This window comes from Euleptes europaea, chromosome 3, assembly GCF_029931775.1.
Source record: "Euleptes europaea isolate rEulEur1 chromosome 3, rEulEur1.hap1, whole genome shotgun sequence".
Lineage (NCBI taxonomy): Eukaryota > Metazoa > Chordata > Lepidosauria > Squamata > Sphaerodactylidae > Euleptes > Euleptes europaea.
In genome coordinates this window covers 60596899-60668987 of record NC_079314.1, presented here as the reverse complement: position 1 = coordinate 60668987, position 72089 = coordinate 60596899, and the positions used below count along the sequence as shown (strand labels likewise).

General features: G+C 43.3%; 2 protein-coding genes across 3 annotated transcripts; both read left to right on the top strand.

The window, feature by feature from the left end:
• Positions 1–7931: 7931 nt before the first annotated feature.
• On the top strand, positions 7932–18897 carry CAV2 (caveolin 2). The gene is made up of 3 exons (XM_056847163.1): positions 7932–8102; positions 9047–9234; positions 18695–18897. The coding sequence occupies exons 1-3, from the start codon at positions 7953–7955 to the stop codon at positions 18843–18845; spliced, it is 489 nt and encodes a 162-aa protein (XP_056703141.1). The 5' UTR covers positions 7932–7952; the 3' UTR covers positions 18846–18897.
• Positions 18898–27512: 8615 nt separating this feature from the next.
• Positions 27513–52720, top strand: CAV1 (caveolin 1). 2 transcript variants are annotated; one of them, XM_056846703.1, is made up of 3 exons: positions 27513–27583; positions 29660–29824; positions 52163–52720. In XM_056846703.1, exons 1-3 carry the CDS (start codon positions 27554–27556, stop codon positions 52502–52504), a joined length of 537 nt encoding a protein of 178 aa, XP_056702681.1. In that variant the 5' UTR covers positions 27513–27553; the 3' UTR covers positions 52505–52720. The 2 variants fall into 2 exon arrangements, with proteins under 2 accessions (XP_056702681.1, XP_056702682.1); XM_056846704.1 differs by lacking the exon at positions 27513–27583 and adding an exon at positions 27923–27970.
• Positions 52721–72089: the final 19369 nt, after the last annotated feature.

The window sequence follows — 72089 nt, the reverse complement described above, 5'->3', positions numbered from 1 at the left end:
GTCAGTTTCAAGGCAAGTAGGGATCTGAACCTCGATCTCCCCCGTGCGGTGTAGTGGTTAAGTGTGGTGGGCTCTAATCTGGAGAACCAGGTTTGATTCCCCCACACCTCCATATGAAGCCTGCTGAGTGACCTTGAGCCAGTCAAAGTTATCTCAGAACTCTCTCAGCCCACACAGAGGCAGGCAGTGGCAAACCACCTCTGAACGTCTCATGCCTTGAAAACCCTATTAGGGCACCATAAGTCAGCTGTAACTTGATGGCAAAATCGCACACACACACACACACACACGTTGAAACCTAACACTCTAAGTGCTACTGCCACATTGGCTAGTTCATAGCTGAAAATCAGAAAGATGCGTCTAAATGTGCTTATTACCAGTTTCTGAATTAGGATTGCCAACCTCCCAGTAGGGCCTAGAGATCTTCCATTATTACAACTGATCTCCAGACGACAGAGATCAGATCCCTGGAAAAAATGGCACCTTTGGAGGGCTGACCATATGGTATTATAACCTGCTGAGATTCCTTCCCTTTTTAAACTCCACCCTCCCCAGGCTCTACCCCCAAATCTCAAGGAATTTCCCAGTCCCAGGTTAACAACTCTATTCTAAATCGATTTATGGCCATTGTTTACAGTTACATCCCAGACTCCCTGCGCTTCACGATGCCCACATGATTCCGGTCATGAGTGCAATCTTAGGCATGTGTACGCAGAAATAAGTCCCACTGTGTTTAATGGTGCTTACTTCCTGAGAGGTTTGTACATAGTTGTATACTAATATAGTGAGGCTTTCCAAAAACATGACAATCAACCAGCGATGCCAGACTTTCATAAGCAAACATGTTTCTCATATTGAACCCAGTATTCCTAGCAATTAGCTGCAAGACTCTGCCATTGAGCTTTGCACATGCCTGGCAGGGAAAGCTGGTAGCAAGCATGCCTTCCTGCCTCTTTAGTCCTCTAGGCCTGTAAACATGCAGTGAACTTGCCTCCTATGGTAAAGCATGAGCCAGCACCGGAAGCAAAAAAAGTCAAAATGACACTTTCCCATTTGCTTCTGTTGGCACACAGCCATTAGAGGCAGGCCAATGGGGTCACCTCTGGAATCTGTGCTACTGTTTCATGTAACTCCATGATGAGGAAAACCAGCCCTGCAACCAAAACAGCAACTCTGCAGTTTTGGCTCAGAGCCATCTTAGCTCCCTGTTGTGTGTATAATTCACATACCAAGCCTCACCACCCTAAATCCTGGGAATTTTTAGGAACAAATCAAGTTTTGAAATCAACAATGTCAGAAGTATGACTCTCAATTTTGTTTTGGGATGCCTGTCTTATCTTGCTCTACCACACCTACTGAATGCCCTGTGGAGGTAGTTCTTACTTTGTTACCTCCATTCACTTGTTCAGAAGAAGAGCTGGTTTTTATACCCCGCTTTTCTCTACCTGTAAAGAGTCTCAAAGCGGCATTCCCTTCCCCTCCCCATAACAGGCACTTTGTGAGGTGGGTGGGGCTGAAAGAGTTCTGAGAGAACTGTGACTAGCCAAAGGTCACCCAGCAGGCTTCATGTCGAAGAGTGGGGAATCAAACCCGGTTCTCCAAATTAGAGTCCACTGCTCTTAACCACTATGCCACTCTGGCTCTCTTATTATACATTATATCTATACACGCCTTTCCCCCATCATAGTTGAAAACAGAGATATGAAAATTGATAGGCAGTATTACAAGATTTATTTAGATGACAGATTGCCCTTATCTAATTAATCTCTCCTAAAATATGCTTAGACGCCCAAAACCTATATTGTATTGCACTTGTTTCAGTGCAGCCTCAGATACTGACAGGGTGAGCTACAAACATTTCAGTACTCAGGGATCTAAACTGTCAGCAGTAACATAGTTCAGCTTCTACAGGAAGGAAATGTGCAGGGAACCCAGAAGCTAAGGTAACTGAAGGAAAAGTAAAAAGTAAAGACTAAAGTAAGGTACAGCAACCCAAGGAATGGGCAGTTGTAAGGGCCAAACTAGACGTGATCTTTTGCCCTGTGTCGACGGTCATATCACTGTCACAGTCAGATGGCAGCTGCTGGGATCTAAGTTTCCAGACAATGCAGGGGCCCGATTCCCCTGTCTGGCATTTTCCCAACCAAAAACTGCGCTGGGGAGCATTATTTGCCCCACGGGGCAGGGGGAGCAGCATGTGCATTGAATATTGAATAAGAGACAGAGGCACGAAAGATAAGGCTTGAGGACCGTGAATCAAGGAGGCTAAGGTGCCACAGTTCTGCCTGATCCAGCTCTTCAGAGTGGTCTGTGTTTTAAAGGGTTGAACAGAGTGGAGGATTCTACTAGCAGCAGCTTATTTGGGGCTTTGTGGCCTGGCAGTTGTAAGGAGTCTATGGGCGCCAAGAGGGAACTAGAACATCGATGTGGACAAACCTGCCAATTTTCTGAAGGCTTCTCATGGTTTGAGCATGTCAGGTGTTAAAGTGATGAAAAGTACACTTATTTAAACAATAGGGACTACCATTACTTCAGCAAGGAGCAGCATTTTAAAAGGTTGGAAAAATCTAATCTTACCGCAACAGATGGCTAGTTTATAACCAGTGTTCTGTTGGAGAGCTCCTTCCTATAAAAAACAAAATGTAATCCTAAACTTTTCCACCAGCTGAGTTCTATGAAGAATCCTTTTTATGTTCAGGGAAGATAGCTATTTTGTGTATATAAAATACAACAACAATCTGTGGCTTGCAGATTAAACAGGAACATCCTTTACTTATGGATCAAAGGATAAATGAACATTTTCCTTTTCAGTGTGGTTGTACGTTATTGTTTGGCCTGGCTCAGATTTGGGGCCATTTTTCACCAGCAAGGAATCTGAGAATACAACCCACAGGTCACGAAACACTGTTAATGCCTTAGGGTTTTTTCAAGCCCTTGCACCATTGGGAAACTTACAAATGTGGTAAAGTGTCAGGGTCTCTGAGCTACTGGTTTCAATGAGACCTAACCAAAGTGAGTGGAATGGAATAAACACTCCCCACTGACCATTTCCAAAATACATTTTATTGGAGTGCAAGACCAACATATCCCCAAAAGGGAAGGAAGAGCTTCATGCCCCCATCACCACTGCAGCCAATTTCACGGATGAAAATGGTGTATGTCTTTTTCTATACAAATCTGCACACATATGAAGGATCACTTAGAGAACCAGGACACTTTTTGACTTGGGCTTTGTAGTGAAAGAGAAGCATTCTGTACATACTCAGAAGGAAATTATTTATCTCAAGTATTTAATTCATTGATCCCACTTTTTAAACACTAAAGGTGGCTTATACAAAGCATTAAATAAGAACATCAAATGAATAATTTAAAAAATATCATTTTCCAGTGATGTGACCTACAATTGCTAATAACTGCTGGCTATTCCCATCATCCTAACAACGTGCTGGGAACTTTGCAGATCAAAGACCAGGAAAAATGTACTCCATCTTAGTAACTGTACTTCTGTCCAGACTATATACACTGGGAGAGGAGTTCAACTGAGGACACAAGGGGTAGAGAAAAGAGAGAAATAATTGAATTAGCCAGTTTGTAAGAACATCTGGGTTGGTTTGAAGTGGTAATTGGTAAATTCCATTGCTAGGTCCAAAAGCTGACCAATTCACTCCACAGAAAGCCTTCAGTATAGATACTTTGGTTGTCCTATTGCCCCCACCCCCCAAGTAAGATCAGCTATGAAAGAAGGGCTCATGATCTCAAAACATCCTCAAGGAAGCTGCTTAGATACCTGTGGTGCTAGTCTTTGACAAATTCCAATGAGGTAGCATGCTAGAATGTTACCAAAAAAACCTACCAAAAATGAATTTTGCGGCACCTTAAAGATTAACAAATTAGTGATGGTGTAAGCTTCCATTGCATTAAATCTATGAAGTGTATCCTCAGCAGACATGCTGATATCTGGTTTAGGTGATCGAAGCCTTCCTTCTGGGAGCAAGAATTTTTCTTCTGCACTCATCAAGGCTGGGGCATGGTTAAGTACGATAAATGTCCAATTCCATACCAAGCCAGTGTCTGCGGCATCTCACCAGTTGTACATGATGGAGGGATAGTTTTGATTCTCTTCCCTAACTAGTTCTTGTTTTGCTAGAGATGGGAAAATAAGCTGGTTGCTTCTGGGTGGATGCTGTCTGCTGAAACTTGTACATTTGTAAATTTGCTTGCCTAGAAGCAGGGCTGCCACAGGGGGGAGAAACCAGGGTTTCCAAATTCCCATAGCCCTGGTCACCCTGGGAGCCTTTGGATCTGGACAAGGCATGTGATTTGTATTATTATAATGTAGGGGTTGTGTATCAGATGGGGAGGGTATCATTGGAGGTTCATGGCTCTTGGCAGCCCTGATTCAAATAGGATGTGCTTGTCAAGTCTTCTTTTTTTATTATTATGGTCCTAATATTCCAGCCCTGTAGCATTTTACCCCAACAAGGCTCCAGGCCTTGCTATTCATTTACAAGGCTATAAGGACCAATTTGAAGGAACAGGGACTGCTGATAGTTACAAGTGCTTCCATTGGTCCTTCTTGAGATACATAAAAAGTCCAATGGCAGCAGTGATTTTCAGTGCAATCCTAAACAGTTACACTCTTCTAAGTGCATTGACTTCAATGGATTTAGAAGGGTGTAAAGATTGCCTTTTAACTGATCTGGGGAGGAGATCCACAGCTGGGAAGACATGTAAGGAACTTTCTTACATTTCCCCATTGCAATAAAAGGAGTACATACTTTTAAAAAGAGTGCATACTGCTTTCCCAGAAATGTTTGTTCATGAGAGGTTCTCTCTTCTCCTTCCCAAGATACCTCAGTCCACCACACAGAATACGGCTGCTGGGCAGTGAAACAGAAATAAGAACAAATTCAGAACAACCCCACTGAACATGATCTTACAGAAGGAGGCATAGGATACAGTTGTGGACTTCTGTTGATAAAATGGATATAGACAGTGCCAAAATAAAATGTACATTTCTGAGTAACCCTTGCACTTGTATTAATACTGTAAGTTTATTACCTAGGAACCTAACCATAGAAAGAGATGAAGTGCCATCTCTTCATTGCCTTATACCTCGTGCTCCACTCCCTTATTGTTTACCTTGACCTAGATAGTTTGCTATTCCTATCGATCTCTAATTGTGTAATTCCTAGTTCTGTTGCATTGTTCATTGGTTGTCTTATGCTGTCTGATTGCACTGCTTTACATCCTGCAATCTACTCTGAGGTCTTTTATGCATGGCTGTTTCACTCGCCGTCACCCCTGCCCCCACAAAATGATTTCGGGTCTTTGTTGTGATTATGCATCCCTTTTCCAACTGTCAGAGGTCACCTCGCTTCCCCCCTGTCTTTCCCCACGTTTTCAGAGACCTGTTTTAACTTGAATTTTAAAATGCGGACAAAACGTGGGGAAAGTGAGGTGACCTCTGACAGTCCGAAATGGCATGCATAATCAACACAAAGACCCGAAGTCGTCAGAGGGGTGACAGAGAGTGAAATAGCCATGCATAAAAGACCTGAGTCTCAGCAAGAAAGGAGGGCTACAAATGAAGTAAACAAAATAAAACAAAAGTCCAGCATCCCCTGAAAGCCTTTTGTTAATTCGGCCACAACAGACCAGCACAGCTACCCTTCTGCAATCTTCCATAGACTTGCAGGCTGCAATTAAAGATGGTGGAGAAGGTAGGATTGGATCTCAAAACCAACCATGGGTCATGAGGAAGGGCTGGGTCGAATGTTAATAGAAGGGAAGTTAGAGAAAGATGTTGCTAAAGAAGCAAAGACTTGAAAGAGATGCCTGAGCAATAAAAACCAGCCCTGGTTCAAACAAAGTCCCAGGCGGGCTGTTTTACCACCCCTGCAGACACATCCCATCCTGTATTTTAGCTGTTTTTAACACTCCCTTCTTTGTTTTCATTGGCTGGTTTTAGAATATTTAACATTTTAATACAATATCTGCTGCAATTTGCTTTCTCATCCCTCTGCTTTTTGCCAACACTTTGACATGATTTTCTTTAAAATATTTGGCTTTCTAAAATTCTCCTGGTTGACATTTTTCTACAACATTTAGCTGATATATTAGCAATTAATTTGCTTTTGTATTATTTTACTAAAATATTTATTTATTTATCTATTTATTTATTGTGTTTTTATCCCACCCTCCCACCAAGGAGCTCAGGGTAGCACATGTGATTGCTTCTGCTTCTGTTTTATCCTCACAACAACCCTGTGAGGTAGGTTAAGCTACGAGAGAGTAACTGACCCAAGGTCACCCAGCAAGTGTCAGGACAAGCCAGGATTTGAATGCAAGTCACCCACAGCAACACTGAAACTACTGCCCCAGTGTTGCCCCTTTGTTTTACACCAGCATAGGGGAGTGGTTAGAGTATTGCACTGGGATCTGAGAGACCCAGGTTTGAATCCCCACTCTGCCAGGGAAGCGTGCTCACTTGCAAGGCTGCTTCTTTAGCAGCATCGTTCTCTGACCTCCCCTCTGTTGACACTGGACTGATCTTTTGGGCCAGTCACACATACACACACACACTCAGCCTAACCCAGGGGTCAGCAAACTGTGGCTCCTGAGCCGCATGCGGCTCTTTGGCCCGTTGAGTGCGGCTCTCCGAACTTGGTTCGGAGCCCCTGCTCTCGTGCCCGCTCGTGCCGGCAGCCGGGCTGCAGAGCCGGCGCACCTGAGAGAGCGAGCGAGCGTGAGTGCAGGCGAGTGGGCGTACTGTCTCTCCCCCCTCCCACTGTGGAGAATGGCCAGGTCCCCCTTGCCCTTGCCCTCAATGGTTGGGAGGCTAAAGCCTCCCCTTCCCTCTAGCCGCGTGATTGCTGGGCGGGCAGCTCGGCGGTTCCTCCCCCCCCCCCGCCCGCCTATCAGCTGTTGGGCAGGGTGGGCTTCCTTTGGTAGACCTGGACTCCGAGGAGGGGAAGAAGTCCCCCTTCAGAGGCCAGGTCTACCCATTGGCTTCTATGGGCCTCCGGAGGCCAGGTCTACCAACAGGCTTTTATGGCGGTAGACCAGGCCTCCAGACAAGGACTCCTGACGGGGAGGGGGAAATGGCAGGGACTTACAATTTAATTTTTTATCAATAAATATGATCACTATTAAGTATGATATCAAGTTTTATTCAGTGTACCTGTAGTTTAATCAAGACTTAAAACTTTAATTAAAGTTTATTAAGTTAATAAACAGTGTACCTACCTATATAGTTTAAGAAATTTGGCTCTCAAAAGAAATCTCAATCGTTGTACTGTTGATATTTGACTAATGAGTTTGCCGACCCCTGGCCTAACCTATCTCACCGAGCTGTTGAGAGGCTAAGACTGAAGAAAGGGGAACGATTGCAAATCCGCTTTGGGTCCCCCTCGGGGAGACAGGCGGGGCGTAAATGAAGTAAACCAATAAATGACTCGCGTTGAGCTGAGAGTGCCCAGGAATAAATCTTTTAAGTGCATTTCCCACCTACATCAGCGGGCCTCTGAGAGCGCGCAGAGCGTTTTCTCCCGCCCCTTGCCCCTTCACACCCCGGCCCGAAAAGGCAGCGGGCCCTTGCAGGCGGCGCGCGAAGCTCTCCGGGCCACCGAGAGCGGCTGTTTCGCCGAGCGCGGAGGCTTGGGGCTCAGCGGGGAGCCCCGGCTCGCTCCCCCGGGGCATGCGCCGCAGCCCGAGCCGGCACGCCGGGCTTCCCAGCCGCCGCTCCCGGGCCCGGGCGGGCGGGCTTGCAGCTGCCGCGTCGCTGGGTGCGGGCTCCGCCGGGGCGTGGTCTGCCTGCCGGGGCCCTCTGCGCTCCAGCCGAGCGCTCCCTGGCGCGCCGTGATCCAGCGCCCCCCCCCCCCGAGCCCCAGCCCCAGCCCAAGGCAGCGGGAGATCCCCAGCGAGAGCGCGGGCAGAGCCCGGGCGAGGCCATGGGGCTGGAGAAGGAGAAAGCGGACACCAAGATCTTCATGGACGAAGAGGGCTTCAACCGCAGCAGCAGCCCCGCTCTGTCCGACATGGAGAAGAGCTCGGAGAAAGCCCCAGACAGGGACCCGCGCGGGATCAACAGCCATCTGAAGGTGAGGGGTCGGGGACAGCTTTTCCCGGGCATCCACACGTTACGTGCTCCCGCTGCTGCTTTCGCGGTCTAGGGACTTCTAGGAATCGCTTACATGTTTATTCCATTTAAGGCTATTTCAGCTTGCGTTTGCTCCCCCCCCCCCCCCCCGCCGCCCCGTTTCCGTGCTGGGAATTAAAACTCATGTGCCATTTATGCCTGGGAGGTTTTGCCTTGGATTTGTTGCGCTCCAGATGCACTTCCCCCCCCCCCATCCATATTCTCAAAACTCAACAATAAACCCCCATGCAGAGCTTTGAGAATTCGGATGGGGGAAATGTGCATTTATAGAGTGACAAATCCAATGCAAAACCTTCCGTGAATAAATGGCCATGGGGATATTTTGCATCCCTCCTTTCTTCCCCGATTCTCATTTCTTATGACGAAGTAGGGGAGATATTGTCGAAGGCTTTCACGGTCAGAGTTCATTGGTTCTTGTGGGTTATCCAGGCTGTGTGACTGTGGTCTTAGTATTTTCTTTCCTGGCGTTTCGCCAGCACAGATGCCTGCCACAGCTGCTGGCGAAACGTCAGGAAAGAAAATACCAAGACCACGGTCACACAGCCCGGATAACCCACAAGAACCAATGAAGTAGGGGAGAGTGACTCGTTTTGATCATGCTGAAGGTGTTGGCCAGGCGGGCAGGTGGAATGAACACGGAGCAGCGTTCGCTGGTTGCTATGTGCCTGTGAATGCTCACTAACAATAATAAAACAACCCTGCCGTTGATCTCTTCCACACAGTACAGTACAAGGCCGTTGCCTGTTTGATTCAGCAAGATTCTTTCAGATCACTAACAAAAGCACAATAGTTTTGCTCTCCCTCCTCCCCATTGGTGGGCCCCCTCCAACTTTGAATTTGCAAAGGGAGGCTGGTGTTGCCAATGCCTATTGTGTCTCATTTCAGCTGGCATTTGAGGATGTGATAGCAGAGCCTGCCTCCACTCACTCCTTTGACAGAGTTTGGATCTGCAGCCATGCGCTTTTTGAGCTCAGCAAATACCTGATCTACAAGCTCCTGACTCTTTTCCTGGCAATCCCCCTAGCCCTGGTTGCAGGGGTTCTCTTTGCAGTGCTCAGCTGCCTGCATATCTGGTAAGGCTTTTTTTTTTAACTTCTTGCCTCTCCTGGGGTGTTAATATTACAAGAGAACTTCAGTGCATTGCTCGGTGGGAAATGTTCTGAGTAATACTGCACTCCCTGCCACCATTGTTACTGCTGGTGGTTATTTTAGTTTATTCAGCTAATATCATTCATTTTGGTAGCATTTGTGAAGCCTGCGGCTATTCATGTTTACCTGGAAGTGAGGCCTATGTGCCCTGACTTGGATGACCCAGCCTAGACTGATCTTGTCAGAAGCGAAGCAGGGTCAGCCCTGGTTAGTATTTGGATGGGAGACCACCAAGGAAGTCCAGGGTCACTATGCAGAGGCAGGCAATCGCAAACCGCCTGACAGCACCTTACACACAAGGCCTATGGCCTTAGATGACATTGCATATCAGGAAAGTATGCAAGTGATTGAAACCTTAATGTGCAAAGTGCTTTCTAGTTGCAATTTAATCTGTACATGTAGCAGAAATAGGTGGTGAAGTGTACTGTACCACTTCAAATGCAGGTGAAGGATTACATTTTGCCACGGTTCCTACCTTAATAGTACCCTGTAAGTGGGACACTTGTGCAGCACATGAAAGATTAAGCTAGACTTTTTTGACCTGATTTGCTATTTTTGTTTAATTTTCAGGGGATATTAAAAATGTGACACACACACTTGCCCTATCTGAAATGGTAAAGCCCATTCTGTCACTTCAGAATTCCACTGCCTCATTCTGGTAGATGTATAGAGCAGGCCATATTTGCAGCATGAGTGCAGTTGTGTTTACTAAAGTCAGCATAGGTTTGGACATCATACATCACTTGATTTCTCAACGTAATGACTGGCAGCTGAATGGGCAAATGGGCTCCACTGAAAAGAATGACATTTGGGGTAATGGGGATGCAACAGACAGAGATGTCTGTTGCAGTCATCAAATGAACATGTGTGAAGCAGGCCTTGTGTCCCACTGTGTTCAATGGACCTCTGTTTCCTATTTAAATGTGCTTTAAGGTTATGGCCACCCTAACCTGGATGGCCCAGACTAGCCTGATCTCGTCAGATCTCAAAATCTAAGCAGGGTCGGCCCTCCAGGAGAGTTGCTACCTCTGGCAGGGATGCTGCTGTGTAGTTGTGGGGCAGGCGGTCAATAGAGTCACTGCCACAGCCACCAGGCCCGCTGTGGTTTCCTGCCTCAGCTTGCCCTCTTTAAGGTTTCCCATTGGCTTATAACTGGCAAGACTGTGGGGAGTGGCGCTGGAGCCGTGGAGAGGGGTGAGGAGCACCCATTCACCCATCTCCAGTGCTGCTTCTCCCTCCAGTCTCTCCCGTTACAAGCCAATGGGAAAGTTTAAAGAGGGCAGCTGAGGCAGGGATGAGAAGGAACCTCCTTGCCCACCCACACATCACCATAGCTGCCACCTCAGGTGCTCTGCCTGCACTTTCCCACTGGCTTCTAACTGGCAAGATTGTGCGGAGAAGCAGTGCTGGAGATGGCCATGTGGGTGCAAAGAGTGCTCCTCGCCCCTCCCATAGTTTCAGCACTGCTTCTCCCTCTTTAGTCTCTCCTCTCTGTCCCCCAATGTCACTGCTGTGCTCCCCCACCTCCACTCCCATTCTGGTATGGCTCCCCCCCCCCCATGGCTGCTGTTGCTTCCCAACCGTTCCCTGTGGGTTCCTGCTTGTTTTTCCTTATAGTAACTATCTCCTAGTCCCTCAGAACTGCTAGTCTTTCAGTCACAGCACTGCAGATTTAGGGGTACATGTGGACACCAATTCCTTATGCAGATGCTTGAAGGAGTCATTTGTAAGAATATGCATGGTATCAATTTGAGTAACTGTCCCACAGCTACTTTTAAGTGGCGCTGTATCTGTAAGTGTATTAGTGAAAATTACTGCAAGTTACCCTTCAATGTGCGTCTTCATGTATGGTAACCGCCCACTCAGTTAAAACCAGATTTTTTTTTCATGGTGGGCATTTGTGTGGGTCCTTCTTAAGGGGGTTTGAGATGTGAACTTTCAAAGCAACTGCAGTGCCCCTCCCATACCAGAATGTGAAACAGTAAGTTCCCAGTAGGAAGTGGTATCTGTCATTCTGGGCAACTGGATCTACCATATCTAGGGCTTGCATAGAGGTTCCTGAGCTGCTTACACTGATCCATTTGAGCCAGCAGCACGGAGTGCAGGTGTGTGGCAACCTGGTTTAATTCAGTTGTGACTTGTAAAAGCATTGCAACCACTGAAGACACTGAACCTCGTGGCCTCAAGGCCGGCCCAAGGTTTTTTGGCACCTTAGGTGAACTATGAGTTTGGCAAACCACCTCCAAGAATAAGATCAAAAGTGAGGTCTATAATGAATATTTTACTTACTGGGGATTCAAAATTAACCGGGTAAAAATAAAAAAATAGATAAACTCTTTAAAAGTCCTCTGTGTTCCAGCATGGTAGCTCAGAAGTCCAAAGTCAACAAATATGGAGATTCTAGAAGCCAGTTAATGCTAAGCTTCCTTTCCAAACAATAGAGGAGGCCCCTCTTGCCTTTATGGCAACCCACAAAATCTGGCATCCTAGGCGGCAATCACCTGAGTGGTCAGGCTAGCCCTAGGTGGCATCTTGTGTGTCCATGGCTAAGTGATGATTAGTTCCTAATGTAGCTCTGTGGAGCACATGGCTTCTGATCTTTTTCAGAATGTACCCTTATGGACTCTGTGGGCACATTGGACCTGAGTTCTCTAATTGTAGGCTCTCTAGGATCAGGAAGTCTTCTTTGCTGTGTTCCCTTACAGGGCTATGTCTTGTCAACATCAGAACAAGAATTAAAAAGCAACATTAAATCTATTGTGTTAAAAGCATTTTGTATTTGATGGAGAGAATTCTGAGGCACAAATTGTGTGAAAGTGATGGTTCAAGAGAGCCAACGTGGTGTAGTGGTTAAGAACGGTGGTTTGGAGCGGTGGAGTCTGATCTGGAGAACTGGGTTTGATTCCCCACTCCTCCACATCAGCGGCAGAGGCTAATCTGGTGAACTGGATTTGTTTCCCCACTCCTACACATGAAGCTAGCTAGGTGACCTTGGACAAGTCATTCTCTCTCAGCCCTACCTACCTCACAGGGTGTCTGTTGTGGGGAGGAGAAGGGAAGGTGATTGTAAACTGGTTTGATTCTCCCTTAAGTGGCAGAGAAAGTCAGCATATAAAAACCAACTCTTCTTCTTCTTCTAATTCAAGGCAGAATTACAACTACCAAAAACAAAACCAGGGGCCATATAGTTTGAATGACCTTGAATGTTGGTGCCAACCAATAATAGTTAAAACATGTATCCTTACTGGATGTGTTTTAGTGTCAATGCCATATACCATACTGTACCTGTTTGTACATTTAGGGGCTGGATCCTAAGCTGTCATTCTGCCCACATAACAGCAGTTATGCCGGGTTAGTGGTCTTTCTGTTGATGGAAGATGGGTGAAATTTTCACAAATTCCTCCCTCCCACTGAAAACTCCCCCTTTGACACCAGATCTGTAGATAAGGGTCCCTTGACATCCCCACAGCTCCCTGCAGTAGAAAGGGGGGTCCCACTTTGCTACCTTCACTAATGATGCTTATGGGTGCCAACTCCAGATTGTGAAATTCCTGGAGACTTGGAGGAGGAGCCTGGGGAGGGTGGGGTTTGTAGATGGGAGGGACTTCAACAGGGTACATTGCTATAGAGTCCACCCTACAAAGGAAAGTAGACACTGAGGGAAAGCTCAAAGTGAAGGCCCAGAAACACTCCTGCTCCTGGGCTTTTTCAGTTTCCAGCGGGAAAAATTGAAAATTTGGGAAAACACTGGAAACATTCCGATGAAATAGGAATATATCAAAATCTACAGCATTACTACTTGTTAATTACTGTTTTCACAACAAGCATCATAAACAGCCGGCCATCACATGCTAAAAGAGAAGCCTAAGATTTACTACCTGAGTTACAACATGATTTTAGAACCGCTGCCAAAAATTTAGCCACACACAAAGTTACTTGTTTGTATTCATCTCTTAGTAACTAAGAAGACTTAACTTCTAAAGAGACAAGAGTCCTGCTTAAACAAAGCAAAAATCAATTCAGCTCTAAAATCTAAAAATTCAGGCCATCCTAAAGAATACAATCTATAGAGTCAATTCAGTTAGTACCACAGAATTTATTAGAGTATGAAATATGATTAAACCATCCTAAGCACTACCAATGGCAAGGCGTTCAAAAGCGCAAGCATAAATGCCCATCTATAGTTTTGGAAGAGACCATTCAAAATGGTAGTTTGCCATTCTTATCAGGGGAAGAGTACCAACTGAAAAGGATGAACATACTCTGAGAGCTCTAGCCAGCATACTCTTACAATCAAGAGCCCTCATTTAATTGATGGATTAAATTCACAACTACGGTACTCAGTATCGTTGTCATATCGTTGGTGATGCCCAGACATAATAATTTAAATTCTGAATATCTGTCCCAAGGACTCATATGTTGATCCAGGATAACTAATCCAAGAAGACCTGATTCAAAATTCAATTTCAACATCCTAATTTTCAGATTAAACGCTGTCCATCAATTCTTTGCTTCAAAAGATATATCGCCAATCTTGGCTCTCAAAACTATTCCTGCCACACATCCCAGAGTTCCCAGGATATTGAGTAAAAACCTTAGTAACAGTCCATCAGTATTATCTGTTACCACACACGCTGTTTTCTCTTCAGGTCATATAAATCGTATAAAACCAGTGTGGTGTAGTGGTTAAGAGCGGCGGACTCTAATCTAGAGAACCAGATTAGATTCCCCCCTCCTCCACGTGAAGCCTGCTGGGTGACCTTCGGCTAGTCACAGTTCTCTCAGAACTCTCTCAGCCTCACCTACCTCACAAGATGCCTGTTGTGAGGTGGGAAGGCAAGGTGATTGTAAGCCGCTTTGAGACTGTCGTCTCAGGATTGCCCCAAAGTATATGTTCTCATTCAGCTGTGCTTTGTCCAAGAGTGTGGAGGTGGAATTAGGTGGATGGAAATGCAAGCCCATTGTTCTGTTTTCCTGTGGAATCCCTTCAGTTTGGAAACATGTAACTTTTGCTTGCTTTTGAGGGCAGGGTGGTGAATTCCATTCAAACACTCCCAATGTCCCTTGGAGAACCGCCAAAGCAACTCTACTGAAGGGATTGTGAATTCCCTGGCTTCAGCCAGTTCCATAAGAGGGTGTAATCGCAGTCTTGGTATTTTGTTTCTTCAGCTTACAAATGGAGACCCTGTTATTAACCTGCCTCCCAACGGTGAGGCTAAAATTCCATTCTGCCCAGGAAAGCCTTTTGGAAACCCTTGGTTAGGAAGCATTTTGCAGAAGTGCCAACAGAGAGGAGTTGCTACTGTGTTAGCATGCCAAAAATTCACACAAGAGCTTGACCTCACATTCCTTCTGCACCCAGAGCTCTCAGTGACTACAGAAGCTGTTGCATAGCCACATCAGAGGGGCAAAGAACTTTACCTCTCAGTACTCTGAATTCTGCATGCACGTATTGTCCGTTGAAGTGAAGTGAGAAGATAGGAACACAAACAAATCCCTGTAATGAAAAGAAAGCCCTGATGCAATAGCATGCTGGGTTTTTTTAATTTATTTTTTAAGCTACTGTTATTATTTTAAAAGTAGTTTACCTTGAACCCTTCCTCTGGCAAGACCAGTTAGGCTGGTGACCATAGTTACATTATCTGGTAGGTATGAGAGAACAATTTGAAGCTGTACCCAGAGTAACCACCCACTGAGAGAGCTGCTTGCTGGCTGTTTAAGGGGAAAAAGCCTCTCTGTTGTTCTGTTGCTTAAATGGACCTTCTTACTGTCTTGCTACAAGCTTTAAGCTGAGAAAGACACATCAAGGTAAACATTAGGTCTTGCATATATATTTATGCAAGCTTTTAAAATCAGTCCATTTTGTAAACGCATGGCTGTACGTGATTTACTGTTTCATAATCAAGATTTCAAATGATGTGTGCTAAATTCTGCCTATCGTTAGGGGGTTCCGCTTTTATATTTAGGTATATTTAGGACTGCTTTTCTCACTACTCAGGACTCAATGCAGTTTTATTAAAAAGCGAGAAAAATACAATGTAGACAAATAAAACAAAGAAAAAAACATACAGCACAGCTCCTGAGTTGGTTCAGGATGCACTTTGCTGACTTACAGACCAAGAGCTACCCCTAGGCTAAACACTTGCAGCATACAAAGAACACAAGAACATGAAGATCTCATACACCTGGCACCAAGGTTCTGCCAGACACCAAGGCTAAATACCTGCAACAGAGGAGGAACACAAGATCCCATTTGGCCGAAGATCAGCCCAGATTCCATGTGGCCCACCCAAATTCTGATCTGAGCTTTAAATTGTAGCTTCTCACTGCATACAACTCAGCACAGATTTTTGTTGCTGTTTCTGGGAAGTTTTAAAAATTAGCACCATAAGAAATGCAAGGGATTTACTGTTCTTTTTGAGAAAGTCTTACAACTGGAACTCTTACTTCCATAACATTGTTTCTATAACCAGGAAACAGTGACTCAGACTTGTAAATTAGCCACTTGCCTGGTTAACTGTGATAACAATTATTTCCAAACAAGCTGCAAAAGTTATAATAGTTTTTTTTTCTCCTTATAGCCATATATGAATAATTCAGATATATGCAAGCAGGTGGGTTACTAAAAAGTCTTGTTTGCTGGTAACCTTTAAGGGCTTTCTTGTAAAGCAGCAGTAACTTCACTCACTATGCAAATCTGTTCATTCTAGGTGACACTTTTAAATATGACTTGGGCCTTTGGATTACTCGGACTAGGTCTTGAAATAGCACAAGTCACTGGATCATGCAAGACTGGTCCAAGATCAACCAACAAACTTCAAGGACAAGTGGGGATCTGAACCCAGGTTTTCCTGATCCTAATCTGATACTCTAACCATTACATTAGCTTGTGGAAGAGAGAAACTACAATTATATTGCCAGCATGCAGCATTCTCCAATTTGGGATGATTACTTGGGTAACATTTCCATTCACATCAATGGGAGGAATTGTGTAAAATCCTCCATAGGAGGCTTATGGTCATCTGAGGAATGCTCTGATTAGTGTTACTAACGTTTTTGTTCAGGCATAGGAATTGAAATCCTAAATTGTACATAAGAGTAGGTGCTGTTGAGTGATTTTGTCTTATCTAGAGCAGATAAGGGACTGGTATGTATAGAATTAACTCACTGCAGGTCACATATGCTGTGAGTTTACAACAGGGAAAAAAGCTCCATTTCACATTGGCACCACTAAGGTGAAGTGAACACTGCGTTGAATTTAGACCAGAGAGACCCAGGTTCCAGTCCCCAATCAATCATGAAACTCTCTAGTGACCTGAAGCCAGTAACTAGTTCTCAGTTCCCTCTGTGGTTATGATGAAAAATGGGAAGGGGGGGACCATGTACATTGCCCATGGGCACCATATTGGGGGTCACAGTTCTATATTTTACAAAGCACTTACAGTAGAAAAAGTCTATCAATTCCAGTGGAGCTACTAAAAAGTTATTGAAATCTTGGTTTCCATCCTGCTGATAGGTCTTTTATAAAGAACAGCTTGTGTCATTCTGAAGAATTTCTCTGGTTCATTGTCTTAAAAAGTAAAAGGATAAAGAAGATACCTCTTGCTAATCAACAGAGAACAGTCAGCAAATGGAACCATTCCACAAAGGAACCCTTAGAGTAGCCAAGCATGCCATACACACACTAATCTATACAAGGAAAGTTTGGGTGAGATTGAAGGTATCTAGGGTTGCCAACTCTGGGTTGGGATATTTCTGTAGATTTGGGGGTGGAGCATAAAGACAGCAAAGTTTGGAGAAAGGAGGGATGTTATGCTCCAGAGTCTGCCCTTCGAAGTTGCCATTTTCTCCAGAGGAATTGATCTCCGTAATCTGAAGATAGGTTATAATTCCAGGAGAACTCCAGTCTTTCTCTAAGAGTATCTTATGCTGAAGGCACTTCCATCCCACATTCTATATTGGGGATGTGCACGTCTGGCCATTTCAGCAGAAGAAAAGAAAGTGCATCAGAAGCATATTGACATCGTGTTGCCAGTGCCAAATTTCAAACTTCATGAAATAGCCCGTATTTGGAAAATAACCAGCAGTCACAATTTGGAGTCCAACAGGATTTCCTTTCTGTTGTATGTTTTGTATTATTTTTTGCCCACCCGAAATTCTCACTGTTGTATACACAATAAAATGCTAGAATTGTGTTTAAGGTACACATAGAGAGTTGAAGCACAGCCCCTTCCTAGCTTCTCCCCAAATTGCAGAGAGACTTGTATTTATAATTCTCAAACTCCACTGAGCTTCAGCACCATTTCCAGTGGGTGTGGTCAGCCCAATCTCCCACCTTGGATTAATTTGCTGCACTGCTGTGTTTCAGAATGGGGGCACACAATGTGCTTGAAGCTAGATTAATTTTAGACAGTTTCTTCCACAGGTTTCAATATGTACACACAGAACAGATGTTAATTTTGATTGTTACTAATTATTGTTTACTTACCCTGTAATGCCTTTATTTTAAAAGGCATTTTTAAAAAATAAAATCCCAACTGCAGAAATGGCATGGTCCTTCCATATACAATTCAGATGCTCTTAACAGCAATCTTATACCAGAAGAATAGACTGAGATTTTAGGTATTTACGTGATTCTTGTAATGGAGATACACACACCAACATTATTGTTTCAGGGGCTATAAACTCCTGAGATTATAACCAGAGTTTGTTGCTTCAGTGCTTGTTGCAGCACCCTTGGAAATTGAAATACACCAGAATCTTAGTGTCACTTCAGACCAGCCATTCTTGGCTTGAGTGCTGAGATCAGTAACTTAAAACCTGGATACACCACAGCACAATAATCCTCTTTTCCTTCGATATTCCTTGGAGGCAAGCCATGGGCCATCAGCCCTTTGGCTTTTGCCTTTTGGTTCATGTCTCTAGACACGCCCAGGTTTAATACCTATAATAGGAAGCAAAACAAAGCTCAGTCTAGATACCTGGAAACACAAAGGTAATACCTCCTGGTTTCTTTTGAAGAACCTCTTACTCCAAGGCAGTGGTGGAGGAAGGTGAGAATTGACACTGTGCTTTGGAGAAGAAGCAAGTGGGTACCAGAAAGTGCATTAATAGGTGCCATGGTGATCAGCCTGCATCTTCTGCTACTGTCAGAGATGTTCCCAAGATCCACCAGTCTTACTTTGGTGGATTTCTTTCTCATCCAGCATTAACTCCTCCTTACAACATCCAGAATTTGACAAGCATAGACCCAATCAAATATTGGTGGATGCCTTTGGTTCTTGGTACTAATTAAACCATAACTGACGGGAATAGCTGAATTTAAGGATTGGTAAATTCAAAATGTCATTTAAATGTTCTAATTTCTTTCCCCCCATCTTTTAGGATTGTGGTGCCTTTCACAAAGTCCTGCTTCATAGTCTTGCCCTCGGTGCAGGCTGTATGGAAGAGTGTGACGGAAATTCTTGTTGCTCCACTGTTTCACAGCATAGGAAAGTGCTGTGCAGCAATCAACATACGACTTGACCAAGAGTGAACATCTGGGATTCGATAACACACTAGTCTTCAGTGTTGTTATACCTCTTTGCAGACAGACAGCATGGATGTGCTTAACCATTCATTCCAAAACTACTAATGCTTAAATGGCTGACTTTTTTTTCTAGTGGGCCGCACATTTCCTGGAAATAAATCATGCTGGGGAGGGGAGGAAGATATGGATAATTTGTCCATTTTTTTGCTAACTGAAGAACACCAGGATACGTTGGCAATACTTTATTTTAACGGTACTTTCATTGTCTGGTCCCCATCAATGTTTTAGGGGGGCTTACATGTCTACCATATGACCATCCTTCACCTTGGGGTATTTTGCTGCTCTGAATCCTAGTTGCAGGCCATCACCCGGCATTGTAGTAACTAAATCCCTCAATATTGTTTCACCAGGATTGGACATAACCTATTTTTTTTCAGTGTTACACTCTACAACTGAATCTTAGATTTACAAATGCCTTCGCAGTGTGTATCGTTACACCTTGAATACTTTCTGAATCCTGACATTCAACCCACCCAGCTCCCTAACCAGCTATCTCCTGAACAACCTAACAGCTGCTTGCATAACCCATCAGCATCCCTGTGCTCCAACAGCTCTGCTTTCCCAAATCCAGTGCAAAAACTTCCAAGAGCACACCAGGGCCCAGATGAGACCACAGGCATCTGCACCTTAGAAACAGGCTTGGAATGGGTGTCCTCAAAGCCAGGACCCTGCTACCATTTTGGGTTTTCGGCTGGAACCTGGAGAGCAACAAGCATAAGCTAATTCCTTATCAACCAGACAGGGGCAGTGTGCCAGGCTCCTAATGTTTACACCAAGTCTGACCCCTCCAAAAACCCACTGGAGCCAGTGTTGTGCATCCCTCTTCCTTTCAATGCTTCAAAGGGGCTGTGGGACCTGTACACATTCCCTGAGCTGGGTTCCAATAGATTCCCAGTTCAAGCACTAGAATACCTGATGCCAGCATGAAACTTCTCCTTTTATTCCAGTAAATAAGGGAGCCTTACTGAGTATTTCTGCGTGTGGTTCAGACTGGTACGCAGGGTTCTGGATTTGGCTGGTGCTTTGCTGAATAAGGGCCCCCTCCTTGTCTCATGTGTTTGGGTGTATTTATGAGAGGCAATTTCTTGATTATTGTATAGCTCTAAGGGTTCTATAAGGTTTCACTGTAGGGAATGTAGATGCTGTTTGAGCTCCAAAGAAACATGCATACAAGTTTATACCAAATTATGGAGGCTAGGAATCAAGTGCTTCTGACCCCTGCCTACTATGCAAATTCTCATTGCTCAAAAAGCAAAACAGGTATCTCCAAATTCGCTTAAAAAAAAAAGATGCTAATGAATGTGTTGGTTTGGGGCAGATAGTAAATCTTTTTCTTGTTGCTTTATTTAATGAAATTTTGGTTTTGCTGTATATATTGTGTTTATGTAAATGATACTGTAATGGGTTTCACTGATGCTTTATTTTTACGTGCTCTGTATTCTTGCCAAGCTTAAGATATTTGCTGCAGACAGTCTCTGCTCTGATGAACTTCTGCCATGCACAGAAGGGCTGTCCCATGTATGTTTTAGGTTTCTACACACACACACAAAACAGGGCAGAGCTACTTAATTGTATTCTGCACCCAGGACCTGATACAGAGTCCCATTCTGTTGAGAGCAACAGAGAATCCCTGTTAGATACAGAGGGACGGTGCCTCCAGGTATGTATGATCTGGCACATGTGGAAGTGGCCATGGCTCAAATGGGCTATCCCTCTTGGATCTCAGCAGTGTGTCTCTATTCCTCTCCACAACTGGATGTGGATCCCAGTTATCTATCTGTGGCCAGTGTGCTTTTCCTTGTGCATCTTCTATGCACAAAGGTATTGGCAGGCAGCACAGTGGAATGCATGAACATCTCTGCAGTGGTGTCAATCAGTTTTTAGATGAGATAATAAAAAATGTGTTGAAGTATTGCCATGCAATTCAAAATGTACCGAATATTTTGTAAACTCCACCTTTACCATTCAAGTACCATATATCAAACTATGCAAAAGATTCTGAAATATATTTTCAACAAAATGTTTTTTATTAAAACTGGTTTGTAGTATATTCAAGATTTTGTGCCTTTGTACCTTATGAATAGGGTTGTGCAAAAAAAATTTGGTAAATTTTGGGTTCAGGTTTATTGGGCCCAGGTTTTTTTTTGTGGGGGGGATTGGTAAACCCGAAATAAGCTGAATACCCATACCGGTGAAGGGGTATTCAGATCTATTTCCGGGTTTACTGGAAAAAAATCAGGCCCATTTTAGTCTATGGGGATTTTTTCGAAGCTCCTGTGGGGGCATTTTTGGAGGTAGAGTACCCAAATTTTCTGAGTAGCTTCAAAGGTCTCTCCTTGCATGAACCCTGAAGTTTGGTGAAGATTGGGTCCAGGGGTCCAATTTTATGGCAACCCATAAAGTTTACAATACTTCTCTACGGAGGAGGGGGGCAAACCCTTTGGACCCCATAAGATTGGACCCCCTGACCCAATCTTCACCAAACTTTGGGGTTCATGCAAGGAGAGTCCGTTGAAGCTACCCAGAAAATTTGGGAACTCTACCTCCAAAAATGCCTCCCCCAGAGCACATTAAAAAAATTCTCCTTGGGGAAAGCCAAAGCAGAAAAAAGCAGAATACCTATGGCTATCTTGCTTCGGCTTTATTCCCAGTTTTAATATTCTGGTTAAATTAAACCCAAAAGAAGCCGAAAAGGCCTTTTTTGGGTTTATTTTTGGTTCGGGTTTATCGATATGCACAGCTCTATTTATGAACAACACTTTAATAATTTATGTAATAAATATTTTATTGACACTTTAACATGGTAGAATGTTTGCTTATTGAAATAAATTGGGGTATTTAGAAATTCTGTTTAGAAATCTCTTGTGTTCTCAAATTGAGTGTTGTTCTAAAGCCTAATGAACCCTGATTTTATATGCATTTAATACAGTTTTAATTTACGCTTGCATCTCATGAAATGTGAAAAATTACACCAATTTTGAAATAGACTATTGTGCTGCTATTTGAAGAGAATCAAGAATACAAGTGTAAAACATTTATACTGTAGGGCAATACACTTTTTCAAAAGTGGGACTATATCAACAATATCTTTAAATACTTATTTTTTCCTATTTATGTATGAAAAGCAGCATGATTCACTGAGCTGTTTCCAGTTCTGCATATAAAATTTGCCAAGAATCTTGTGCATCAAAACTCACAAAAATCTTGGAGATATGAGTAATGCAGCACAACACAAAACAGTGGGCTAAAAATCTTGATGGTATAAGAGAAAGTGAGGTGCTACGAGCAGGAGCATTTTGTTCATATAATTAAATGATGGAGCATTACCCCTTAAGCCAAACTAACCCTGCAATTCTTTCCTTAGTTGCAGGACCCATATAATTCAATTATATTAGCAAATTAAAGCAATCTTTGTAAAGCATCTTTATAAACATCCATATTTTCAAAGCAAGTATTTCATCAATAGGCCAGCATGTGATAAAGCATCCCTTATTTCTATAATATAAGAAACAGAAGTACCAACTACCAAGACATTACACTAAGTTGTTCAAGTTACAACTTTCTGAATGTGTTCTGACTTTAATGCCCTTGAGGGTAGTAGTACAATAGTAAGTACTGAAGGAACAGAATGATACAAAAATAACCTTCTTAAATTATATGACTGATGGAAATTCTTTGGAAGAAAAGTTCCACGCTGAAAAATTTAGACCCCACTCCTTGCAACAATGGACCACACACTCACATTTGTAGGACTCCAAGGAATAAATGTCTTGGGTGGGTGTGCTCTTTCCCCCACCTGCAGAGACAAAACTTCTGTTTGCTAAAAAACATAACGTGGAAAAAACAACTGAAAAAACAGTATGAGGTCAAATACAGATTTGATGCTTTATGCCAATAATCATACTTTGTTTAAAAAAGCTTTTGAAAACTAACGTGGGTGTATTTGACCTGTAACTTCAGGGTCATTGTCTCTCACTTCTATCTCACCCTTTCTCAGGGCAGCATGTACGGCTCTGCTCTCAGCAGCCCGGTGAGGCAGTTTAACGACTGGCCTAAGTTGACTTCATGACTGAGTGGGATTTTGAACTTGAGTCTTCCTAGTACTAAAGCTAGTACTCCACACTAGCCTCTACACCCTATTTCTTCTGTATGTGAAATAAGCTGTGCTGTTAATTCTTGCCTGTAGCCATCATGGTCATAAGGTTCCAAACAGGAATACTTTGTCCAGTTCTGCAGTCTTCATGAGCTTCAGGGTTCAATGGGTCTAAAGAAATAAGTGACATCCTCATGGTTATAGTAAATAAGACAGGGCAATTCATGCTCTTAGGAGTGCCTGAGTGTATTATTATCATCCCCTTTTAATAGCACTTAACATAGCTAATGCTTGTCTTTCAGTAAATAAACCATTGAGGAGATGAACTGGAATAAGGGGACTACTGGTTGGCGCACTGGTGCTCATATGGATATTATACTGATATGAGCAGTGTATCATTGGAAAATTGAACAGACATGATGTTCCTTCCCCTTCCATGAACATGGAAACTACAAGTTGTGGTTTCTCTGTTAAGAGAAGATATCCTGTGGTCTCAGGTAGATTTGCTCTTCCAGTATTAAATCACAAAAATTTCTCTGTTGGCTAGCTTGTCAGTTACTTATATGAATACAATTACAATGGCACTATTGAAAAATATGCTGATGACTACATCTTGGGGATATGTTTTGTATATGCAAGCTGTTTCAAGTGTAGGTATCTTCATTATATGACTCATTCCAGCTTTGCTCTTTGAGTCTAAGCAGCTCACCAGACACTACAGTCCTTCATACCCTGCTCTGGAGTTCATCTCACTGAATATATAAACTCTGCCAGCCCTGAACATTCCTTTTACTGCCTTTTGCAATTCTGTTTTTAATAACTTTGCACAGAACGTATTACCTGTTCTGGATCACACCTTAATTCTAAGTAAACGGGCAGCCTCACTTTTACCTCATGATAAGGCCCACCTCTGATATCCATTTAAAATTTCAAATCAAATGTACATTCTAGCCCCCACTCCCAATTATTTATTTCACTTTAGAAGCTCTCTGTGATTGTGAGAAGCCATAGAAACTACTGCCTTTGGGTGAATTCACACAACGTACATTACTGCACTGAAGTATGGTAAAATTCTCCTTTCCACTTGGCAAGAGGGAACAACCATTAAATTGCCATGGGTTGAAGAGTAGTAGTGTTGCCATCTTACAGACTAACACACACACACACACCCTGATGCACTATCACTTAGTGAATGGCCACCACTGCATTGACACAAAGTAATCAATAATAAATCTGAAGCATCACAGGTAAAGGTAGGTAAAGGTAGTCCCTGTGCAAGCACCAGGTCATTACTGACCCATGGGGTGACGTCACATCCTGACATTTACTAGGCAGACTATGTTTACAGGGTGGTTTGTCATTGCCTTCCCTAGTCATCTACACTTTACCCCCAGCAAGCTGGGTACGCATTTTACCGACCTTAGAAGGATGGAAGGCTAAGTCAACCTTGAGCCGGCTACCTGAAGCCGACTTCTGTCGGGATTGAACTCAGGTTGTGAGCAAACCTTTTGAAAGCAGTACTGCAGCTTACCACTCTGAGCCACAGGGATACAAAAAAAAGAGGTATTTCTAAAGAATGGAACTCAACTTCTTGGAATTCACTGGGCATAAGAAAATAAAAAAAAACTTATATGTTTGATCAAACCAATGGCCTATCTAATCAAACATCCTATTTCCAAAAGTGGTCAATCTGATACTTCCCTTGAAGGCCCATAATAAGCAGGAGAGCATATAAAGCTCCCGTGGTTCTTGTCCCCAGCAACTGTTATTCAGAGCTGCCTTTGAACAGGGTGGTTCCATTTGGCAATGGTAGTTCCATTGGTAGATCTGTCCTCCATGCATTTGTCTCATCCCCTTCTAAAGCTGACAGCAGGCAATCCTTGCCTCATCCTCAGTCACTCACCCTCAATGATATGAGTAGCAGCAGAAAAAATTGTGGGGAGGTGGAGTTGATGGCAATGCTTTAAGCATTTTCCCCAATATCTGTGGTAAAGACTATAGAGATTGGAGGGTCACCCCAAAGTGGCGGGTCACCCGGAAGTATAGAGACCAGTGCTTTAGGAGGAAATCTCCTGCTCTCCCTGTTCTTTGCCCACCAGCCCAGTGAGGGCCAGTTGGAAGAATTTTTATGGCGTTGTATTGGCAGTACAAAATCACTTCCAGAGAATACCTGAACATGACACCACATCACTAGTGTGACATCGATGTAATGCTTTAGGATTTGGGCAACAATGTGACATGACATCAGTGATGTGACATCACTTCCAGTATTTGCTGGAAATGACATTGCGCCACCCCCATGGCACCATTTCCCTAGCCCTGCACCCCTTCCTGCAGGCAACCCAGCTTGTGACATCATATCTTCCAAACCTCCAGCTGGAAGAGATGCCCATCCCTTGAAACTCCACCCTCCTCAGACACCACCACCCAAAATCTCCCAGCATTTGAAGGGACAAGGCTGGCAACCCTAGCTGGTGGACACAAAGAGGCCATCTTGGCTTTCCTCCACCTCAGTGAAGCATGAGATGGTTCTCAGAAGCCAGCACGTTTGTGTCTTTAGGAGCACCCGTTCAGAAACAACTACCTCCATCATAGCAGGATGCTTGGTTTGCAACCTCCTCCTGAAGTGCTCCCCATTATTGTAGAGTCCAATGAGATCAATGAGGGCAAAGAGGTTGGTTTGAGCTTACGGCTTGCTTTATTGGCCAAGGAGACATAACCGGGTGAGCCAGGATTCAGACAAACAGCTCCGCAATCCTGCCACCCTGAAGCAGGGCAAATGCAAGAGGTTTTATAGACATTTGACATTCCAATACGATACATTTTCTTAACATGCGAGGTTAGCTTGTCAATGCAACGTCATTAGTTTCTACAGCGCGTGCGTGAGCCTTGCTACATTAATGAATGGAGCCTATCTTATTGAGCAGTTCAGAGCGTTCCCTTATGTGAGAGGAAAGTTTCCAGCCTTTGAAATGTGTGTGTGCCTACATGCTTGGTGCTAAAGGAAAGGGGGGCCACTGGGGAGTGGCTTCTGTGGTTCTGTTTGTAAGCAGCTTATGCGTGTATCTTGCGTGTATATCATACCTGTGATGCAGGTATGATTACTCAGGCATAACGCTCCTAACATATTTTAATTAGCCCCACCACCCGACGATAGCCATTTTGTGACTGGCTCCATGACCGGCTCCATGACCCATGGGAGCCATTTTGTAGACACCCTCATTCCTCATTCTCAACCTTTCCAGAAGTGCCTGCAGGCTCAACAATTTAGGAACATCTGCCCTCAAAATCTATCTGTTTCATCCTTTCATTGTCTGGGACAATCGCACCAACCACACCCTGAATTCCAGGCTTCCAACTTGATCAGTCAGAGTTTGCGGCTGCTTCAAGCTTGCTTTTATCTCCACCAACAGCTCTTAGAATGTACTTGTGAGGCCAAGAATTGTATCTAATTTTACTGTGGCTGGCGACACAGTCCAGCCACTGAGGTACCGAACGCTAGAAACGCTCTTTTGTTTGTCTCAAAAGGTCTTTTTAAAGAACAATGTTCAGGGCAAACATGCTCTCAAACGTTGGCACATGTCAACAACGTGGAGCAAACGAAATAAAGACAAGGTCCCAGCTGTAAAAGATAGTGGCATCGTTTGGAAACGAAGCTGCTCGAGAGCAGTCTCGTTCTTGTCGCCCAGAGACGGCTCCAAGTTTCCACATTCATTTGTGGGGCAGAAGCCACTGTGCGAGGCGGGAGAAACCCTTGTTGCTCGCCTTGGGTCCGGGGTATGTCAAACGCAGCTCTGCGTTTTGCACTCCCTGCGTTGCTTGTCTCTAAGCAGAACCACGGGAGCGCCTCGTGATCAGAGACGAGCGGATATGTGTGTGTGTGTGTGTGTGTATATATATATATATATATATTCTGACTGTCAAAAGGTGCTGCAACGTCAATAAAGCAGCTCCCCCCTCCCAGGGGCCATTTATGGCCGGGAGGTTTTGCCTTGGATTTGCCGCTCTCGAGATGCACATTTCCCCCATCCCAATTCTCAAAACTCTGCCTGGGGGCTTATTGTTGAGTTTTGAGAATTTAGATGGGGGAAATGTGCATCTAAAGAGCGGCAAATCCAAGGCAAAACCTCCCGGGCATAAATGGCCCCAGAGGCAACCGCGTCGCCTGGATCTTTGCAAGCGCGCCTGTGTGTACTTTTATGGTTGCTGCGACTAGGCAAGGCATAGCCTCAAGTTTCCAAAAAAAAAACCGTGGGGGAGGCGGCTGGGATAGCCCCAGCGCGTCCTGCATTCACCCTTTCCCACCCCACTGCTGCTCACAGCATCTTAGGGATGTGCCTAGGACCTCCCTGCTCTCTCCACCAAGCCCACAGCCGGCAGAACAAACCCCTGGCGGGCAGCCAGCCAAAGAACTCGCAGCTACCTCCCACTCGGCAGCTCGATATTTGTTTTTTTAAAAAAAACAATACAGGATCTTCCTCCTTCGGATCCTTTAAATTATAATTCAGAGAACCCCTTCAGAGAACCCCTCTGCAGAGCCTCCAGCGAACCCAGGACAAGCATGTCTGGGAGCAAATACGTAGACTCAGAGGTAGGAGGACTTTGCTTTGCACATTTTTTTTTAAGCTGCTTTGCGTTCCTGGCATCGCGTACCTGCTCCAGCCGTCTCAGAGAGCACTCTTGGCTCTTCCCTTATCTTGTTCTTCCCCGCGAAGAGTCTCTCTCTCTCTTTTTTTTTTCTTTTTTTTCTTTTTTTGCAAAGTTAGAGACAGACTGTTTTTGCAGGGCAATCGGGGGTGATTGGTCTGTTTGTGCTAGTAATCCGATCTTCTGGCTTGGGCACTTGTTTGCTCCCCCACCCAAGACTCGGCTTTTGCCTAGCCTCTCCCCCCCCCCCCCACTCCACTTCAGGCCGTTCCGAGGCTGCAGTGGAGGCTACGCGGGCTTCAACCCGACCTTCAAGTGAGACTACGCTAGAGTAAGTGGTGGGGCGGGGTGGGGGGGTGTCGCTTTGCAGATATACTCTCCTGCTGCCTGTGCAAAAAAGCCTGCAATCGAGCTCCCCGACCCTCCCCAAAGGGGAGATAATCTAATTATTGCCAAGCAAAAGGAAGTATCCCCAAAGTAAAAGTGCGTCTGTCTAAGGGACGCTCTGGAAGCGCCGGGAAGTTGGTTTTTTTTTTTTTTTTTCAAATGAAATGTTCTGTCAACTCCCAGCCGAATTAGATCAGAGTATTTTAGAGCGTGCGAAGGGGTTTATGTTTACACGACCCCCGGGTAAAAGCCAGCTAATTCTGTTTCAATGGGGAGTGGTTCCGGGCTACGGGGAAAATATTTCGCCTCGCTTTTAGGGAGGTCCTCTGAAGGAAAAAGAAGGCACTGCTGGCAACTTTGGCCATTTATACATGGTTTTTTTTTTTTTTTTTTTTTGTCTTGGATCTGCTGCTCTCTAGACGCACATTTTGCCCATCCAAGTTCTTAAAACTCAACAATAAGCCCTCGTGTAGAGTTTTGAGAATTTGGATGGGCAAAATGTGCGTCTAGAGAGCAGCAGATCCAAGGCAAAACCTCCCATGCATAAGTGGCCTTTGTGGATTGGAGGCGTTGCAGAGAGGCGTTGGTGGACCTTTCGGCGGATGCCTCTTTCATCGCCCCTTACAATTTAACAGAGGGCTTGAAGAGTGAAGCTTCTCGCATCCGCTCAATGCGTGTTTATGGGTGGTCGGGATCCCTAACTGAGGATCCTGAGATTGGTACAGATTCCGGACAATTAACTAATTAATCCCCGAGGCTACGTTTTAGGATGAGACGCACACGCACCCTTCCCAAGGAGCGCGTCTCGTTTGCAAAACTTGGGCAAAGTTTCTTGGATTCTGTGAAAGTCATTCCCTCCTTTGCCTTTTTGGGGAGGATAGCCGTAGCGGTTCCCCGCCGCCAGCGCCAACACGAGTTGCCTGGAGAAATCAGGTGACCAGGTCTGCCGCTGAATAAGAGACAGAGAGGCGAGGCCCAAGGGTGCCGGGTGAACTGTCTCCCAGATAGGGATTCAGGGTCGCGATCCTCAAACGGCGTTAAGATGTGCAGGGCTTGGCTGGGACCTGAACGCCGGCGCGCGTGGGAAGAAGACATTTACGCATGGGAGGATTTTCCTTGGTGCTCTCTAGGTGCACCTTTTCCCCATCCAAATGCTCAGAACTCAACAATAAGCCCCCATGCAGAGTTGTGAGCATTTGGATGGGGGAAAGGTGCATCTAGAGAGCGGCAAACCCAAGGGCAATCCTCCCATGCGTAAATGGCCAGAGGGGTCATTTAGGATCCAGCGGGTTTCTCCTTGGGAAAGGGCCCTCGAGGAATCGCGCGGTGCCGTTTTCCCCAGCGGAGTCCCTTTGGCTTCGCCCGAGTGCTGCGTGCGCCCGGAGAGGCCCCCTGGCGGCTGGTGCGGGAGTCGCGGCTCCGGCTGGTACCGAGGGGTGTGGTGTAGGTACTTTGCGTCCATTTAAAAAGCAAGCCGTGGGGCATTCCCCGGACGGAGCTCCTCTGGCCTCCGCGTGTGCTCCAGCAGCTCTGCTGACATCCGAGGAGGCGGTGAAACGTCGGGGCGCTCCGCTTCCCCCGCGCCGTTTATAGTGCGGCGGGCTGATCGTCCCCCCACCCTCCCCTTTTCTAGGGCTTTTTGTACACCGCGCCCATCAGGGAGCAAGGCAACATCTACAAGCCCAACAACAAGGCCATGGCCGATGAGATGAACGAGAAGGAGATCCACGACGTGCACACGAAGGAAATCGACCTGGTCAATCGAGACCCCAAGCATCTCAACGACGATGTGGTCAAGGTAAGAAGCCACATACTCCCCCCCCTCCCAAGCAAAGAAGCCGTGATAGCCTCCAAACATGAGGCTGCCAGGGAAAGGAAGAGGGTAAAAGGATGCCTGGGTGTAGTAGGTGGCTTGCGGGGTGGTGGGGAGAGGTATGGTTTGCTTTGGAAAATCAAGGGAGAAAGGGCAGGGACTCCCCCAGGAAACTGGGATCACAGTGGTGGCGGGTTCTTTAACCATTTGTCATCACGCTGTGCTGGAATGTTAGTTGTCTGTCCCCTGCACTTTTGAAAGGGATGGGTGGATTGTGATGCTGAGTTATCATATGATAAGCTGCATGTGATTTTGTACATTTATCTTTGTTTGGGAATCCTGGCAAGCTTCCAACAAATAAGCAACATGTTCAAGAAAGTTCCTGCAAAGGAAGTATATCCTGTTACAGAATGAAATTTCTTCCTATTTATTTTCTGATTGGAGCTGTTGACCTGAAGTTATTTATTGGCATTTGCCCACTGGATCATTATTTCTCTGGAAGAATATATCTCACACCTCTTTTCTGGAGTTAAGCCCCCAGGCCAGTTAGTATTTCTTGACCTCAGTTGCTCATGTGTGAAAGGAGAATGAGAATGACCCAGCCTCACAAGGTTGTTGTGAATAGGAACATGTTTTTAAAATTACCGAGCACATCCACAAAGGAAAAACAGTAGCTGTTCTAGCACTAAGGCAGTTTGTTTTGGCCTCCATTAGGGAAAGCTGTTTTAAGCAATTGTGTGTTGGTTTCTGAGCATGATGGTTAACGTTACTGGGTATTAAAAGTACTTCAGTTGTGCCAAGCAGCCAATAGAAACATTGCATTCAGCATGTCCCCATAACTGGAATAGTACTTGGCAATTCACTGTCCTGAAATAAAACTTCCTGCAGGTTGCCTGACTAAATAGGAAAAAATGCATTGCATGAGGAAAAATACAAGTATCAAGATGCCCTCAGAAGGTAGGACTAGATGGTTTCTTTTTTTGAAAGAGAGGATATAATTCCCCTTGGAATATGAAAGAAAATAAGAAAAGCATATGGTTGCAATGCTTTTGATTAGTAGAAAGGTGCCAGCCACACCAGTGTGGCGGGTTTTATGTTTAAAAAAATCTTCCTAGTATCATTAAAACCAGGTGCCAAGCAGTATCTAAAAAGCTCCATTCCCTTCCCTCTTTTTCCAGAGGGAATGCCTCTTTTAGCATGGTACTTGCTAGAACATACTTTAAAAACTACACTTTTTATTTTCTCCAGGAAAATTGTTTATTCCTGTGCACATTCTGGACAGTGTTAATCAAATTAAAACTGATGCAATTATATTAGCATGACCACAATCTTGTGGACATGCTGGCGGGGGGGGGGGGACTTCCTTCCAAGTAAAGGTGCATAAGATCAGACCACATGATTTCTTTAATTGGGTGAAAGGCTTAGGAAAGCAGAGAAGGCTTAACTGAATGCAACGACTCGCTGCTCATGAACCTGGAAGAAATCCTGCACTAATTCCATTATGTGGACCTGGTTTTATTCACAGAGCTGGAAACACGCAGATACTCTGCCTGAGCCAAATGAAGGCAAAGGTGGAGAGGGAGGTCTTTTTCCAACCTAAAAATGCCAAAAGAAGGGGAGGAGAAACCATTAACTGACTTGGCATGGGGCCCTTCTGGATCACTTGATGGTGCAAATGTTAAACTTTGGCCATTCCAACAAATCTGGGTCAGTGGAAATTGTTATCAGGGCCCATCTGGGTCAGAGAAATAAAGGAATCTTTTTTTGGCAGAACTCGCATCCTATTGCAAAGTTGGTGGCCAGAGATAGTTATAGATCAGGCTTGTTGGAATTTGCAAAAAAGCCACCCATCTGCAGTCCCCCATTACAAACAGTGCAGTCCTGTTCATAGTTGCTCCATTTCTATAGACCTAGCCTGGAGTTACTCTGCCTAAGATTGCCCTGATAAGCAGCAGGATGGTACAGTTCCCAGTTGCTCTGATGTAGTACTTTGGGGGAAATAATTTTGTTCTGTTGGCATAGAAGGACGAAGCAGGAGGTGTTTTTTGTTTGTTTGAGGGGGCTTTTTTGTGAACAAATGAGCAGCAGGATGTGTGTTTTCAGTATCTGATTGTCCAAGGTCACAAAGTACCAATGGCTGAATTTGATGACTGTGGAATCAGTTCTAGAACTTATTTTTGTTGCCAGTTTTTAAAACCAGTCAGGCAGTTCGGAATAAAGAAGAGAATGTGCCCAAGTCTGTACAGAATATAACTCCATCACCACTGAGTAATCACAGGTAGCCCCTGCGTATCTAGGATTAGGGAGAGCATGCCATTCAGGCAGGTTTGAAATCTAGCCGTCTCCTGTTGCAGTGACTTGCATTGATACTTGAGTGCATTGTGTACCAAACAGGATCTTCACAATCTTTGGTTCTGTCATTACACATCTCTTCCTTTAGAGCTAATCAACTCAGGTCAACTTCAGAAGCCTTGCTTCATATTTCCTCACTGTGAGAACTATTACAAAGGCTTTTCTGTAGTGGGACCAAGATTATGGAATTCCTGCCCCAGGGAAGGTTCATCATGCCTATCCTTTTCTGACCTAGTTTAAGGCAAGTCTATTCCAAAGTACTTCTGGTGCCTACAAAATCCTCACATATGTGTTACTGCTGGTTATGTTTATGTGAAACTGTGGTTTTTATATTGCCTTTTGCTTTGTTGTGAATTTAGTATTGATGTAGAAGCTCAAGACACAGACAGGAGATTATGTTGGAGTGTTTTCCCATATCAAATACTGCCTATGTTTTGAAAGCTAGCACATCAGGATTAATTCTAGAACCCTTCTCCCTGAAGTGCTAGTGGGAAGATTTTGGTAGGCAGAAACAATCCAAAAGCCCACATCCGCATTCTAAAATGGAACTATTTTCCCTGAGCATTGCAGTTGGTTCTTAAGGAAAGATGGATGTGGAAAGAAGTTTGTTCAGAGAAGAGCATATTTTCTAGCTCATTATTTAGCAGTTCCCAAAGCAACAAAACCTTCTGAGGATTAATCATATGTCCAAAGCTCAGTGGAATCCAGATAGCACCAGACAACATTACTCAACAGAGAAAGATGAATTCTACTGGGGAAAGAAGGCCTTTTGCCATGGTGGGGGGGACCTCCCCAAAGTGAAATACCAAAAATGGCAATACATCATTGTGACCCAAAGAAAATGGGACAATCAAGAATGACTTCAAACAGTGTTTCAAAACCCTCAGGACATTATTTTTGTCATATACACACATGTAAATGTCATGGAAGTTACCACTAAAAAATATTGTATCATCCTGACTCTTGTTTTTGTATTGTTTTCGTAATTGCGTGCAGCATTTTCTTCTGCAGGTCTGTATTCAGAGTGTTGCTGTAGGAAAGCAGCAACATGTTGTCTAACTTCACGAAGACAAATAAGTGTTTTTGCATTCTGCACTTGTTATTTGAGTCAGGGCCAAGTGGCAGGTATCAGATGGGAATACCACCAAAGTGTGACATTCAACAGGAACTTCTTTAAGATTCCTGTGATTAGGGAATCATGCTAACATTCTGTGCTGGCTTCTACCACATACTGAAGATTCATCTGCACAAACAGTTTAGAAAATGGTACTCCTGTACTGTACTACTTCAGAATGCAAGCAGAGAGACCCTATCCTCCCCCTGCTGGAGGATAGAACCATAGGGTTGTAAGGGGCCTTCTCGGCCATCTAGTTCTACACAATACAGGAAACCCACTCTAAAGCATTCCTGATAGATTGCTGTACATTCTGTGCTTGAAAACCTCCACTGAGACACAGCCTTCCCTCACTATGTCATTGGCTCTAGTGTCAAACTGCTGTTCCCGTTAAGAAGTTTCTCCTAATATTAAACTGAAATCTCCTGTAGTTGAAGACCATTAGATCTAGACTTGCCCTCTGGAACACCAGAAAACAAGTCTGCCTTCTATTTGAGAACCCCTCAGGTATTTGAAGAGCACAGTCTTCTCTAGAATAAACCATTCAAACTTTCCAGTTAGGACTTGTTTTCCAGACCACCACCATCACTATCCTTCCACATCCGTTGTCTACAGCCTTCTTAAAACATGCCCCCCAGAGCTATGTATGCTATTCCAAGACAAGATCTGATTAGTGCAGAGTAGAATAGAACATGGAAAACTAGAAAGTCAGGATGCAGAACAGCCAGAATTTGCCTGACAGAATTGTTATGAGGTTAAGTGAGGGAGAGAATAACCATGTAAGCTGCCCCGAGACTCACGGAGAAGGAGGCAGGATAGAATATGGTATGATGGACAGGTGGGATATTTTGAGCTTGTTAGGCCCATTGGTTGTTTGCAAATGTGAGAAACATGTCTCAGCATACTGACAAAAAATTAATGTGCATCTCACAAACACATGACTCATCCTCTGTGCCTGTGGTCTGAAGCAAGTATTTCATGGAGAGTTGCTTCAAGCTACAGTTTCCTAACTCAGCCGGAGACAATATCAGTCTGTCAGTCAGGAATTGTCGTAGCTGGATTTAAGACCCTCATGCATCACAGGTTTGATGCCTGATCTTTCTTCCTCTGTATCTGTGAGGTGCCTAATGAAATGGGGCATTTTACCTCCGTGGGAGGAGCCAATGGAGGGTGACTTTAATGCTGCTAATACTAATAGAGTGGCTGCTCTAAGGGTGCATTTTCAATAGCCTAAACTTTTCTTTAACCCACATTGTCATTCAGACAGTGGTAAAAGGAGAGATTTTCCCTTTTGATGTATGTCTAATGGGTGAAACAGGTATTCTGCTGCCTGAGAGTCCAGAAAGTAGGGTTAGTAATGTTTCTGGATTAAGCACATGGTACAACTCAAGGCCATAAAATGAAAGCTTGTTAGATCTAGAGGGTTGCATGTGTTGCAGTTCTGCTGACTGTTGAATATTTGTGGCCCACCTCCAATCCCAGAATTCTGAGCATTTTAGCTACTGGCTCAGCAGATTTGCATTTCTTGTTCGTTCCATGCTAACACCTACACAGTCACATAAAAGCCTAAACGAGCCACAGAAGACAAATGATCTGGCAGGAGACAAAGAGTCTGTTCTGTAGGGCTTCACTATTTTTTTAATTCTCATAATTTAGGGAAAGCCTGGAATGTGCTTCCCCCATGTACAAGAGAAGTTGCTACATAGTTTTCCAAAGCACCAGATAAAGAAACTTCAAGTTGTAGCAAGCAGTGCAGAAGATGCCAGCAATCGGGCCAGGCAGAAGTCCTACAAAGCTTGGTAATTTTTGCCACTTGGAATGTGTAGATAATACCTTGTTTAGCTTTATTGGCCTGCAACACTCTTTTCCCTCCCCACAGTTGAACTTTATTGCTGTAACCCAAGGTCATGGCAAAACAGGTTAAAATCACTGGTAAATATCAAGAACTTCCCATACAGACAAGTTAAACTCAGGAATAAAATGGAGAAATTGTGTCACAGGAGTTTGGCTTCCTTTGTTCACAAGTTTCATTTGCTTTCCAGTGCAAGGTCTGCACATATTTGAGTACTGCTTGGAGCGCTCTATAGTTACTGCACAGATCAACCGAGCAGCAAGATCTCACGCAGACATGCCCTTAAAACTACAAAATAAGTGAAGCAGTATCGAACTTTTGAGTTGCATAAAATTCTTCATCTGAGCATGTTGTATATGGTTGCACTCTTTGGATCCAGGTTTTTAAGGATATCAACTTGACCAAAATTTGGGAGGGAGTGAAAAGAGATTTGGTGGGGCAAGGAGTGGCAGAAGATGCAAAGAGACTTACAGTGCAATCCTTTGCACAGTTTTACCATTCTGTTGAAGTCAATAGTCTAAGAAGGATATCTGCTTATGATTGTACAGTCAAGCACTCGCTATTTCTCCACTAAGAACCATCCCCTCATAAAGCTGCTTTTCCCTAAGATAAATTATCATTGGCGTTTTGTTACCCATGTCTTAAAATGACTTTTTGATAAAAATTAAAAAGTCATAGAGCATATGCCTATCAACAGCTGTTACCAATAATAGCAAAATGAAGTCTCCAAACCCATAGTCCTTAACCTTTGAATGCAGGATGTTAAGGATGGACAGCAAGGGAGACTTTATCCCACTTAAAATTTACCCATAGGCATCTTGCTGGCCTCTGTTACTAGCAGCATGCTAGATGAGATACACTGTTAGTCCCATCCTACCAGGGATTTTCTTATGTTCCTAATCTACAGCCAGCTCTGGACATGACTCGGATAGGGAGTAAATTGAATTATGTAGTGCTTGCTCCTCCTTTCTGCTTTTCTCTATAGTCACTTTATTTACCCAAGCATCTTTCACTGTGATTCCTTTCCACCCCTTTCTGATTACAACATGACTGAGCCAAGTCAGTAGAAGAGTTGGAGAGGAATGAAACACTATCCTAAGAGAAGCTTGTTGCTGAAAGAATCTGGCTTCAAAGCACAAACATCCTTACACGTACAAAAAGTCTACTGACATCTCTGGAGTTTATATAGAAAACATCAATGTTTTAGACCTTTCAATGCTTTTAGCATGTTTTCCAGTGTTTCTTGTTTCTTCCACCAGTACAGCCTTTCCCTACTCCCACACATGGCCTTTCAGAATCATTAAATACTGCCAGAGACGCAGCTAACTGGTCTTTGCCTTTTGGTATCCCTGATCGTAGCCAGCCAGATTATGCTTGCCTCCTAAGAGGGTGGGGCAGAGAGAAAGGGACCCTTGTATCTATTCTCTTTGGCAACTCCTACACAGGGTAGCCCATAATTTTGTGCTGAACGTTGCTTCTGTTTCTTTTAAAAACAAAAACAAAGGCTGCAATTCTGTGCAAGGGAGTGAATCTCTGTTGGAATCAGAAGTGTTCACTTCCTGAGCCAATGATGTGCTACAAAATTCTGACAGGCCTTTACAATGCTATTTGACTGATCGAAAGAATCAAGCCATTCCACTAGTGCAGTTAGTAATTGAAATCATCCACTTAAGCAGTTCTGTCAGCTGGCTGGCATTTAACTAGCATCAGGATTAAACATATTCCAGATTCTTGGTTTGGAGATTAACATACTCTTGCCCACCAGGTATACTGGTTTCTGAGTATATTATTTACGCATCTGCGTCAATCTGGAATTTCTGTTTATGCTTTTAAAAAGTTGCTACCTAACAGTTCTAAAAACAGATGGGGTGCCCAAGGCAAAAGAACTCTTCAAGTATGCATAAAAATAATGACTATAATGAACCATTTGGGGGGGGGGAATACTTACAGAGTTGTTTTTGTACTGGCAGTTAAGGACCGGGTTATCATCATCATTACTACTGTGCTCTTGGAACTATTGCTGGGTGTGCCTCTACAGTTTTTGCATGTGTACTTGAGAAGCTTGTTTTTTTGTTTTTGTTGAATAACTGCTACAGAATTCAGTAGCAGTTCATTTTAATTTCTTCAGGCATGGTTGAAAACTACTGTCAGAATGACTCAAGGGCAGAGCATAAGTAGCTTTTCACAATAACCCCAAAAGAAAACTTCAGAACTCCAATATCTTTATTTTAAAGAATCCAGCTTTTTAAAAAGGGAACAACCTTCAGAAATAGCAAGCAAAAGTTGCTAGTATTCTGGCATCTTGATGATGCTGTTGCACAGTTCAGCGAGGGCTGAAGGGGAAAGAGGTGGGGAAGTGACAGGAACATTGTCCAACCTACAGAATGCAATCAACTGCACCACAATGGAAGGTTAGGGAGCTTATTATCTCTGTAGATGGTACAAAAGTGAAATGCTTTACCACTGAAGTTAATGTCAGGTGTAAACAGCAGTCTTCTGAGTGTTTGCCATCTTTCTTGATTAGTGAACAAGGAACTGAGTCTGAGCTCAGCTGTAATTTCCCCCAATGTTTATCTCTGAGCAATTGAACAGTTTATCAAGCATTAAGAGCTGATTCAAAATTTACTCCTTAAAGCCAACCTTGTGCATGGGTGGGGGTGAGTGGATGGGTGTGTAATGTTACCTTTTTAAAAAAAAAATCAAAAGCTGCTTCAGGAGTTAGGATAAGGGAGAAGCAGATGGAAGAGGTGTTTCTTTCTCAATCCAGGCCACTTTTCTGCTTCAAAATGTCTCCTTCACTTGAAATTCCTTTTGCTTTGTAAAAAAGGGCATTGGCTACACCATCTATGTATAAAATTTTGTTTTGCCCATAGAAGCAGTGAGATTGGCACATACATTTTCATGTTTCTGGAGTCTTGTGTGAAAGGGGAAGTTTGTCCCATGGAGAAATGCATGTACTGCCAATACTGCTACAGACCCTTCATATCCCCCCCAGGGGAGAGTCATGAGTTTCCTCTTTACACATACGCCCAGAGGCATGGCAAGATGATGCCTATTTGTGCATTCTTTGCTGGTGCTTCTGCATCAAACCCACAACTGCATCAAACCCATAACTGATTTGCTTCCTTGATTGTTTTTAACTTGCACTGATCTTGGTTTTCCTGGATTGAATGCACATGTGGTAAAGTGGCAGCGTGAGGGCTGTGCCCTGAGCCCAGATCCCAGCTTTGAGCCAATTCAAATAGGAAGAGCGTTCCTAGGGACTAACATATCCAGAACAGCTTTTCATATACATCCATAGCAGTTGCTAGTCAACAGTCTCTTTTCCTAGACATCCTACGTTAGTCTTGCCTTATTGACAGTCAAAAAAAATGTTTTGGCTACAGAGGCTTCCCTGCATGTGTCCTTGGTGGCCCCCTCTTATACACCATGAGGGACCTTCTTACAAGCCTGACTGAAGGTTTTGCTTTTTTTAAAGTTCTACTCTATAAAAATGTTCCTGCTTGTTTTGGAAAAAGCTAAAAAAACAAATTTACTGATGTGTGGATTTAGAGTTGGTCTTGGCAGCACAATGGTGTTTGTTGCTGTTTTTTGTCTTTAGCCCTCTAGTCTGTAATGAATCCCAAAAGTTAGCTAAGCAGATGGTGATGAGCTAATTGCTTCAGAGGCCATCCAGATTCCACAGTGTGGTCTGCATGTTTTACCCTGGTACACTCAGATCTAAAAATACAAATTTTTGTCTCACTTGGACTTCAGTGATCCTATGGATTATGTGGGAAGCAGGCATTCACTACCTTTCTTCCTGTTACAGAGTGCATTTTGAACATTTGTGAGAATCTCAGTTGGTTAGCCAGTAATTGAGTTTATTCAGATCTAAGGTTCATTTTGTTTACTCTTCAGGGTTTTCCCCGCAGCATAATTGAACCTTTATGTACTGGTTTCAACTTCAATGCCCCTGATTCATAACCCCATAGGAAAATGTTTGCTTGCTATATGACACACTGCCTGTGCGCAAACCATGTGCATACAGATCAAAACAGCAATTATTGGGCAAGCCCCATACGAGCCAGTATCTGGGCTCGAAAATGGCTTTGTGGCCGGCACATGGGATTCAAAAGGAATTATGAAAGCAACTACTGAGTGTGGTGATGGGATCTTCCTCGATGGAGGCCGGACAACCATCTGGCAGGGTTGCTCAAACTTTGGATTTTCTGCTTTGATCAGGTTGTTTGGTCTGGTCACACCAGAATCAGTGAGTTTAGATTGGTGGAACTCTGCATTGGATTGCACTGAAAATCACTTGTCAGGCTGAGGCAGGAAAAGCAGATGTGCCATCTACACCTTCCCTCGTCAGAGGCTAGAAAGCAACCGTTCGGGCTATGGCTTGAATCCCAGTAGCAAAACACCCATTGCTACTAGCAGTAAAAGTGAGGCCACCCTCTTCTTTTAACCTACTTTGCACTCTAAGCATACAATAGAGAACAAATCAAGTGTATGAAATGGACCAAATTAATGAACTGGTTGTACTCGGAGACAGCTGGGAAGGTAAGAAGCATCACTTTTTGCCTGGAGAAGTTATAATGCTCCTAAATAAGACCACAATCTGGTTCATTTAAAACAAAATTTTCAGCACGTGAAGGCATATCAGTGTGGGGGCAGTCTCTGTCTTTCCAGTTCATGGATGTTTCCTGAATGAAACAGACATGCAAATAATATACAAATTGAAAGAAGCAGTGGGTCCAAAAATACTTGGACTTCACATGTTCACTGTGGTACAAGAACTCACAATCACCAGGTTTGTCTCAGTTCAGGGGTTGGTCTGCTAACCTGGAACATTTCAGACCACTGATGCCTAGCAACTACTTCACTTCTCTGGACCTTTCTTTGCTTCTCTGTTAACAGCTTTGAAGTCTCTGAAGAGGAGGTCAACTTTATCTAGGTTGTAGAGTTCATTTGGTTTGGGAGGAATTACATGAGGGATGAATGTGCCCCCTAGCTTTGTTTATATCTGGTACATTTGCTGTGTTTTCAACTATGCAGTCACTGATAAGTTCAGCTCCTCAAATAGGAAAGGGAAAATATTCCATCACAGCTAAAGGTGAAAGTGCTGCATTCCTTCAGTCAGCCTGTTGCTGTTGAGTACATGGGCCAAGGTTTTTAAAGGACAGTTAAGGGAGTTGGTGATCTAAATGTCTCTAGCAAGTAAATATAAAATGGTACATTGAAGAGCACACAGAGAGTAGACTCATTAGTCAGATGATACAGCTCCCCACCCCCAAGATTACAAGAAGATCTTTATTTACAAAAGAAAACAAGTAAATTCATTTTCAGATATCTAGCCGTCTCTATCAGGCAGCATGGCAGGGTGTAGATCATGGGATTAACTCTTTAGTTAAAGTACTACAGAGTTTGGCTAATATAGGGCCTCTTCTGAAAATGCAATTATAGGGGTGACGGTCATGTTCCTATGACACCCCCACTGAGTAGTGGGCATCACTGATTGATCTCTCGCTAATGGTATGGGGTGGAAAGAGACAAGTGCTTCAGATATGAAGTACACATTACCTCCCTGAAGGGGGTCCCCATAAGGTCAGAGTCTGAAATTACCTGATTGCAACACTGTAGTGGAAAAATAGGTGACTGTGACCGCCACTAGAGGAGGCTGGCTGTGACATAACATTTTTTGAAATATGTGACACTCTGCTGTTATGGTTCAGCACTGAGTCTTCATGTCCTTCCCTTTAGCACTAGGGTGACAGCACAACCCAGGCCCTAACAACACATGATTTTCCTGTGGTTGGGCCTTAGATATGTTCTGTGGGGCCCCATGTTTCCTAGGCATGCATTTGCTGATTGGGACTACACTGTGTGGGTGGAGAATCTCAGACAAAGGTGCCGCTTTCCTTCAGTGAAAGCCACTATTACTTACATTGAGGAAACTGACATGGACGTATGTCAGTGCATATGCAGACCTCAATGAGGAAATTATTATTAGTGTTGTTGTTGTTCCACCTTCCTTGCTGAGACTCAAGGCAGATTACATAGTGTAAGTCAAGTATAATCAACAGGATGGGACATTCAGTGAAATGTACAATAGGGGTTTGGCTACAGAAATGTGAAAACAAACAAATTTCAAACAGAGCTGAAACAAAGCATGATCTTTTAAACAAGATACATTAAGTGGTGTAGCATCTGGAGCAGTGTTAGGTAGCAATACAGTATAGGCCACAGTCCCTGTCCCTTTACCAATGTAACTTTCTGACCATTTATTACAGTACAGTCTTACTTAACCTGTGCAAAAAGCCCTCTTGAAAATTCTAATTTGTACAGTTTGTGGAAGGTCAGGAGAGTGAGAGCCTTTCTAACCTCATCAGGGAAGTCAGTCCATAACATGGGAGCCACAACAGAGAACCCATGTGTACAGGTGATTATCGATTTTGCCCATTTGCAAGATGGTACCTGCAAAAGCCCTGCTGGGATAAGCAAAGCTGTCAGGGTGGAGCATAGGGAGAGAGGTGGTTCTGCAGATATGAGGGACCAAGGCTATGAAGGGTTTTGTGATAATCAATACCTTGAACTGAGCCCGGTAATTGATGGGCAGCCAATGAAGTGACTGCAGAATGGGAATGATAAGCCTGTTATACCTAGTTCCTGACAAAAAACTTAGCTGCAGTGTTTTGAACTAACTGGGGTCTCTGAATTGACTTCAAGGGGAGACCTATGTAGAGTGCTTTACAGTAGTCTAGTCTCGATGTTACCATGGCATGGATCCAGGCTACTAGCTTGGCCAAGTCAAGGTAGGGGGCCATCAAGCATTTTTTGCAGCAGCATTAACTTGCTCCTCCAGCAGTAATGCTGGATCCACTATAACCCCAAGGCTCTTAACTGAATCAGCAAATGTTAGCTGTACGCCATCAGAAGTGGGAAGCATAATGTCCTTCAAGATATCCGACTTCCCAACCAGCATCACTTCCATCTTGTCTGGGTTCAATTTCAATTTACTTGCTTTCAGTCATTTGACCACGAGAGTTAGGCAGCCGCTCAAGACCTCTGCTGCATCACTATTTGATAGGGAGATGTACAGCTAGGTGTCATCCACATATTGATGACATGCACTTCCAAAGCTATGAATGGTTTCTCCTAAGGGCTTTACATAGAGGTTTAATAACATTGGGATAAGATTGCACTCAGTGGAACTCCATAAGATAACTACTCCCAAACTGAAGATAGCTGATCTCCAATGGCAACACTTTGAGTTCAGTTCAGGAGGCAAGATATAAACCAGTCTAAGGAGCAGCCCAATACCTTCTGCCTCCAGTCGCCTCAGTAGGATGGTATGGTCTACTGTATCAAAGGCTTCATATAGAGCCAGGAGGAGCAACAAAGAAACATGACCTTTGTCTACATTCAGGTGGAGGTCATCAACTAGAGCCATCTCTGTCCTGTAGCCTGGCCTGAAACCAGACTGGAAGATCTAGATCCTGCGAGTTATCCAGGAAGACCTGGAGTTGGTCCAGTACTGCTCCCTCAATCACTTTGCCTAAAAAAGGTAGATTAGAGACTGGATAATAACTAGCAACATCATTTTTGTCTATGGATGGTGTTTTGTAGTGGACAGATGACCACCCGTTTGAGTGCTTGAGGGAAAGTGCCCTGGGTTAGTGACTGATTTATGATAATAAAGGCTAATTTATGTGGTTCTTACATGATTTAAGCAGCCAGGATGGACAAGTCTCCAGTGCACGTGTGATGGCCTTCACTGATCCCAGGATCCCATCAATATCCATCACACTAACTGGGTCAAAATGGTCCATAATCAGACCAGATGACATATTAAAAGCGTTTTCTTCTGCCAGGCCTATCTTACTAGTGGCATCCAGGTCAGAGTGCATTGGTAATTTTATCAGCAAAGAACCTGGCAACGGTGTCACAGCTAATTGCCAGTTCCTGAGACAGTAAAAGTTCAGATTTAGGAGTCAGCAGGTGAAGGGACATCTTAAATTGTTGGGAGTTAGCTGATGCAATGGTTGCAGAGAAATAACATTCCTTTGCCGCTATCACCGCCTTTTTGTGTGGTATCTGTGCTATTAGTCACCCTTGACCAGTATTGGTCAGACCATGGTTCAGGCTGAATCTCCAACCCTGAAATCAGACCTTCCCTCAGAGTAGGTTTGCCAGCTCTCAGTTGGGAAATATCTGGAGGTTTGGGGGTGGGTGGAACCTGGGGAGGGGAGCAACCTCAGGTGGGTATCATGCCTTGGAGTACACACCCTCCAAAGCAGCCATTTTCTCCAGATGAACTGATCTCTGTAACCTGGAGATCAATTGTACTTCTAGGAGATCTCCAGCTACCACCTGTAGACTGAGAACCCTACTTTAGAGGTTCAATGCAAAAGAAAGAGGCTATAAAATCTTGGGTTGGCTGGAAAATGACACAGGGGGCAGGTTTCAGGACTTTGTGCACCATGGTCCTGATTCAGATCAGGAGCCTAGACACCAGGGAAGCATGGAGAACCCGGGACATGTCTGTGATCCAACCTGGGGACGTGCCCAAGAAAAAGTAACATGGTTAAAATCAGATTCAGTTCTGGAAAATACATAAATCAAAAATACATAATTCAAATACAGCATCAACTGTAGTTCACCAGTGATGGGCCCCTCACTCTTCAGGGCTAGTCTAAGCATCTGGGTTCTGTCTACAGCCTTATAATGGTGTTGGGGGACGGACAGACTATGAATAGATTTAAAGTGTAGAAGAGATTTTAAAGGAGGATTTACACAATTACAATCCACCCTCTAAACTAAATATCTGGCTACATGGTCACTATAGACATTTGGTGTCCCAAATCAGGCCTACATTCTTCTCCTGTACTTTATCTATCACTATGATACGTATGTAGACCTATCAGGATGTTTTCCCCCCTCCAACTGTAATGTTTCTTTGATAAGTTGGCGTAAATACACGGAAGTCTGTTGGTTACATGTATATTCCAAAGGAAATGGGAAAGTGCTGATCAGGGGGAAAAAGCCCTTCCCTGTTCCAGGACTTTCTCTGCAGTTCATCTATAGTTTTTTGCAAAAATCACTGCAGGCATTTTTGCTAGTTAAGGCTAATTTGTGGTTGCTAATAATTCAGATGGTTGCTACTTGCCACCTAATAGCCAAAGGGATGCTCAGAACCTAAAAACAAAGCCCACTGACCCACCCAATTAAGTAGCCTTCTTGTCACAGTAAAGCAATGATCTGGTTTTATGATGGTCCTGTTTCCCCAGACTGAGACTTCTGTGAGTCATAGCTGTGGATATTTTATGAGCAATGCGCATTTGCTCCAAGTGAATTGTTTCAAAAAGGAAACTGAGCTGTATGGGAACATTAGTGTGATAAAATCTCTCCCCTATTGTGATAATCTTATCTGTTTTCTGCTGTACGTGTTGGGTTATTCAGCATGCAAGGACATACTATTCACTTTGGAAAATGACAGGTTTTTATTATTTTAAAAAACAGCTACTCAGCCTTTACTGTTCTTTTGGTAATTAAAAGAATGACAGTGGTAATAGTGTCAACTCAGAGCCAATTTTGTTTCTAGGATTTTGGGGCCCTGGGGCAAGGAACATTACTTAGCTCGTACACACTCTCCCACTCATTCTTTGGGTACATGTAAAGCAAATACAGGCTTTTGAAATTGTATCCATATTTAGCTACATACTCAATCAAAAACGTTACAAATACCAAAAGCTGGGCTGACTTCTCCACCACATAGTTTACTTATTATACACTATTCAGAACAAATTACACTTTACAAAATCTGCTACTGTAGCCAAATAATTCCACAATGGATTTAATACACAAAATGGAACAATAGACCATTTGCCAGGCAGCTGTGTCCTTCCTGCTGCTCAAACGTGACCTGGAAATAGTCTTTGATGGGCCATAGGCCTGTGGCTGAGGCACATCAAAGGGGCTGTCCACGTCAGTCCACCTGTCAGGAGTGCAGATGTAGTTCAAGGCACTGGGCCCCAGGCAAGAGGTCAGAGTCAAGAGGCCGAGCAAGCCGTGGAAGGGCAAAGGCAAGAAGTACAATTTGAGACAGACAGGCCGTCAGGTTCTATGAAGTCGGACTAGTTGAAGCTAGAGATGCTCGAACACCTGCTGGTTTGGCTCAAGTTCTGTTTGCTAGTGGTGAACAGGGAGCTGATGTTTTTGATAATCAAGTCAACAGTTCATTGGCCTGCTTGTGGCTGTTTGGTAAGTTGCTTTTCGCTGCATTCCTTCTTAACCATGCAAATACAGTGCAATTGGCTTTTTGTGCATACATATTCTCACCAACCCGATTGAGTTCTACTATCACCATTCCGGTCCTTGCTACATAATGGCTCACTCAGCAGACAATTGCTTAAGTAAGAATTAAACCATGGAATTGCAGCTGATTAACAGACTATATCATTCAGCTCCCCTGAAGAAAATGACAGCTTTGGATGGTGGACTGTATGGTTAAGGACCCTCCCCAGGATCCCCCCCCCAACAACGTCCAGGAATTTCCCAACCTGGAGTTGGTAACTCTGAACTTTCAGCAGCCTGCCTGTGGGAATCATAAAGTGTAGACAGGCCCCAAGTAACTTCTTCTTCATAAAGCATACATCTCATGTCAAATCAATTCTGTAAAATGTGGAAATAATTTTGGTTAGCAATCTGACATTTACCTAGCAAACATAACCATGCCCAAGACCTACTTTCTGAAGGACAATCAATGCGATTGGGAGATGGGAAGCATAAAGAATTGGAGTTGCCAACTCTGGGGTTAGGAAATTCTTGGAGAATTGGGGGTGGAGGCTTGGGAGGGCAGAGTTTAAGGAGGGGAGGGAACTCAGAGGACCATGACTTTGAGTTTACCTTCCAGAGCAGCCATTTTCTCCCAGGGAACTGATCTCTGTAGTGTGGGGATCAGTTGTAATTTCAGGAAATCTTCAAGCCCCACTTGAAGAATGGAGGGAAGGTCCTTATTTATTCTTAAGGAATTTCCTCCCTACACATATTAAGGGGTATTCCTTATTTATATTGAAATGGTCCCAATTCTGCAAGTTTTACACCATTACCTAAATTCAGAGGAATATCACTGATCAAGTAGTAGTACTGAGTACATCCATACCAAAATGTGAAATATCTTAAATATTAGTGCTTAGCTGCAGTATTTCTTCATACACGTAATTGTGGACATAGCTGTGCCTTTGTATTATTAATAGATTTTTTTCTTTAAACAGCTCTCAAAATATATATATAGATTTTTCATAAATGTTTCCAACCTACTAATAAATCTCCAAAATACAGAAGATTTACTAAAAGTTTTTCTTTGAAAAAAATTAATAAAGAGAGACGAATGCTTTAACCTCTCATAACAACATGTAGACAAAGTCACTGCTGAAGCAATCTTACCGAACTGTAGAGGAAAACAAAGCACTGCTTAAATCAGGAAATGAGTTTTTGATGAAGAAGAAAAACTGCTGGTCTTTAGAATGTTTAGCCCCAACAGAAGGCCTTTGCAGAGCTTATTGGCATTGGTCAAAGGCAAAGCTGATTTCCTTTCCTTGCCATAATTTACAGTGTTGTTAGCATTTCAAACAAGTTACAGGTATTTCATGACATGCCCCAGAGGCTACAAAATAATAAGTTCCACTGTGTTCATGTCCTGTGAAGGAGTGGCTGACTGGCCTCTATTCTGTGTTGTTGCCAACGACGTGAGACAGGATGCTGGATGAGATGGACCACGGTTCTGATCCAGCAGTGCTCTTGCGCATTTGTGCATGACCTTAATGGAACCAAAATATGATTTTAATAGATGCCCAGCAAATCTTTCAGTGATGGAATCCCAAAAAAACTTGCCTAGTAAACTATGTCCCATTTCAAGGCATAGTTTGTAAATCTTCCAGATACCATGGAAATTCTACACAGGTGTCCTGACAGTCAGCTTGGAGAAAATGATAACACATTTACTTAGAAAAGAATTTTGCCTTGGCATTCTTAATCCTTCTGTGTCTGGGAATAAAGCAAATAGTGGTACCCCTTGTTACCATTCTCATGACTGTTATCTCTTCAGTCTGTTTAGCTTGTTCTGCTCTTTTCTGCTTTGTGTTTGGACAGTATGGAGAAATGAAGTGGGACATTACCTGCAGCTTACCACCACCTACATAAAATGGCCCCAAGACTCTGAATCACCACATGGATTTGATGACAGGTTCTCTCGTCCGGTATTCATCAAAATATGTAATAACAAACTGATTCAGAAGGAGGAATGGACCTGAGAAGAGCCTTGGCCAACTCTCCTCCTTGTCTCTCCAGATGAGTTATGATGTCACAATGATACATATAATGTAGTTTAAAAAAAACCTCAAAACCCTTGAATTAACATTAAATGACACTGTTACAGGATCTCCTTATAATGATGATAACATTTATTGAGTTCAATGCATGGACATGGAAATATGTCCAGCTTACGTTCCTGAATGCTTAACCCTGAGGTCCTCAACACTTGAATGTGTTTTGGTCATCACATTTAGGACACTCATTTTCTGCAGCAGGAACGCCACTAGCACTGTCTCATATTCTCTGTCACATTCTCTTTCTTTCTCTGTCACATTCTCTTTCTCTTGCATTCTCTATCTCTCGCCATACATGAAAAGTTGTCTAACCTAGCATAACAATGCCTTCACTTTCTCTGTTTGTCGTTGCTGCTGTTTATGAGCAATTATAGCTACAGGTTTCAAACAGGATAGTAGTTGCACCATAACACTGTGCATTTGTAATGCTCCCCAATACTGACATCATCTAGGCTTGTGCAGTCTTTCAATAATAAACGGACTAGTAATAATAATAATAATTGGGCAGTAAATTTGTGGTGCCACGTTAAAGCTGTTAATTTTTTAGTGGGTTGATAGACTTCTTAACCAGTTAATTAAACATCATGGTCCTTGCGGTACAGAAAATATTTTGAGAGTGTTCAATAAAGATTGGCTATCTCTCCACTACTATAGACAAAATCATTTGCCAAATCAGTCCTGAACATTTTGCTCAAATCAAAAGGGACAGGCTCACGTTCTGAGTGGAAATGCACATGTGCAACTCTGGCAGCTGGGCTGAAGAAGAAACCATGCATTTATTTATTTAAACATTTCTCCCATGCCTTCACAATAGCTCAGAGTGGTTTATAATAAACAAAGGAACCAAATGTGCACACCAAAGTAACAATCCAGTATAACCATCAATGGACAAAAACCTAGAGAATTCTGCATGTAAACATACAGTCATGAATGTCCAAGCCCTTAGCAAAATGGTATCTTCTATAGAGGGTGTATATTGAGGCCACACAGCACCAGTTACCTGGCACATTTCCTCAACCAATTTGAGATTTGCTTTGCTTTCCCTCCCAGCTGAACTGCAGTATAAGACCTTATACTGGCATGACTGACGTAGTTATTTCATCACATGCCATTCGCTGAGGCATGCATGCTTTCATGAATAGCACATGTGCATGTGGTGAAATATTCATTTAGCTGCTTCAAGCTGAACTTCTGCACCAGCTTAAACAATAGCGACATTTGCCTAAAGACATATGAAATTTTTATAGGAGCATATATTTAATGACTCAGAATAAGATATATATATGTATAATTTACTGTGCATTTGCCTATTTTTGACTAACGCTGCACCCTAATTCCACTGAAACTTGCATGTTTTCTGTTACCTCAGAGGGCTTGCTCACAATGCGTGGTGAGTCCTGACGATCTGTTTTAGCTGTTGGGTTGCTTGCATCTGCCAGGCACCCCAATGCTTGTATCCCTGACAGTCACCTGACACTCCTATGCTTTTTCATCTGGTCCTGGATATTTTTGTCTAGAATTCTCTGGTATAAGGTAGATAACATCAGCGTACATATAGTGTCTAAATAGGCCTTGTCCTTGTTAAATAGTCCAACTAGAGAATATGGTTTCCCTGTAGCTGCAGCATCTCGTACAGTATAATGTGAACAATCCCATAATATTGATTTGCTATAAAACATGCAGTGCTAAGAACAATATTAAATCTCTCATAACGCAGTGTTGCCTTTTGAAAAGGACATTAATTTTCTTTCACTGTGAGAAAACATGGGGAGGGGTGGCTCACATGTAGTTCATTTTTAATGACACAGCTCTAAACAGCATTTTTGACAACCTCTTTTAAGCCAAGCAATGTCAAACACATCAGGGAAGGGTTGTTTTATATGAGAAATAATTCTTCTAGAATCTAGTTTAATTTTGATACTAAGCAGGGTGTTTTATGAGTGAGTGCGGCTACATGAAAGTATTTCATATCATTTCTCAAAAAATCTCAAAGGGTAAACTGCTCAGCTCATAATTTGCCAACAGAAATGGGGGGCGGCCTGTAGCTCAGTGCTAGAACACATCACAGAAGGTCTCTGGTTCAATCTCCAGAAATTCCAGTTAAGGCATCTTGGGTAGCAATGTTCGGAAAGTTCTGTCTCTACAAGATGACCCTGGAGAGCTGCTGCTACTCAAAGTAGACAGTACTGAACTATAGGGTCTGACTCAGAATAAAACAGACTCATATGAAATAAGTAATTGGGGCATATTTTCCTTTGATCTTAATCACAGAATCATTATTCTTTAGTTAGATTTGCCAGCTCAGCAATGTGTTCTCTGCATTAAAATGACAAAACGTCCAAAATATAGGTTTCCATATTTTTCAATACTAATCACTTTGAATGTGGATGGCAGTAGATATTTGCAGGTTTAGAGGTATTTATTTAGTTCCATCATTTTTCCTATAAAATTTCATTTAGCGTTATTTTCCATTCTAAAGCTGAGTTAAAACTCATTCATACGAACTAGAAAAATTATCTGATTTAAAGACACAGAAAAATGGGATCACTTTTATCCTTTTTTTTAATCCTCTGGAGTTCCCTGATCCCAGCTGTTAGCTTTAAAAAAAAATGTTACAGTTAAGTATGTGGGAGCCAAATACTGATCGGGGAAAAGAGAGTTTAAGCCTTCTGCCCCCCACCCCCATGCTGTTTTCCCAAATTGAAAGCTTGAGAGCTGCTATTTGACCCTCTGGAGGAAGCATGTACATCTATATCTGTATGTTTCCCTAGTTTGGCGAACAGCAATTCCTTGGGGACATTTCATGTTGGGAAAATACTATGGGGGGAGGCTTATATCCCCATTTCCTTAGGCCTCAGTAGGGTTGCCAACTCTGGGCTGAGAAATTCCTGGAGATTTGGGGGTGAAGCCTGGGGAGGGACCTCTGTTGGGTATAGGGTTGCCAGGTCCCCCCTGGCCACTAGCATTGCCAGATCCAAGTTGGGAAACCTCTGGAGATTTGGGGATGGAGCCTGGGGAGGACAGGGACCACAATGCCATAGAGTCCACCCTCCAAAGCATCCACTACTGATCTCTGTAGTCTGGAGATGAGCTGTAATTCTGGGGGATCCCTGGGGCCCACCTGGAGGCTGGCATCCCTAATGGGGTATAATGCGAGAGAGTCTACCCTCCCAAGCAGCCATTTTTTCCAGCAGAACTGATCAATGTTGTCTGGAGATCAGTTGTAATTCTAGGAAATCTCCAGGCTTCCACCTGGAGGTTGGCAGCCTTAGGCTGAATCAGAGCTGGGCCCCCAGAATTATGATAACTTAATTAAAAAGAAATCTGGAAGCTCTGATAGAACTAACACTGTCTTCTCTGGACTAGCCAACTGCCATAAAATTCACTGGGAGGCCTTAGACCAATCACTTTTCCTCTCTGTCTGACCTACTTAGCAGGGTTGCTGTTTTTAATGTGCACATAGGGTTTCCCCCTGAACATTGTGTGAGACAGCCTTTCTTCTTTACTCTTTATACAAAAGTCCAAAAGAGATTTAGAAATAGTCTATAATAATATTTTTAACATGTCAGGCATTGGAATGTCAGGCTTGGCACCAAAGTTCCAATGCACAAATGGAGGGCCCTTTGCTTAGTACTTAGGGAGATCGCCACTTCTCCTGCACACTATGTTACCTCAGGAGCAGTTCTTTAGAGAGGACACAAGGTCTTGAAGCAGGAAGTGATCTGGAAACCCTAATTCCTGTATAGAATCCCACAAGTTGTCTTTTGGCTCCAGACCACTGTGTTTTCTTTTTCTTGTTGATCTGAAATACCTACACTGTTTGGTTATTTTGGCTGTAATAAAATATCCTGTGCTATGGGTTATATCAAAGACATGGTCATGTGACATGTGGATGAACTATTTTGTCTGAACGTGTTTCTGTTACTTTTCTTGTGGAAATGTTATGACAGATTTCCTGGATCTTTTGGCATTTCACTGTAAAGCCATGAAATGCATATTTTCTCAGGCAACTTTTTTTTGTTTGAACTAAAGGTTCACACATACACCCCATTGCAGAGAAGGGGCAACTGCTTCTTAAATTGTGTGTAAAATACAAGCAGGTTTCTGGAAGTTAGAACAGGTGAGAACTAAAGAGACCCCTAGCATTTCATGAGTGAACCCCCTAGAATTTCCAGTGACTGAGCTGTATCATCAGGTGGACTTATGACTGGAGCATTTCATTTACATGACATTCCACAAGGTATTTAGATTAGAACCAGTTCAGTAGAAGCATTAAACTTCTGCAGATACTGGCTGTAAAATGCAGCAAAGGTTCTAAAAACTTTTTAAAATGTGTTTAGTCAAAACATTTGACACAGGAATTTTGAGAGTGCAATACAAATTGCTGATTTCCACACACACACCCCAAGAGCTGCCATCAAAATCCTCTCTTGCATGTGTTTTGAGATGTGAGCATTGCAGTGGCACAAGGTCCCCTGGGTAGTGGGCAACACGGACATTATGTGTCAGCTTTCAAACCAATACCTGTCAGCATTCAAAGTGCAATCAATTTGCTACACAGAGTTTTTTCAGATTGGTGGCTTGAGAGCTGGTTTTGGATTTCCTTCTGACTTTGTATCACCTTTTGTCTGCAGATTGACTTTGAAGATGTGATTGCAGAACCCGAGGGGACTCACAGTTTTGACGGGGTCTGGAAAGCCAGCTTCACCACCTTCACCGTGACAAAATACTGGTTTTATCGCTTACTCTCTGCACTCTTTGGCATTCCCATGGCTCTCATCTGGGGCATTTACTTTGCTATTTTGTCATTCCTCCACATCTGGGCAGTGGTGCCCTGCATCAGGAGCTATCTGATTGAGATCCAGTGCATTGGCCGAGTTTATTCCATCTGCATCCACACCTTCTGCGACCCACTGTATGAGTCTTTCGGCAAAATGTTCAGTTCTATCAGAGCAACTGTACTGAAGGAAGCATAAATGACATTTCAAGCAGCCTGAAGAAAAGGTTTTTTTCCTCCCGTGTCTTTTTGTGCTGGTTTTATGGCTGTCATCAGTGAACGAAGTGACTAGCACACTACAACTGAAAATGAAGCAACCAAAATTCAGCAAAGAATCACTTGTTAAAAAAATCATTACTACTTAACTATCCCTCCTGGATTGGTATCTTTGCAGGAGAGAGATCAATCTCTTGTTTTTTAAAGAAGCCCTACTAAAATTGCTGTTTTCTCATTCCTGTCTGCCAGTCATTTTGCTGACCCTTTGACAAACTGACTCAAGTTCTGCTTACCCTTTCCATTCATTTGTTGCAAGATAAATTTACAACGATATGATAAAGAGCAGCCAGAATGCTTTCTAGTGCTATGACATTGCTCATCGTTTTACAGCGAGCAAAAAAATAAAAGGTCTAAAGCTAGTTCAGCATAAAGGACGTGACAAGTTGGCAGATTTTAAACGAATGTTCTTTTTTCAGATGTTTTGTCAGACGGCTATAGCTCTTGTCCCTTTAGACCATATATGACCGCTACACATAGAGAGATCGAAGTAAATAACTCCGCTGCTTCCAAAAAAATATAGTATATTTTGAAGAACTGCATTTTCAATTTGGACAACTTTTCATGTCCACAGAAAAGCTACAGCTGTTGCTGTTGTTTGTTTCTTGTGTCCTGCTATCCTTCAGGAAAGATTATTTGCAGATCTTTATCACATGTCTCTAAAACAGGTACATAACGAGACATCTTTTTTATATTTATAATGAGTTTAACCAACATTTCCTCTAAACCTGTACCGTCAGTCCCTTACTGATGGCCCTTGCATGTGGCCATGTGGCTCTTTAGTGATCTGTCCCTGTTTCCTAAGATCCCTGTATGCAAATAAAACACACTTGCTTCATCATGGAACTATGACTCCAACAGATTTCAGTATTCAAGGTCCAAATCAAAGCCAGAAATGTGTTATGAATATATTTTCTGGACTCCCCATTGTAGAAGCGTTTCCATCAACCAGACCCCTCTCACTGCTCATATTGTATGATGTTGCATCCCTAAACTAATGGATACCAAAGTACTCTTTCTAGTAACATACTCAAACACGTGTTCAAAGTGAATGAGCAAATATTATTGCATATGGACTGTCTGTTTTTGTTTTTTTTAAGATAGGAGTATCACAGTGTATCCAACTAATGCAGAGTCATGCCAACTACGAACTAAGTTTGTAGGAGTGGTTTGGTTTGGTGGGGTATTGTGTGAGGAGCCAGCTTTAAAATCCCCTAGTCAGCCAAGGTCAGCATGCTGCTAGTACATTCACGCTTTGCTTACTTCACACTAATCCGCCATAAGAGTTGCTTTAGCAACACACATTGCGATCGCTTTTTTTTTTCCCCTGCCCGCTCTAAGCTGAGTTATACACATCAATCAGGAAGTCTTCCTGGAGGTGATTTGTGTGAGACTTTGTGATTGAAAAATGCAAAAATAAAGCATTTGAAACATTTCATGCTGTGACCTGACTGAAGCTTGTACCCTCACCGTAATGTAACTACTCTGGTGAGAGAATATCCTCATCGGCTTTGCATGGATCTGTGTTTTTGTTTTTAAATAGCTGTGAGGTTAAATTGGCTGGGATAAGCTTCCTTATGAATTCAAACTGAGGAATTTCAAGAGATGAACTTTTTTTGTTGTGGGGGGGCATCCCCAATGAGGCCTTGTTGTAGGGGGGCCTCCTTAAGGAGGCCTTATTTGGATCCTTAACACAAAACCTATAGTTGCTTCAAGGTACAACTCAAGCATTATTAATGATAACACTTTGCATAGTTCTTTATGTATTAGGAGTGTTTGAGCCCTTTTTAAAATTGTATGCTTAGGGTTGGATTTCACACCACATGCAATCCTATATTAGGTAGGTTTTGGAGCTGTTCTCATGCTTCCATCTGTGTAAGAGGCTGCACTCTTACAGTGCATTCCTGACCGGAATGCCTGCACCGGGCTTAGGAGGCAACGCAAGCGGCGCTGCCTCCTAAGGTGGTTTCAGCCCGGCAACAAAAATCTGTGCAATGGGAGATACGCCGCCTAAAAGGGGGCGTATCTCAGCCAAAAAAGGGGGGGCATTCCTGAGCCGTAACAGCTCAAGAGGCCACCTAACGGCGGCCCCGCCCCCGGCTGGTGCCATAACACCCTGGGAACGCCTCCCGGGACAACGATGTGGCCTTTGCCAGTGTTTAGACGCCATCGGCAGGCTCCGCCGGCGTCCAGGCCTGGCACTGCCTTGGCAGCGGATGGAGACTGGCATCCGGCCCTACACGCTGGGACCACAAATGCCGGCGTGCGCCGCCCAGATGCCATTACTGTGGGCCCTTGCACCGGCGGAGGCCTTCGCCAGTCTCCAAACGGCTTTGGGTCAGGCCGCCGCGCACCTCAGGAATGGGCTGTAACTTAAGCAAAAGATCTTTGGATTTAGCTTCACTTTTCTCCTGTAGCATTTGAGCATGGGGTATAACACAGTCCTTCTGTAAGCAGAAATTGTCTTCTGCATGCAGAAATTCACCTTTGGATCCAGCCCGTAGACCATCGGCACTCCCCAGCTTGTAACATAGGCAGCCTGTGATGCAAAACACAGGGCTCCTTGACACCAGTTTCCACTTCCATAATCAATTAATGTCCTGCCATCATCACAGGATGCATTTATAAATTGCCTTAGTAACAAAGGTCAAGATGGCTTGGGCTACAGCTACTTACCCTGATTTTTCAGGGTAAGAACAAATTCCTAGGACACATGACCCCCTGTTTCTAATGTCTGTGCTCACTATTATACACCAGTGACCACTTAATTGCAAAATAAACACTGCAGAAAATGCTGGTGGTGTAGGGTTTCCTACTTTGAGAAAACCATGTTTTCCTAACAATCGAACAGGAAATTTTCTGTTCCTGGAAAAATGCAATTCTTCCTCCAGCATGATCTTTATTGCAACTTGGAGTCCCATATGGAATATTAGGGTTACCGATTGCCTGCTGCCACACTCACCTTCCCACTGCCAGTCAATTCAACAGTGGGAGAAAAAACAGGGAATGGTGTCACTGATGTCGAAACATCATTTCCAGGTAAAAAAGAATTCATGTCAATTCTAGAGTTTCACTAGAAGTGATATGAAGGTAGAGGCAATGCCATTTTCCCAGGCATCCATCCATAGAAAGTTATCTGAGGTTGCCAGTGATTGGCTGGCAACCCTATGGAATACGTTTGTCCAAGTTTCATAAGAGCCAAGCAGCATCCTACTGCTTCATCCATAGCTTTTTTAAAAGCCTTGTTTAATTTTGGTTCTGTTGTTTTTTACTAATTTAGAAGCTGAACATTTGGCCACTAATCAAGCAAGGGAACGCTTCTTAGGCCTTTGCAAGAAAAATAGTAGACGTGAGCACTGCTACTTTGTTTCCCTCCAGAGTGTCCTGCCATTTCATAAACATGTTAACCTTTTCCTTCATTTTATGCATCTTTGACACCTCTTTCAAGGCCTCACCCACAGCAAGGCTTCTTGAAGCCTTAAGTATGAATAATGTGTCACTGTTGCTGGATCAGGGCTTGGATTGGAAAAATGCTAAAAAGAGCCATGCATTTCAACATCTGGATAACGACCCAATCATTGTGACTGAATAAACTGCAGCCTAGACCAACTTGGCCCTGGTTGCCAGGGTGCTCTATGAGAAGTATATAAAGCTGCCTTGTACTGAGTCAGACCATCGGTTCACGACACTTACTATTGTCTGCTTTGATGGGCAGTAGGGGGGGGAGGCTCTCCAGAGACAGATAAAGGTGTTTGGCAACATCTACTTCTTGAGATCCTTCTAATGGAGACACCAGAGATTGAAACTTGGAGCCTTCATCATGTAATCCAAGTGCTGTTATCACAGAGCCAAAGTATTTATAGACCTTTTCTGTGTACTTATTGACATTTTGCCATGACCTAGATGGCCCAGGTTAGCCCAATCTTGTCAGATTTTGGAAGCTAAGCAGGGTCAACCCTGGTTAATATGTGGATGGGAGACCACCAAGGAAATTCTGGGTTGCTACGCAGGGACAGGCAATGGCAAACCACTTCTCTTTGTCTCTGGCCTTAAAACCCCCATGAGGGGTCACCAGGTTGGCTGTGGCTTGATGGCACTTTACACATTTTGGTTCTCAAGGCTCAGGTTGATAAAGAAAGCAGGGTGTTGCCCACAGACATTGTCTTACTCAGGGTGCAAGTCACTATTGAAGTCAGCTCCAGTTAACTTGCAGTAATTCTAAATTGGGCCTTCCCTGTTGCAACAGAATCTTTGGATCAGAGAGGTTTCTATATTTTTGGCACATAAAATTGCAACTATATAATTTTTTATCTTTTTGCATTTAAGACAAACACTGGTCTGGCTATAGTTTTATATTTTTACTATGTACATAACAGAGAGTGTACTATTAGATATATATTTTGCAGTATGGCAACACATCTTTGGTGAGGATGTAAGCAAGATATATTTTATCTTTCAAGAAGGAAAAAAATCACTTTTGAAAGCTATTGCATAAAGCACATATCCTGAAAGAGCTCCCAAATGCAAATAAACTGCTGATCCAGGATATTTACATAGCTATTGTATGCTTACAAGGTATAATAACTGACTTTTTTTATTCTGCATGTTCAACAACCAAGGCTACAATCTGCACAATAAAAACTGTTTTAATAGATGCTTCTGTTTGAAGATGTATTTTTCTTAAAAAGATCTGATAGCAAACACATGCAACTAATACCCCTTGCTAAAGGAGTTGACTAGTTCTTTACACCGTGAGTCATGTGATTCCACTAATGCCTCACATCTCCAGCGCTAGTGAATGGGCTGGCTCGAGTTCCAGTGGCCCTAGGTGGGAAGCATATTTAGTGCTTTGAATTTGAATATAGAGCCCCATGGCAACAGAGTGGTAAGCTGCAGTACTGCAGTCAAAAGCTCTGCTTGTAACCTAAGTTCCATCGCAACGGAAGTCCTTTTCAGGTAGCCGGCTCAAGGTTTACTCAGCCTTCCGTCTTTCTGAGGTCGGTAAAATGAATACCCAGCTTGCTGGGGGTAAAACGTAGATGACTGGGGAAGGCAATGGCAAACCATTGGTAAACAAAGTCTGCCTAGTAAACATTGGGATGTGACGTCACCCCATGGGTCAGTAATGACCCTGTGCTTGCACAGGGGACTACCTTTACCTTTATGTGAATATAGTCCATGATAGATATTCCAGGAGCCCAGTTCCTCCAGTGAATTGCCCTAAATCTGGCCCTAGTTAGGGATTTAATACATTCATCTGTATGTGTGTCGGGGTAGACTTTATTCTGTGTCCAGCCATGATCCACCTAGCTCTGAACAGCAATAGCTCTGTAGTCTCAGAGACATTTCCCAGCTTTTTAAACTTAAGGTTGTCTTTAAAACAATATACATACAAACCATTTTCTATGTCACTGAGCTGTGGAACATCTGTATATTTAGGATCAGAAAGTTCCCCAAATAGGGGTAACCTAATTTGTATGGTATGTTAACTGCTTGCTAAGTATGCAAACCAAGCACATCAATCGTTATCTTCCAGTAGCTTTGCATCTCCTCCAGTTGACTACGACAAGAAAAGTTGGGGAAGATTATAAAAAACATCCCTTTGCTCATCATGCCAGGGTTTGTTCAGGCTCTTCTGATACAACAGCAAAGCTTACGAAAGAGAAAGACCCTGTGCCCTATGGGATCGGATGTTGTTGCTCCAGCATCTGTTCATTGGCTCAGCATCTGTTCAGTTAATATACAAGCAGGAGGTCCCATGTAGTGGGTTCTTATCTTGTTTTCTCCCGAGTCATGAAACTGACGGATAACTACTACATATAATAGGGTGTAGTGTTTAGCCTAAGTCAGTAAAAATGATAAAATCTTCATAGTCCGCTGAAATAAGATTTGTGCTGCCCCTCTGTGCACATGTACCTGCTCTTGAGGAGCCCTGTGGCGCAGAGTGGTAAGCTGCAGCGCTGCAGTCCAAGCTCTGCTTCTGACCTGAGTTCGATCTCGACTGAAGTTGGTTTCAGGTAACCGGCTCAAGGTTGACTCAGCCTTATATCCTTCCAAGCTCGGTAAAATGAGTACCCAGCTTGCTGGGGGTAAAAGGAAGATGACTGGGGAAGGCACTGGCAAACTACTCCGTAAAGAAAGTCTGCCTCATAAACATTGGGATGTGACGTCACCCCATGGGTCAGGAATGACCCGGTGCTTGTACAAGGGACATATACCTTTACCTTTTTACCTGCTTTTCATTTCAGGGGCTTTTATTGTTTTCTTCTCCCCACAGAATTAAGACTATTCCATCTGCATAGCTTGCTCTGGACTGTATTTCTTCATGGTACAGAAGTATTTCCAAGATGAAGGATCCAACAACACCATGGGTAGCTGTTTATAATAAATAATAATAAGATAACAGTGTGAGTTGTGCATTAATTTATAACTAAAGGTTTCTATAGAGCCTTTCACAAACCCATTTTTTTCCTTCAAATACACATTCGTAGCCTTGGGAGTTCACAAGAATGTTAAATCAAAATGGCAGGCCATGGTCTTGCTGAAGGCTGCTGTAATAGGACAGGATTAAAGCTTGAAGAGAAACTGGGAAGTAAAGCCTGGTGGGGATAGAAGGGATAGGGTTGCCAGGTCCCTCTTTGCCACCGGCGGAAGGTTTGGGGGCGGAGCCTGAGGAGGACAGGGTTTGGAGAAGGAAGGGGCTTCAATGCCATACAGTCCAATGGCCAAAGCGGCCATTTTCTCCAGGTGAAGTGATCTCTATCAGCTGGAGATCAGTTGTAACAGCAGGAGATCTCCAGCTAGTACCTGGAGGCTGGCAACCCTAAGAATCGACCGCACCACATTACAAGTAAAGGAGAGCACTTTTGAATTTTCCTTTGTGTTAAAATCTCACTATATGTGGAAAAACAGCAAGCCTGAGTGACAGTCTTTCTCTGATGTGCTCCGTTTTTATTTTATTACTTAATTTATGAGGTTTTTTTACAGGAGGGAGCAGTATCAAATGGTATGGCCCACTCACAATCTGAAGCAGCACAGTCCACTTTCACACCTTATTCCACTGCAAGTACAGACCCCACCCAATTCCCAGAACAAGGTTCTGGGTTCTGTTGACAAAGGAGCTTTTCTCTTCACAGCTTCATTGCCTTTCTGACTGTATTTCAGCTCTTGCAGAAGTGCATGAGGGCTGCAGAATGTCAAAAACACAACTAAAATGGGAGAATTGGCGAGAACCACACATGCCAAGGGCCTCTCTTTCATGAAGACACAAAGTCTGTCCTAAACTGGTCAAGCTGCCTCAATCGACTTTGGATGTTATGAGGCCTACATTTAACTTTCACACTGAAAATAATGTACTCAATTGTACATTTTTATGACTATTTTTCATTGAAGACACAATAGTCATTAAGAAATTTCCAGGGTATCATTTTATACTCCGCTCCTAAAAATTGTCCCTTCTTTTGTTGGAAAGAATGGTAATTAATTAGGTATGCTTTTCCAGTTTCCACTGCAAATGAATCTTCGGCCTATATGCTGTGCAGTGATGCAATTAGAATACAAGGGCCTAAAACCCAATCAGTGTGTCATCAGGAGAAGAAGATGAAGCTTTTCAGGAAAAGGATACTTTGTAGGTTTCATGTCACATTGGTCATTTATGCATAGGGTTGCCAGGTCCCTCTTCGCCACCGGCGGGAGGTTTTTGGGGTGGAGCCTGAGGAGGGCAGGATTTGGGAGGGGAGGGACGTCAATGCCATAGAGTTCAATTGCCAAAGTGGCCATTTTTCTCCAGGTGATCTGATCTTTATCGGCTGGAGATCAGTTGAATTAGCATATCTCCTGCTACTAGCTGGCAGTTGGCAACCCTATTTATGCATGGTTGCTTTAACCTCCTTTATTCCCCCTTTCAGCCAGGATCAAAGTAACCCAGGTTAGGGAAAACTGTATGCATTGGCTGGAACAATCAGGGATGAAACTGTGTGCTAATGGAGGCGTGAATACAGAAAAGCAGTCTCCAAAGTTCAAATCAAGTCCCACCCCTTTAAATGCTGCTCTGTAATCGGCTGACTTTGCAGTACTCACCCTGAAAGAAGATCTTTCCCCCAGACCCAACTGCCACATAAAAAAGCATTTTAAGAACAAAAAACGGAGCAATCTGAAGGAAGGGGGGAGGGGAGAAATCCAAACCTCATTTTTAAAAAGCCTTTCTTTTGCTCAGAAAGAGCTCTGAGGTAGCAGGAAGCACTTGAATCCCTGCCTCTTTACACACTGCTTCGTGATTGGCTGTGAGAGAAGCCAATCTTCTGTGCTTCCCCTGTTTGGCTATCTACATGCTGCCTTGAAGAGGGGTTGGGAAAAGGGTGGGGTGAAGCTCCACCTGAGAACGGAGTGTGCATGCTCTGTGACTCCGGAATGAGCCAGGATGAACGGTTTAATTCTAACCAGAAGAGGAATGGGAAAAGCTGGGTTCGTTTTGCGTTGAAACAGTGTTGAGCTTCCAAGGAATGAGGTAACGTGCATACTGAAAAATTTGATCCTGGCTGAAACAGGGAATAAAAGAGGGTAAAGCCACCATGCATAAATGACTATTGTCATATTTTTAAAGGCAGAGTTCTTATAGTACCTGGTTACCCAAAAAAAGTTATTTATAATCAAAATGCTTCAGTTGTTGGGCAATCTATTGACTGGGGGTGGGAACCAGCCCAACCTGGTCTTCTGACTTTTACAGAAGTTTGATTTGAAGAAATCAGTCCATGAAGAATTTGTCTCCTTCTAATACCTGAACCTCAATTAACTGTTAAAGGCAGGAGCTGCTTGCGAAGTTGATAACCCCTCTATTCAGAACTGAATCTCATCTCGCCTAGGTCCCTTTCATGTGGGCTCTTTAAACCAGCTTTGGCTTCTGAAGGCAAATGGGTTAGTTTTTAAGGATTCATGCTCCTTAAGGATAAAACACAACAAAACAAAAAACCCTGGATCAAAAAAAAGGGTTTTAGAAACCCTGATTCATGCTTCATTAACTGTGGGAGGGCAGTGTTTTATTCTTGAGGTGTGTCAAACATTTAAGAAAGTACATTTTTAGGAAAGTATATCAGAAGACAAAGTGAGTTTGTCTTACTTATCCCTTACTAGGGATAAGAAAAGCTGTTTGGGCCCTTTCTCTCCCAGTGGTTAGTCTTCACAAAGTCTAGGAACCATCTGGCTAACTGTAGTAACGAACCATTTCCCTTTTCCATTTACAAAAACAAAGTCTTCTCTTTTACTACCAGACCATTTTATTGGGTACAACAGCTGCTATGTGAGTTCTCCATGTTCTCCCACCCCAAACTTCTCTTGGTAGTCCTTCAGACATTCTTCTTTGCTGTTCAAATTCTCATTGACTCCGGATCTGTTTTATCTTTCCTGGTGGCAATGCAAACAAAACAAAATAACTTTGAGCAGACACGTGAGACATGCAGCAACATTTCCATTAAGTAACTTATTAACCCATTTTTGTTTTATTTTATTTTTTTAAAAAAACACCTGGATCTATCACCATAAATAGATCTAAATGGTTTAACTATGTCAGCAACATTTTTCAGTGTCATTGATTGTATGGCTGGATCTCCAAAGCGTGGATGGAAGGATTTCTTCCTTCAGAGTGTGGCTCTCCATCTCCCCTCTCCTGCTGCAGTCCAAAATGTCTCCTGAAATCCTGTTCCCTGAAGTCCCCAGTCTCCTAGAAGCAGCATTTCAAGGAGCATTATGGGTTTCAGTGGGAGAGGGAAGGTGCGAAAGTTGTTTGAGTCAGGTCATTATCTACCAGTTGAAAATCAATGGCTTAGTCCAGGAGAGGGCAGAAGACAGAGCACAGTCCACCCGTGGACCGCTGAGTGTGCATGTTGTCCTGCCACATCTAGTTTGGCCCTCCACAAAACTGGTAGCACAAAATTTCTATAGCAAAAAAGTGAGAAAGTTGCACGTAAGGGTTCAATCCACGTATGGTTGCCAACTTTTTTTCAGAAAAGGTTAACAACTGCAGAACAAGCTGAAGTTCAGCTGCTGAAATGTTTCCCTTCAGCATGTTGCATGCCAGTAAATTTTCCCAGCACTGGAAAAGCAAACTTTATCCCATTACGGTATCTGTGTACTTTATCTTCCAGATTTCTGCATGCTGCACAGCTTTTAATAATGGGAGCTCCCCCCGCCCTCAAAAGTTAAAAAAAAAAAAGGGGGGGAAAGGTTCCCTATGCAAGCACCGGGTCATTCCTGACCCATGAGGAGACGTCACATCCCGACGTTTTTCTAGGCAGACTTTGTTTGCGGGTTGGTTTGCAGGTGCCTTCCCCAGTCATCTTCCCTTTACCCCCAGCAAACTGGGTACTCATTTGACCGACCTCGGAAGGATGGAAGGCTGAGTCGACCTTGAGCCGGCTACCTGAAACCGACTTCCATCGGGATCGAACTCACCTCGTAAGCAGAGCTTTTGACTGCAGTACTGCATCTTAACATTCTGCGCCCCTCAAAAGTTAGCAACCCTAAAATTCCTGCTGTTCCCTCATAGAGAACCAGAATGATGTTGTAAGCTATTTTGGTTTCCCATTGGAATGGAAAGTAGGGTTGTCAACCTCCAGGTACTAGCTGGAGATCTCCTGCTATTACAATTGATCTCCAGCTGAGAGCCAATCTGGTGTAGTGGTTAAGAGTGGTGGTTTGGAGCAGTGGAGTCTGATCTGGAGAACCGGGTTTGATTCCCCACTCCTCCATATGAGCAGTGGATGCTAATCTGGTAAACTGGATTTGTTTCCCCACTCCTACACACGAAGCCAGCTGGGTGACCTTGGGCAAGTTACAGCTCTGTTAGAGCTCTCTCAGTCCCACTTACCTCACAAGGTGTCTACTGTGGGGAGGGAAAGGGAAGGTGATTGTAAGCCAGTCTGAGTCTCCCTTAAGTGGTAGAAAAGTCGGCACATAAAAACCAACTCTTCTTCTTCACCTGGTGAAAATGGCTGCTTTGGCAATTGTTCTGTATGGCATTTAAGTCCCTCCCCTCTCCGAACCCTGCCCTCCTCAGGCTCCACCCCAAAAATCTCCAGATATTTCCCAACCCGGAGCCGGCAACCCTAGTGGAACGTGGGATATCAATAAAGGAAAGCTCTGATCCAAGTAAGGTGAAATCCTATTGAAAATCAATGGAACAAAGTTCCATAGGACTAATGTAAGCCCTATTGATTCCAATGGGACTTAAGTGTGGCTAGTTGAATTTGAATCAGAGCCAAAGTACTGGTAAATAACTCATTTCATTAACAAGAGTTATAAAATTTCCCATATTGTTGAACCTAAATCCACCTAATTAGTTGCAATAATGTTGTTACCCAATATTACTATTTTGTGTTTTAATGATCCTTAACTGCAAGTGAAGCAGAATCTTCTCTAAGGTCTTTCATTGATTGATTTGGCCAGTTGAGATAAATAGATTCCTTTATGTAGGTTGAAGGGTATGAGGATGTAATTTTTTAAAATTACCTAACTCTCACTGAGAGGTGACAGAATGATAGATAAAGGTAGAAGGCACAGCGCATTCGGTCGCAGTATTTTTAGAAACCAATTATGGATGATATTGCAGATTAAAAGAAATAATATTGTTTATCCAGAGTTATTGTACCAGAAACTATATGAACACCAGCTGATAATGAGATTTCACTGAATCTGAAACCCTTACTAACGTATCATAGTCATGAAAGTACATTATAGGCCCTATCCAATAAAACTTAGTCCCAAGTGAAATAAATGGGACTCAAGTAATTTATGACAGGCCTGCTCCTACTGCTTTCATGGGGAGTTAGTCCTATTAATATTTGCTAGGCTTCACCCCATATGTTTTCCTGTATTTTCCATAATCCTATGGTTAGTGATGAATGTGGAGAAATGTTTGGCAGTAATTTCTTCCAGTACTCTTCACCTATGCAGTCCTGTACACTTTCTTCATTGCATCCTATTCATATCTGGCGTTCTAGGAGAGGAGTCTTGGCAAACTTCAGAAACTGCTTTGCTGGATTGAGGAACAATAGTAATGCAGATGATGCCATCTACTGGCTACTCGCAACAATGACTCCCCCCAAGCAAATCCACAGAACAAAACAAACAGAACATCTGCTTTTCTATCCGGAATGCTTATTCACCTAGGTAAGTAGTCTGCAACCCTGTCATTTCTGAAATGAAGTTGAAATTTGTTGCTCATGATTCATGAGATTTCATGCATGAGATGGCTTCTATGTTTATCTATATTACAAGGCCCAGAGGAATGAAGCCTGGGACCTGCACCTGAGATCTCCTTAAGTCCTCTAAAGGTTAATGTAAAGGTCCCCTGTGCAAGCACAGGGTCATTCCTGACCCAAGGGGTGATGTCACATCCCGACGTTTCCAAGGCAGACTTTGTTTGCAGGGTGGTTTGCCAGTGCCTTCCCCAGTCATCTTCCCTTTACCCCCAGCAAGCTGGGTACTCATTTGACTGACCTCAGAAGGATGGAAGGCTGAGTCAACCTTGAGCCGGCTACCTGAAACCGACTTCCGTCGGGATCGAACTCAGGTTGTGAGCAGAGCTTTTGACTGCAGTACTGCAGCTTAACACTCTGCGCCATGGGGCTCCCCCTCTACCTTGTTAAAAAAATCTAAAATTGATGTATCCCCAATCCTAGTCCCCAACACTATAACCATTATACCCACTGGCTTTTAGACATATTATGTGGGGGGTGAGCCATTTGTGGATGTTTTTAAAAGGTTATTACATATTGAAGTGTTTCCTAATGTTCAGTAATGATCAGGTTCCTTTGCCATTATTGCATTGTAAAGTGAGCTAAGGTGTCAACTCAAAATACAGTCAGTAGTAAATAGGTGACACTGATTCATCCCCTTAGTCCTGGTCATTTTTACCAAGTCCCTGTGCACTTTCTCTATCCTGACACTTGCACCATTAAAGCATATATAAACAACCTTTTTGAGAAATACTAGGATTCTAGTCCTGCTTTGCAAGAACCCGCAATTGAATAACCTATAGAGCAGGGACTCAGCCAAACAAAGGCGATATGGCAAAATAGCTAGGGAACTCCTAAATATTTCAAGTGTTCTCAAACTAACCTATACTGACCTGGCTCTAGTGATGAACACAACGTGATGTTCCTTTTTGCTTGCTAATCAGGAATAGGGTACTCACCCTGGTTCCTGTTAGTTTCACATGGCAGAGATGGGTGTGTTCAAAACAATATCCATTTCTTTGCAAAAAGAGACAGAGATAGACAACTGGTTTCAGAACAAGAGAGCACAGGTGGTCTACAATTCTGACAAACAAACAAACAGAACACAGCAGTGACTCCACCCCTTGAGACTAACTCAAATCACACAAATATCAGAGGAGGGAACAGACTGTTCCATTGTGATACACCACATACAGGAAGCTGCCTTATACTGAGTTGGACCTATTCTCGCCAGGATCAGAGAGCATGCCTATTATATTAGGTGCTGTGGAACACAGGCAGGATGCTGCTGCTGCAGTCATCTTGTTTGTGGGCTTCCTAGAGGCACCTGGTTGGCCACTGTGTGAACAGACTGCTGGACTTGATGGACCTTGGTCTGATCCAGCATGGCTTTTCTTATGTCTACCAAGGTCAATATTGTCTTCACCAGTTGGCAGTGAGACTCGAAGGTTTCATATCACTGACTACCTGATCATTTAATTAAAGATACCAGGAATTGAATGTGGGACTTTCATCATGCAAAATAGATGCTGTTCCACTGAGCCATGGCCCTTTCCCAAACTCATGTGGTTGTACATAGATTATGATATGAAAGCTACCTGATTGATCTACAGTGCACATTGACGTTGTCACCTGGTGTCTCTGTAAGGTTGTTTTCAGCTGAGGATGGACTAAAATGCCACATGTGAGGTAGAAACTGAATTGCATTTTTTGCCGTCAAGTTGCAACCAATTTATGGTGACCCCAAAGGGTTTTTAAGACGAGATGTTCAGAGGTGGTTTGGCATTGCCTGCCTTTACCTGGTGACCCTTGTTTTCCTTGGTGGTCTTCCATCCAAATACTAACTAGGGTGAACCCTGCTTAGCTTCCAAGCTCCGGTGAGATCAGTCTATCCTGGGCTATCCAGGCCAAGACAGATTGGCTTATAGTCACCATAATTGGCAGTGGTGGTTCCTTCTTCTCTGATTGGTCTGGTTGCAGTTTAGGGATCTGTGAGAAACATGGTTACATGGGCTTGTAAACAGACTCTTCTCTGGATTAGGTGGTTCTCACCACTTGGCCCAATGAACAAGTGCTTGGTAACTCTTATGAATAGCCTACTCCACTTGGTCAAGTGTGGCCTAATCCAAATTGGCTCGCTCTGTGCCAGGCCATTCCTTTCTGAAGCTGTAGATCTTTCTCTCCTTCTCTCCTTCACTCTTGATTCTGCAAGGCCTGACAAGTCTGATACATTATTTTGGCTAAACGAGAAATTATTTCAGTAAATGCATGATCCAAACTCCACATTAGCCAACATCCTGGGAATAAGTAGTGGATTTGGGGCTCTAACGAGAGGATCAGGGCCAATTCACATGCTACAAAGTCCCCCATAGGTCCAGTCAATGGACATGGTCAAGGAGATCCAAGCCCAAGAATTAATTCCCAGGCATGTGAGGGTTCCAGTTAGATTGGGGCTATAGACTGGGCAGAGAGGAGGCAGAAGCCTTCTCCACCACATGATTTTCCTGACCTGAAAGAGCCTCAGGGAGCCTTTATTAACCCCATTGGGAAAGCTTGAGTTACGTGTGTAACATGCAGAGCATAGTAATGTATCCCTGCAACACAGCAGCCAAGAAGAATGGTTCCCTGAACCAGCCAATAGGAGTTGTGTTCTGGAGTCAGGTTAAGATCTGACCATTGGAGGGCCAGTTCAGTTTTGAGAATCAGCATTTGGAGGCTGTAGGGAGATAAGAGAGCTTGGAGAAAGGGTTAGCTGCATAATAGGAGAGTGGAGAAGGATAGAGTCCGTGGACTGGAGCAGTCCAGAATGTGGGATAGTTACAGAATCACAGTGGAGAGCCATGGATTATGCGTAGTGAAATCCTGGCTGGAAAAGTTTTTTTTTTCCAGGCATGTGCTGTTTAAAACCTCAACCCCCTTAGCCGATTTGTGTTTACTTCAGTTTATTCTTTCTTTGTTAAGTAAAACAATGCTATGCCACCTTTCCACCTTATAATATTACATCTCATATTCTAATAGCCAAGTCAGCCAAATTTTTGATACTTAAATCTGTTGACTGGAGCTGTGAACGGGGAAGAAAGGTCTTTCTACAAACTTGAAAAGGGTCCCAGGTTTGCAAAAAAAAAAAAAAAAGTGAGTTTAAGAAATCCGAAAATGATCAAAGGGATGCTTTCAGCTTTAAGCAACAGATTCCCTCAGTGGCTGTTGCTAGGCAACCAGAGCATTCCAGGCTTCAGTTTCTGTGAGTAGAAGGCAGTGGGAGGGGGCAGGGCCCTTTCCAGATCTATTTTGGCCTTTGAGGGAGGATCTATAACACCCATGTGTTTACTGGTGCCCACTTCCTTTTCCTCCAATGCAAAGAGGCAACCTGAGATTTCCCACCTGACTAGAGCAGGAGGTGTTTCAAAAGAGTTATGGAGCCATCACCTTTGTGTCTGCAGCAAGTACCCATTCTGAAACAGCTGCATCTCAGCATTTTGGGACTGGCCCCAGCCTTCACGACAGCTTTTTTGTGGTTAGCTGCACCCCTGTCAACCATTTTGTGGTGCTGCCCACTACCTGTTCTCAAAATTAGAGACCTAATGAAAAATATCCACAGGCTGTACAAGGTTGGGGATCCCTCAGCAGCCAAACAAGTCTGAGAGTATCTGTGAAACAGAACTAAAACTGTGGCTGTTGGGTTCTCAAAATGTTGATTACTACACTGCTTCCCAAGTCCTTTGGAACGGCCATGTTTCCAACAGCCCTGTTTTGAATGGATGCTGAAGCAAACCAGTTATATTTAGCTGCCTGAAATGATAAAAGGTATTTCTGGGGTAGAGTTAAACTATTTGGAATTGCTCTAAATAAGTATACATTTGCTAGGCCCAGAAAAAGAAGAATTATGGATAGGTGGTTGGAGAAAGTGATGGATGTCCTCATTGGGATGAAAACAGCAGAGCAGTAAATTTTACCTCATCAATAATAAAGACCTTTAATTCTAAGTTTCCACTTGAGTCGATCAATAGAGGTTACAAATGTTCAGAATGAGGCAATATATTCTAGACTGTGTTTATATTTAAAATGCCAAAGGAGTGGGCACCAACCCAGGTTTAATTTTTTTAAAAAAAGAGAGGAAATGGTTGTGTTGAGAATAAATCACCCTTTGGAAACTGCAGTTAGCATTATAAAAACTTGAAGGGGCATATTCAACATTGTGCTATCCCAGTTTACATCCATTTAACTTCAGTGGAATTAATGGACAGCCCAAGGCATCAACATGTCTAGAAAGAGGAGGCAAGGAAGCATATATGATATGGATTTATTCAGGATTGATTTAGACGCTCACATCAACAAAGGAATTAAGGCAAATTTACTGGACTGTGTGAATGTGCAGCTTTGAGTTGATTTGGATCCTGCAAATGTTGGCACATGGTCAGGTACTTGTATGATTGACTCAAGTACATGTTGTGAGGGCAAGGATACATTTGGAAAACCATGGGGTAGAGAGTACCAGTGGGGTGATTTGAAGCAAAGTGGCAGACAGGGAAAGAGTCAAGCCATCCTCTCAATCTATGGTCTTATACCCTCTCAGTTACCGCAGCCAAAATTGCTTTTCTTTTAAAAGTTTAGCTGGGGCTTTGTTATGTGAATTTGCAGGAAATGTGTAGTTAGCCCCTTCAGTACATTCAACCAACGTAGCAACAGAAACAGCTTCTTCATCTGATTTAATACTACTGAGCCTGCTAATTTACACTATATTCCCTGTCTGTAGCAGCAACTGAAGCCCATTTGTTGCCCACGTCTGGTGTCAGATTTACTTACCCTATGGCAAAATTTGAAAGGAACCAGTAGTCTTGTTGGTTTCATTGTACTATACTTTAGAACCCCACTGCTAAAGTACTAATCTCCACATGATTCACATTCATTGGTGTTTACTGTGTGTGGAATTGCAAGTTTTTAATTAACACATTTATTTGTGTACCTTATAAGACAGCACTGATTTGTTAACAATTGCAGCCATGTACTTGCGTATCTATAAAGAAGCCCAATAAATTATTTAACTCTATACAAAGAAGTCTCCAGCATGGGAAGGAGTTTTAAACAGGATCAAATAACCACAATTAGCATCTGCTTTTAAAAAAAAAAAAAAAAAAACACCCCTAAGCAAGCAGCTAAGTAACTGGATACAAATTCAGGGAACAATGTGACAGTGGGCTAGGAAAGGGAATATAATCATTTGTATACAGATCAGACAAATTACAGTATATATCTCTTTCATAATACAGAAAGGCACCAGGATCTTTGGGAGGAGGATCCATGTACCCGCTGTCTGAATCACTATGGCAGCTTGCAGAAGAGGAGATACTGGTCTATTCTCTGCGGCCCTTCAGCACCATTGTCAAAGATGGTGGGAGAGTGGAATTGCAGTTACCAGATCAGCAGTGATCAGGTGACTCAAGGTGCCAATAAGGTTTCGTCTACTCTAGCCTGACTCCTCAGTCTAAGCTACATGTTGCTCTCAGTAGCTCTGACCAAGTACAGGTTAAACGTCAAACAAGAGTCCATAGGCTCTGATGTGGAGTTTGTCATCTCTTTGGCTGATGTTCAGTGTACTAGAATTTATGTCCAGTTCTGATTAAATTAATTAAGAGCCAGCATGGTGTAGTGGTTAAGAGCAGCGAACTCTAATCTGAAGAACTGGGTTTGATTTCCCACTCCTCCACATGAGCAGCAGACTCTAATCTGGAGAACCAGGTTTGATTCCACACTCTTCAACATGCAGCCTGCTGGGTGACCTTGGGCTAGTCACAGTTCTCTCTGAACTTTCTCAGCTCTACCCACCTCACAAGGTGCCTGTTGTGGGGGGGAGGAAGGCGATTGTAAGCTGCTTTGAGACTCATTATAGTAGAGAAAAGCAGGGTTTAAAAACCTACTCTTCTTCTTCTGCCCTAAACAATAAACAGATCCAAACACAGGCAAGGGGGAACCATAGTTCTGTCTCACAGATTTAAAGCCCTGCTTATGTTGCTGGATTTATCGCAGAGGTCATTAGTTTTTGAGCTGGTAAAAAGTAATGAGGTAATAAAGCCAAAACCTTCGTCAGAGGGAGAGGAATTCCATAGCTTTCAGCATAAATCAACAGTTAATGTACTACTACTATCATTTGGTGCTCAGAGAAATCACCATTATGGGGAGATGTGTAAGTTAGTATTATGCATGAACAATTTGGCCAATGGGAAAAGTGAAATGGCCACTGGTTCACGGGAGGTCTTATTGTGTTCATGGAAACAAAGCATTGTCATTTAGAAGTCTGTGGATTTCTGTCAAGTGTGGTTATTTTCTATTCCACTATATATCTTACACTGAGGCAGAGCTGCCTGGTCGGAAACAGATTTGAATCAAATTTAGGGCTGCGGTCTCAGGAATTAATCACTTCTTCCCAGTTCTGGAAATTTCCCTTCCTGTGAGGTTTAAAAATTTCCTGGAAGTACTGACAGACCTTGGCTTTTATGATTTGTATGACGAGTTGACCAATTTTTATCGTTCAATGGAAGGGAGGGAGGACAGTCTGCTTCTCAAGCAACAAAGGTAAAACCAGAGAACCAGTGGGGCAATGGTTACAGCATCAAACTAGGACTAGGAAGGTCAGCGAAGAAGTCCACTGGGTGTGCCAGCCTAACCTACCTCATATGGTTGAAGTAAGGATCAAATGGAAGAGGAGAGAAACATGTATCCTGCCCTGAGCTTTTTTGTCAAATGGTGGAATACAAATGTAGATATGAAGACATCAGTTCTTCCTAGCCTAGACTTTTGATATATCATTTTACAATAATTATCTGCATAAATATGCAAATTTATATATTATATAATGGAGGCTTTGGATTTGGCAGCCCATGTATTTGCTAGTCACAACAGACAAAGGAAGCAGGAAAAAATGGTGGAATGACCAAAGAGACTTACTAAACAACCTGAAGTGAAGTGAAAGTTCTGTTGAAGAGAAAATTCTATTCTGTTGAGCATATTTTTTTCATGTGCCTGAAATCATATCAAAGTATGTGAGGAAAAGCAAAGAAAGGAGATGTTATCAAAGAGGGCAGGACTAATAAAACCCCAAAATGTGTAAAAGCTATTCAAAACTGGGAGCATTAACTCTCTGAACACTCTTTATACTTCAGCTCCAAGATCCACATGACTAGAAATACCAAGATAATTCTTTGAGGAAAGGTTTTATTCCCCTCCCTTTTCTTCAGAAAATAGGCCACCTGAGTGTTTGGCTTCATACTTACCTTGCTGGAATGT

Coding starts and splice junctions, on each gene's coding strand:
- CAV2 (XM_056847163.1), top strand. CDS start 7,953: ATGGGGCTGGAGAAGGAGAAAGCGGACACCAAGATCTTCATGGACGAA. Junction 8,103..9,046: donor GGATCAACAGCCATCTGAAG/GTGAGGGGTCGG, acceptor GTCTCATTTCAG/CTGGCATTTGAGGATGTGAT. Junction 9,235..18,694: donor CTCAGCTGCCTGCATATCTG/GTAAGGCTTTTT, acceptor CCCATCTTTTAG/GATTGTGGTGCCTTTCACAA.
- CAV1 (XM_056846703.1), top strand. CDS start 27,554: ATGTCTGGGAGCAAATACGTAGACTCAGAG. Junction 27,584..29,659: donor GCAAATACGTAGACTCAGAG/GTAGGAGGACTT, acceptor CCCCTTTTCTAG/GGCTTTTTGTACACCGCGCC. Junction 29,825..52,162: donor TCAACGACGATGTGGTCAAG/GTAAGAAGCCAC, acceptor TTTTGTCTGCAG/ATTGACTTTGAAGATGTGAT.